At 40.3% G+C, this 72,089-nt stretch overlaps 1 long non-coding RNA gene across 1 annotated transcript; it reads right to left on the minus strand.

The window, feature by feature from the left end:
* Window positions 1-30,395: 30,395 nt before the first annotated feature.
* On the minus strand, window positions 30,396-32,813 carry LOC106483665 (uncharacterized). Its single transcript, XR_010883165.1, has 3 exons — window positions 32,676-32,813; window positions 30,988-31,095; window positions 30,396-30,578 (listed from the first exon to the last, which is right to left on the minus strand). It is a non-coding gene; the product is annotated as an uncharacterized lncRNA (long non-coding RNA).
* Window positions 32,814-72,089: the final 39,276 nt, after the last annotated feature.

Raw genomic sequence — 72,089 nt, forward strand, 5'->3', positions numbered from 1 at the left:
CATGCCTCTGCCCATTCAAACCAGTACCACGTAGTCCCCAGCCCTGAATTCCCCGCTTTGCGCAGGGACCGTCCCTAATGTACCCTGCTAGACTCACTGACTTAAGTCAGCATAAGAAAAGGGTAGGGAGGAGGAGGGGAAGAGAACCCCTAATCATTTGCACTGGAATTTCTGTTTAGGAAAGTCCATGCTTTAATGAAAGACTGATATTAGATACCACAAAGAAACTTTTATTTCTGTATGCACATGACTCAGATACATTTTCTGTGTGGGTTCTGCGGTTATGTTATGTTTCATCTTAAAAACTGTTTCAAAGAGACCGTTAAACATTAGTTTTAAGAAAAACTTAATACATTTATATACAATGATTGCTTTCGAACTGCCTTTCATTACACAATGCTATATAGAGCAAAGACACTGATGCGTCATTGTTATAGATGTAATTTGCATTTAATACTAAACACAAGAATCAATAAAAATATTTATTTTAAATGATTCCCCTAAATGGTTCCCAAAAAAGTAAACAAACTGTAACTGAAACATTCAGCAAAACAGACCTTCTTAGCTGTAGTGTTTTTAATCTTTGCCTTTTCTCATTTTCTTGATCATGAAAACACATTTACTCAATATGTTATCGACTTAGATGCATTAGTTTCTAAAACAAATGATAGCTGCTGCTATGCAGTATTTCAGCAGAGGAAGGCTATCACAGAACAGCCTCACAGATTGAACACTGTCGCCATTATAACAAAAGCATTAAAATGAATAATTCATGAGCAGAGGGAGTACCCTACCATTAAAAGGCACCGACTATTTCATGACTTGTCCAAAAGCTATCCCTTTTACTGCCCAATTACTCTAAATACTTAATTATTCTTCATTTTTATAAAATGCCATAAGCTAGCAATTAGCAAAAACATGTGGACCAGTTATAACTCATGACACTGAGATTTTCCTGAGGAGTAAGAAATGAAAGCCAGAGGAAAAAAAGATTGTGTTTACATCTGATGACAAATATATTAAAAGCTTTAAGTCACTAACCAGTGACTTTAAGAGGTTCTTCTTAATTGTGCTTTTGAACCTGGAAAAGGAAGAACACAGCAATATGTGTTTTTGCCTTTATCTGGTACTTTCCTTTTCAGCATCCCAAAGCACGGTGAAAACATTCTTGCCCCTAACAAGTCCTCGTTAATGAGTATTTGCAGAACTTACTTTTCTCCCATTTATAGGTGCAAAACATAAAGCCTCAAGGTGACTAAATGATTTGCTCCAGGTCATACAGGAAGGCTTGGAGGCAGAGCCAAGAACAGGACTTAATCTTCTGGTTTCCAGTCCTCTATCCAACCAAAAGCCTAACTTCCTTGCTTTGCCCTCCCATACTGTTAACAAGTATCACAAGGTTCAATTGCTCTGCAAATAGAAGCCAGTTTTAACCCAATAATATGAACTGTGACACACAAGGTATTTGCTGCAGGGACAGGGAAAACAATGTGATCCACTAACCCAAATTCACACCAGAATAATTCACAAACTTAGGTTTTGGATAACATTTTTTAAGAAGTTTGGGCTACAATAGCAAAGTACATCTGTTTGCATTTCACTGCTGTAGGAAAAACATATACTGTGCCTGGAAAGAGATTTATTTATAATATACATTTTCAAACCTTTCAAGACTTATATTAGAAGCTGGTACTCTAACATCAATAAACTTCTCAGATTTCATTTGAGCCAACAACATCTATTTCTTAACCACCGAAACACAAGAAACTATACCTATAAGTCATTTTGGCAAAATGACTAGGTTCTGTACTGTTGAACAAAAGCCTTCCTAAATATTTTTACATACCTGGGTCCCATTCTCCTTGTAGGTGTCCTACTGTCTTACACTATTGGGATGAACTCAAATGCAATTGCTATTCCAAGGCTCTCACTCCAACAAGTGCTCAGTTACCATTACTGATTCTGTGGTAGCAAGCCTATTAACACTGGGATACAAAAACATAACTCCAAGGTACAATATTATGGGTGGAAATCATAGTATTAGGTGTAAATAGCAAGATCAGACTCTGTCACTGGTCAACTTATGATGCTCCTGGGATTTTTATTTTTAAATAAGTCAGCTTCTTCACAGAGCCTTGATAGCTACTTTTCTGATTGTAACTTTCAAACTCCTATTTCTCGAAAGGGCATTTTTTTCTTCCAACAGTCTATTTGGGAAAGATGCTCTTCTGATCTGATATTAGCTGAAAAACTTCTATTCTGCCAAAAATTTGCCCTTCTGTCAACTTAGAGCTGCTCCCACAGCACGTCCTTATAGGAATAAGGAAATGGTCTTTAGCAATTAGAACAGTCTGTACAGTTCAACGTATTTTTAGTTTCCAATCCCCAAGGAAAAAAGAGAAGAATCAAATTACAAAACAAATAAAAAGACCCACTCTTGGCTGTTAGATATAATTAATATAACTCGGCTCACATTGAGCAGGTTTACTGTAACTAATACACTAGTTCAGTACTAATGACCATTAAAGGTTTCATAACTTGTGGCAGGAGGAGAGAGCAGGGGAAAAAAAAATCCCAAAATGCTTATTAAAACTCTTCCAGAGAAGGCATGAGAGTTGACATTTTTAAAATTGCACCACAAAGGCAATAAAAGAAAGAAGAAGTGCTATGCACATTTCAAATGTTATCATCTTCAAAATAGCCATCTTGAATCAACATGTGGGAAAAATTCTCTGCCAATGTAAAACAGCATGAGCATGTCCACCAAACTAGCAATCTGCATCAGGGAATCCAAGCTAATGAGTCACTACCTAAACACAGGTGTTCTGGAGAACAAATAGAATCAAATAAGTTATTTCAGAGGAAGCAGTGGCAGAAGAGAAAGATTACTACTACTCCTATCAGGAGAAAAGTAAAATAAAGGAAGCAAAAAGTCCATGAACAGGACAAAATTTCCAAGCGCAAGGAACTTAACGAGCATTTTGCTACTTAGGCAGGCAGGCAAAGCCTAATGGGAAGAGAGAGTAGATGCTGCTCTGGTACAATAATAATGACCAGGCTGATACATTTTTTAGTATGCATGACTATGTCTCAAAATATATTACAGCCCTAAGCAAGAATGAATGGAATTATATATAAATATACATCAAAATAATGGTAAGGTAATACATAATCAAGAGCAAAAGATAAAAAAATAACAGAAATAATAGGAAAAGAATTGTCCAACCATCCCAGGATAACACATCGGATCACAGTACACCTGAAAGCCTAGACAGACATGTACAAATTCATATTTAGGAGCTTAGATATGTTTATAGGTTTTTGACATTTGTTTTACTTGCAATCATAACAGTTTTCTAAGAGTCTATAAACTGAGTTGACTTAAGTTCTACTTAATGTTCTTTTGGCATACTAGCTGTTGTTTATTTTTATCAGTAGGCATCAGAATCATATAGACTGTGGAATGCAGCAGCAATACAGGAATTATTCACATATCTTTTAGTATTACAGAGTAACAGTACAACAATTAACTATAACTTTTAGAAGAAACAGTAACTTGCAAATGTTAATATGAATTAATATTATAAATTAACAATACATTTTAGAAGAAATTATGAGGGCTAAATAAACACAAGCAGACACAATAATAGTGAGGGGCACTGGAAAGGTAATTTCCACCATCTTTATAACATGAAATCTGGTAGAGCAGCTGTCTCATCACAGCTAGAAAATGTGCAGGTTTTTCAAGAAGGTATAAAAAGTAACATACTTTAACTGAGATGCTCTCAACCTACAGGCTGGACTTGGTGAATTGAGTTTTACTTTCACTCCTTGACAAGGAATCTCTCAGGTTCATTACGCTTTCTCTCTCAAATACCAGTTATTTCCTGGAGAGGCAAGGCTTTAGTGATGGCTCATTTTTGTTATCTTGACATTGTCCAACTCCAGTCTTACTTCCACAGTTTTTCAGCAGTTTTGGAGAGAGAGCTTAGAATAGAACAGTTTGGAAAAAAAATTAACAAAAATTGTCTAAAACACTGACATAAACAAATACCTGAACAACTTCATTACTTTTAATTATAGGATGCTCTCATGGTGCCATTAAATAGAACAAAAGAAGCAACAGCACTCTCTGAGTTTGACTGATGAACCAGTAGCATCACATTGCAGTCTCTAAGTGTCAAACTGTGATAGGAAGCTAAAATATATAGTTTCTTTTGGATCTCATTATCAATCAATCTACTGCCAAATGGGCTAGCTGGTTACAAAATAAACTTCACTGATACAAAAATGCTAACAATGAATTCTCCTTGGACTTTACGGATGGGATTCATTTCCTCCAATACGGGCCTCTGATACTGTTTGAAATATCCTATGTCCACCTGGCATCCTGCCACCTTTCCTCCAAATTCCAAAGGGTGCCAAATCTGCACCAGACCTGCACGTCCCACGCAGAGGCCTGGGATATTCAATGGCATCTCAAACAGCCCTAGGCAATTTTGTTTAGGCAACTGAATCCTACCTTAAGCACCCCAAATGACGATTGTTCATGCACGTAGTTAAATAACTTAGGCGATACATGTGTGTAAAGTGAGAGTCAGGCGTTTGTGTTGTTAATCAACAACACAACAGTTCAGAGAAGGCAGAGGTCAAGAGTGACAAGGCAGAAGAGTTTAGTGTACTCAAGCTCTGTGCTCCAGTTTCCAAATAACCTCCTCCTTCCCTCCTCACTGCAGTAATCCCTTCATATATGGCAACAAAATCTCTTTATTCACACAAACATATACATCTTCTGACACAAAGCAAGAGTAGTTTATGCTTAGCAATAAGCACAAAACTATTTATAAATCAACAAGGAATAGGGGCAAGTGTAGGATTACTACTGCATAAAAAGGGAAACAAACTAGGAGACCAGTGACGTTTTCTGCAGCACAAATTCACTGAGAACCCTTCAGATACTGACATCTCAAGCAAATCAGCCAAAACATAACAGGGTCCCATATCTGGGTCTCATACAACCAATGTAATTTCATAGAATCTGTCCAACAAAAATAATTACATTGGCAGGGCTTGGATTTTTCTTAAGTCTTTTTCAGTGTCCTCCAAATTTTCAATTCCTCTTGTATACTCTGAAATGTTTACAGACCCATGACCTCCCCAATTAAAAAAAAAAAGGAAAAAAGAAAAAAGGTATCTTCAAATATTTCTTCTTTAAAGGTATACTCTGTCATCTACACACTTTGTAAAACAATGAGAAGCAGCTCTAGACCAACGCGTCTACAGAAAAGACAGACTTGATCATCCAGCTCAGAGAGACACATAGACACTAGAGCTCTGAACTAACTGCACATGTACTAAAAGGAACACAAATACGTCAATATGTATTCTTTCTCAGGCCAGTCAAAGGACATGGTATCAGTGATTACTCTGATTTCTGCTGTGGTGTTATCATGGCACGCTGTAGTTTCAGGCTTTTGGTGTTTTGATCTTCTATGTGATGTACAACATTAGTTTTGTGATTGTGGCACAAATGGATATCCTTAAAGACTGATTTTGGGGTTTAATGGCTATTATGTGACATGTCTGTGAATATTATCATTCTGTTGTACGTAAGCACACAAAGAGGAGGACAAAAATATCTTTGTCACACCCGAACTGTTCCTATGCAAGTGAATATTTGTTTCATGTATATGAAATCAGGAAGAACACTTGTCCCATATTTGTTTGTAGGAACATCTGTTTGGTATTTTTACTTTATTATATATTTTTACTGTATAACTATTTTGTTATGGAATCTCAAGCAATTATACTCAAAATGAAAACTCCTACACTGATTCTCTGCTGGCAAAGGGAAGAAGGTGGATATTAGGGGATTCCTATCTACTGTTGTTGTTCTGTGTTAGCTCACTGGCATGATTCATGACATCATAAACTCAAAAGCATAAAAAGAGACTGATTACCCATGATCAAACACCCCAGTTTCTGGACTTCTTAGATCAAGCTGCCTTATGGCTATTTAATGCTGTAGTTTACAAGTAGCAAAGTTCTGCATAGGAACTACAGTTGCATTTATTGGTGCTGTATCAAAAAAATGAAAGCATGTTACTCATTACCAAAAAAATTTTTTTATTTTTTTAAAGAAATTGTGACAGTTGAAATTCTCTTGCTTTTGAAAAACTGCCAGCAATTTTGTCTCTGAAAAGTTTCAACAGCTTATTTCAAAAACTTTTCCTCTGCAAATGTGTGGCATTAATTAAAATTCAAATAGCCTGTTCACAGTTTTCATGGCTAGAAGCCTAACTTTTTCAATAGCATGTCACTACTTAAATCAAGCCCTGTTTAATTTAAGAATCATGGGAAAGCAAAAGAAAGGGAGGAACCTTGACAAACTGAATGAAAGCTAGCTTTTAGGCACAGGGTTGGAGAAAGAACAGGACAGAGAGAAGGAAGAGGGGTTTTCAGCCCTACGGAGTGTAAAATTTGCTTATCATAGTCTTTAAACAGAATCTGTTCACTGCACCTGAACAACAGGATTGGAAACCATGATTTTTACAGAGCTACTACGAAAAATCTAATTTGCTTTCAGGTTGTTTAACAAGACGGATGTACATGTGGACTTGCCAGGTGACCAGCTTTTTAGAACTCATTTAAACAGTTTATGTCAGCTAGTCCTTATGCATGAATTAGTATTGCCAGTCACTTACGTTTTTATGGAATCATTTATAAGTTAAAAAGGCATACAGGTCAGTAAATACTAGTACTTCTAAAAATGTACCATGAACAAAAGCTATCTTAAAGAGTGTGAAATTAAGCACTCAAAAGGTAGGTGGTACCAGACTGAAGAACACCTGTGCAAGCTTAAGTCCATCTTCCTGTAGGTTTGCACGCCCCATGATAGTCTTCAGTTATTGTTCACAACCTAGGATTTCCTGTACATGTCATCCCATCCAGTGCAAAAGATCATTAGGTGCTCATTCAGTGAGTCTGGCTTGATATTTGATTCACTCTGTTATTCAGCACATAGCCATAAACTTTCTTGGTGTATCTTATTCCACTCCATTGTATGCAAACTGTGAAAATCTGTTCTGTAGTATGAATAAACACCATCTCCCTATGAAAGGAGGAAGGGGAATAACGATTCCACACTTGGGGAATTGAGGTGTAAAGAGATTAAGGCTTAATGTACCACTAACTGTGGTCATCCAATTCAAGCTATAGCAAAGAAAACCATAAACAGTGCCAGGTGACCTTAGTAGCCTAAGCTGTAAAGTGCAACAGTTCAGCAGCTGCTTCAGAACCACCTCAGCCATCCCCACAGCCAGTACAGGTCCCTCCAATGGCTCTCAGCTAGGAGGCAATCATCCCCGGCAAAGCTGTCTCCAGTCATGAGTTGGAAACCTTCAGCATGCAGCTACCACTGATCTCCCTGGTGGAAATGAGAGCTCTACACTTCTGACAACCAAGCACAGTCAGATACTCTTAAAACAGGGTGTAAACAAGTAGGGAAAGCAACTTTTCACTAATGGTAAGGGACTTGACTGAGGATGTATCTCAGACCTCTGTGACAGACAGGAATAGAGTCCAATTCTCCTGGGCAGTACTCGGCTGCCCTTCCCCTAACCCCCCGTTCTTTCCAAGCTTTCCTCATTTACTGCACATCTTTCAGGGTCTGTAGCTGTGGAACCGGATTCATCCCTATGCAAATCCACCTGATGTACAGACTGGAGAAGGAAGTCCTGTGGAATAAATGCTATGTGAATGTGTAATTAGATACTCTATCATGGCTGTACAACCAGAATTACAATGAACTAAGACAGCATTGCCAAAATTAATCCTGTCTTTGGATAATTTTTTTAGCATCTGATTTTACTATCTTATTATTCAAATATATTTTTGTTCAGTATATTTTTAAAACTGCTGGAAAAAATGTAGATCATACTTTCATATGAAAGTGGCTTGATCAGAGAGTGGAACTCTTGGATCCATACTACAGACCCCTGTCCTTTGTACTGATCAAGCGAGTAACCACAGCAGTAAGCTGCTCTCTTCCATGCAAGTCATCACTAGAGAGAAGTGAGACATATTTTGATAGTGAGTCAGCTACAAAATATATCTGACGAGTAAGAAATGGTAGGCCATGCTTAGAAATCTTCCATTCTTTACATCAGAGAGCAGTGTACTTGAATTGCACACAACCTCTGACCCATTTCTTTGATCTTCACATTTTCTGCTTTTGCACCCTTCATTTTTTTTCCTTTTCATTTGTTCTTCATTCTTTCTCAAACTTCCAAACACTGGCCCTCATCATTGTCATGCTCTTCCACTGTCTCTAGTCCCTAAGGTTTCTAAATCCAGGTTCTCATCTCCTTCTTGGGACTTCTTGCCTAAGGTCCCTGTTTTGCTGCCCAAGTTTTCCTCCCTTGTCTCCTCAGTTGATCTCAGTTCTCTTGCTTCTCCCCCATCTCAGTTCTTCCTCCCAGGCTTCTCTTCAGGGTCCTTGTCTCAGCTGTTCTTGCATACATGAACCCCAGTCCCAGCGTAATGGGTCCCCACCTGGACCATCCTTTCCCCACTTCGTTCTTCACAGTGCATCTTGTGTGTCTTCTGCACTGCATAAGAGTCACCTCACAAAGCTTTAAGATTATCTTAAGAGGGTTCTTTGATCCCTGCTGTAATAGCCAGAAAACATGGAGCTTTTTTCCCCCATGTTTAGGTATTTGACAGGAACAAAGTAAAAGGGCAGTCACTGACTTCTTCCAAGTTTCAAATTCCTATCTGATAGCATGGGCAAAACAGCATTAAAACTATGGAAAACACAGTCATAAACAGCTAAACGTATTTCACCCGACATTCTAAACCCTCATCCCTCTTATCTCAAATAAAATGTGCCCAGGGCAGAGACGTGACATGGACAAATTGTGTGGTGTGAAGCTGCTGTGTTCTAGAGGACAGCAGGCTCCTGTGGGGAGAGATTATTTGTCTGTCTCTGCCTCTCCTTTACCCCCCAGTATGATCAATTCTGCCACATTCCCTCCAGCATGGACAAGGATATGTGCAAATGAAATTGGCAAGTTAGCCAGTCAAACTAAGGATTAACTAGGATTAAGTGTAGACCTTCAGTACAGTTACGCAACTCAGAAGTATTGTCTTGTATGTGCAATTCCATCAACTAGATTCAAGTGAATTGCAGTGATAAAAAAAAAAACCACTAAAAAAGAGACAAACCACTTCTTACAGTTTCCCTCTATGTGGTTCTAGAGCACTGATCTGTTCTCTCACCTTCCCACTGGATTGCTCAGTGCCCAATCCACCTTTCCCAGCTGCAGAACATTTCTGAACAGTGGGTTGGGATTCAGCTGACGGGGCAAGGTGAGCTGGGCATGGACCAGGCTACATACACCGTAATTTTTTAACATGTGAGGGAGATGAAAGGATCTTCCTAAATATCAAAGTGGAAACCAAACAGTAGAGTGGTCTTCCACTTCCTGATTGTCAGGCTCAAACTAACATTATTATTATAACATAATTATAACATAATTATATCCTAGAAGATGCCTATAAATTAAAAAGGCTGTTTGGCAGATGAATTTTGCAGTTCAGATCTGTAGCATAACTTAAAGCAGATTTTTATTATATATTACAATTTTAATTGTATTTCATAATCATTTTGTGTTACATGCAAATTGCAGTTATTTTGCACCTTTTAATATACTAAAAAGCTGATTAAAAAGTTTATGAGAGTTAAATTATTTGGGTATAATTACACATTTTTCTTTTTAAAGGCACCCTTAATCTACTTCAAAAAAATAAAAATCTTTGTCTTTTAAAAACAAAGAGATGGAGCCAAAATATGCAAGATATTTTGCTGGCATTCCAGTTTTGAAAAATAAAAACTAAGTATATTTTTGTAACAAAGATTCCATAGATATTATTCTTTCTTTAATTAAATCTCTCTTTGCTGAAAGCTAACAAAATGTCATTAAGAGCACAAGACAGTTATTATCTTTCAGATCTTTTGCTTTTTGTATAATACAATATTACCTAAGTTTCAATGATTCTTGCTGTGTTATCCACCTCTCCTTTAAAGAAAATACTCTGTAACCATGGCAATACTTTCCCACCCTGATATTATTTCCCGCTGGCTTGTTCTAGGTTTTTGCACATAGCAACCTCAGCAATCCTTGCTCCAAACTGTCAACCTCTTCTTGGCAAGTCTTAGCAAAATTAATGTATCTGTAAACTACCAAGTATTCAGCTGTATATTTTCAAAACAGGATTAATAAATGATACATACGTACTGAATAAATTATTTGAGTATTTAAAATTGTAACATTACTGTATGTGATAGTCTAACATACAAAATACCGCATCTAAAATAACAGTTTTATCATCTTCTAGAGGGCAATGCATCAATCTTCCCTTAAATAAAAGTGATAAGCAGCTTTAAATCATCTCATTATTGTTCATTAAGCTTACAACAAGACACTGGGTTCACATTTTAAATCTACCATGTTTTTAATTGAAGTTATTTACAGGAATACCAGCTATACCTGATATACTTGACCAGCTGGACTTCAGTTTCTCAAGCGTGGCAAAGATTCTGCAAGCTATACAAGCCCCAGATTCCTTCATTTCACTACTCCACATAGTATAGTGCCATGAAGTTTCTCAAATCTCAGTTGACTATCAATACCTTTCTTGATCGCTACTTTAGTGTAGAACCTATAACTGAAGAGATACTTGTTTGGAAAAACAAAACCAAAAACAAAAAAGAACCCCCCAAAAAACAGAAATGACAGAACAAGCTCCTAAAAACACTTAAAACTAACGGAGGTCAATTTTGTTCAACACTTTCTTAAAATATCTTAACCTGTTGCATAGTAATCATAACAAAAGCACTAGTATATTTTCAGATTTATTTATTACCTGAATTTTGTTATTAATTGGTTTTCATAACCAGAAGAGTAGGGTGTAGTCAGTGAATCATGATGGAACAACACAAACAGTGTGTTTGGGGGAAACAGTGAATAAATGTTAGATTATTATTGTTCATCCTCTCACTGCAAATTCTCATCTCACTAGTCAATAGGGCTTTTGCACCAACTTCTGTGTCAAAATTTTACCCCCACTCTTTATTTGCTCATATCAATCACCCACCCAGTGATATTCCCTTAGTATGCTTTCTGTGGGGCTAGTTCCACAAAAGGAATTAGGTACACATGGAATTATATTTACAAATCACCTACTGAGAGAGACACTGCTATTGAAAAACATTTTGTTTCAGCCACTATGGGTGGAAACAACCAGAGTGGGATAAATATCAAATATTTGTGTGTGTGTGCATATGTGTGCGCATGCACACGTGCACATATATAGATAAATAAATATATGGGAATAGGATATATATCAAATAAATATTCAAATGGCCTAGTATATTGTAAGGGCTGGCAAAAAATAAAACTGGTCTTTAGCTGCTGAAAAAAATTTAAAGGTTACCGACTGATTCACTATCACCTACCTAGGTTCTTCTGAGTCTGAAATGCTACCAAGTCCCTCCCCACCCCACCACAACCACCACCAGTGAAAAATTATTTTTATAGAAAAATTATTCCAGTAGGGAAAGGGCAGACCACAGATTACTTCTCCATCACCTAATGTTTTAAATATTGCTGGGTTAAAGCATATTGTGTTTTATGGACTCATTAGCTATCCGTAAACATGCAATTCTTCTGCAATTTTCCAGCCATTTGGGGTTATATATTAGAGGATTATACATGGAATTTAACATAGCCAGATGGGCCAATATATGAATTTAGGACCATATTCTCGATGAGAAATTTGTTTAAATCCTGTTATTTGTTAGTTTTAAAAAAGGAGATAGGTCTTTATGGATACAGAGAAACCAAACAAACACAACAGTCCAGATTTGGAAAAGGCAAGCTAACAGAGGCAGCGAACAGACGCAGCAGTTTGTGCAGCAGTGGTTGGGCTCTGACTAGAACTTGAGGATCTTGTGGAAGTTGTGGGCTTTCTGAGGACCCCATCATGCATGTTCCATAGTTCACTCTCATGCTTTCCCACTGCCCCCTCCTCTAGAAATAGAGTTTATCTATAGCTGGACAGGCTATGCAGCCTTTTCTAGTTATGAAAAAGAGGTAACTGCTGCTCCTCCTTTCCATGTGACCAGACCTTTTGCATATATACTGACAGAAGACCCACTATAGCATGACAACACTGTCAAAGTGCTACCAGTCCAAGCCATACTAAATTATGAGGTCTCGTGCTCTGCTTAGCCTCAGTCTGGGTGATCTTGCCTAAACATGCCCTGCATGATGGAGCCCATCTGTGTGTTTGCCTTTGCCCTTCCCAGCTCCCGAGGACAGGATCAGTTTCTTGCTTTGCAGCTTTGCTCCCTCCTTTCCCCAAAGGACCAAAACTAAGCACAAATGCAGCATGAGTGAGGTTTGTGAAATTCCTCCCAGGCCCAAAATTGGTTTGCTAGGGTAAGTGATATGATATCCCAGAGGGATAGATGAGGGAGTCCCAGTATCCCTGCTGTGTCTTGATTTTCCAGCTTCTAACACCTCCTCAAGAACTGGTGGTCACAGCCACACACACAGACCAAACAAAACAAAAAAACCCAACTAGCTGAGGAGTAGAGACAAGTGTCCCAGCCTCTCAAGACTGCACTCTCCAAGAGGAGCAAGAGCATGGTACTGCTAAGTACTGTGATGCTACACATGTGGCAACTCTGTACTCCTTAGAGGCATGAAGTTCATATGAGCACAATGGTGAACATGCAAATCCTAGATGCTTCCTAGATGCATCAGACTACCTGAACATACAGCACAGTTTCAATTCTCATCTACCCTCCAGGGAAGAGAAAAGATTATCAGGAATAGGCAACTGCTTTGATAATTCGCACAATCTATACACAGCCTCCGTTATCCCCAGCAGCAACTCCAGTGTAGATAAGGAAGGGACCCACACACAAACTGAATACTCCAGTGGCAACAACCCATGCACGGGCATGATATTTCCTGAGGAACAATACACAGGGTGACAGCAGAGGGACTGCAGGCAAAACAGCGGTAGTAACAGGCTGCTATCTCCACATCCATTAAAGGATGTTGAGGTCTGCATTAAAGGAGGCCTTGGGAAAGAAGATTACATGAACAGTCCTGTCAAGTCACAGACAGACTTCAGAAGCTGAGCAGCCCTGGTCTAGTTTATTTTGGATAGGAATACAGAATAACAGTCTTCATACAAGAAAAGTCGTTAACCTGAAGCTTTACAGTCCCGTTTCTGAGAGTATAACTTGCTAAGGCAAACCACCACAAGCTAAGATTATTTAGTGACTGCCAAAGCTGATCCTCATTCTAAAACATAACAAATAGGAGAGAAAAGAGTTTTACATGGACAACTTCCCTCAAACATGCACTTTCTGAACAGCTCTGTGACAACACTGATTTGTCAGTTATCCAAAATAGATTAGTAGTTCCGACCTTACTCATGCAAAGGCAACACTTCATATCACGTAGTAAGGGAAGAAATACAAACAGCAGCTCATTTGTCAGATAGCTCTGCTAGGACTTCTAGGGACATTGACCAGACAAAAGTCTCTGGTATTTATTTACCTACCATTGCCACTGACATAATTTACTGACACAGAGACAGAGGGACCTACTGGATCACTTTCACTACAGAATGAGCTTTTAAGATCTGGGTTTAGTCTGCCCGTGCTTAGTTACAGACTACCAGACAAGGGTCTCAGAAAGATCTGCCAAGATCGACAGGGTGATGAAGGACCTGCAGAAGAGAGGAACATGTGCTTAATTTAAGCTGACATTACATTTCTGAAGTCATTTCAATAAATCATGGCATTAAAAGAGAGTTATTTGACTTGTAAGCAGCTCTGAGCAGTTTTTTGAAAGGCTGAAGAAAGGGGTTCTATAAATACTGGGTGTAACCTGTTAAACCTTGCTTTAGTACAAGGGGGCACACACCATGAAGATGCCTCATTAGAGAGCATCCCCAACTGTAGCTTGTTCACTGGATATGAACAGAAAGCATGACACATCAATAGGAACAGGCAATTTCAACTCCCCCTCCCCATGCTGAAAGGCAGAAACAGATTGTAAAGAGGCAAATTTGGAACAGGGGAGTTTCTAAGAGCTCCTAGATTTTGTAAAAGAATGTAGAATTTTTTATTTTTTCCCATGTGAGAGGAAAGTGCAGTTCATTGAATTAGTTGCGAAGTTCAATGTTAAAAATGATTAAGCATACATATAGACTACTCATTTTGTAATACCTACAAAATGCAAGAAGGAGTTAGAGAACACAGAGTTTAAGATGACTTTTTTCTCACTCTTAAGGTCATTTCAGTAGACAGTGCTGCAAAACTCAAGACACCCTACATAAGCAGATTTATCTCCAGTCAAGCCTGGTATTTCTCCCAATTCTGGGCAGTATACACAAATAGTACACAAATAGTGGAGGCAAAAAGTGTAATGCAAATGCAAGGCCATACTCCTCTAAGAACACAGAATGTTGGCTGTATGTCTGAAACCTGGGACCATAACCTGGATAGCAGCTACTTTCATTAAATTGTTAGGTCACAATTAAAAAAAAATAAATCACTTAGCATGTGCCTTGCAGACAACATTATGGCATGTAAAGGAATAGGGCAATTCCTAGACGCCTAATAGAAGTCAGTTTGCCTATTTTGCTTTTCTATATATGACACTGGTGAGACCAACACTATAAAATATAGATACTAGAACTGTATACAGAAGATACTAAAAAAAAAAAAAAAAAAAAATTGGAGAAGACAGAAAAAGCCCCAAGCAACTTAAGGGATGAAAAAGAAGTGTCTTCAAGTAGGACTTAAGGAATTCAATCTGTATACATTTTCAATAAGGATAATTAATTGTTTGCACAAAGTACCAGGACAAATGATGGATTCTCTGTCATCCTCTTAAGTTTTTTCAAGATATTGAGCACAGCAGAATCACTGTTGGGCAGACTGCATCCTGTTGCATGCAAAAGGTTTCAGAAAATAGCCTAAGGATCTTTCTGGCCTTGGAGAAAAGCAAACAAACAAAAACCCACGCTACACAGGATTCTGAGGACTTTATTCAATTGTTAACTGAAGACTGAGACAGGAAGAAAATATTTGACATTTAAATTAAGTAATTTATTTCCTATTTAAAGAAAAACACTTTTAAAGCAAAAGCATTAAGAGTGAGAAAGCACAACCATTTCCAAATGCCAAGTTATAGTGATAGAAATTTTAAAGAAATAATTTAATTTCTATGAAATATTTTGTACTCATTCTGTAATTGGGAAAAACTCATATGAACATCAGTCTTGCCTCCTACCAATTATGACCAAAATATTGCCTTTTACTTCCCATCAATGACACATGATTACTGGCATTTTTATTTCAAAATCTGTATGTGAGGACAAAACGAACATATTAGTTAAAGGTTGTGGTTAGTTAGGTAAACTCCCCATGGTAAATTTAGTTATTTCCTAGTCTCATAACTTAGTAAGACAGGAAAGTCTTCTGCCAGTCTGTACCTTCTCAATACATGGCAACTCATTTCAAACCAAGAAGAGATACAGAGAGTTCCTCATTTATAATAAAGTAATTAATCACTGTCTGTTAACATTCTTTCCTATTCTTGTACCTCTTTTTAGAGGAATTCCCCAAGCCCTTCTTCCAAATGGAGGTTTTGGGTATATCATTAAGCAAATTATTAAATAATAAACCAACAATTCTATGCCTCACAAAGCCACTTTTCTCTATGTATCTTCCCATACTTCTGCCACCATCAATTCCCTCCCAGTATATGTAGAAAGATTAATGTAGAAAATGAAAACAAAAAAATGTAATATGAAAATTGTATGCAAAAGAATAGGAAAGTCAAGAAGCACAAATATTAAATCCACCCACACTAAAAACTGAGAAATATTATGAAAACAACCAACTTATTTAGGTTTCAACAGTGGGCTTCTATAGGCACTATATGAAATACAAATAATAAAAATGTTACAAACATGAGTTTGGAATTTAACTTTAAAATATATGAGTATTTACATTTGAATTAACTTTCTGAGTGAGCGTAAGCAGACTAATAGCCGATACGATGGGAAAGAAGATAACGACCAGAGAAAACAAAACAGTACACAGTAACGGCTTAAGCAAGAAGTCCTTACACTTCATCTGTCGTCAAGTATCTTTCTTATCCTACAATAAGCTATTTTAGAGCAGAAAGTATTTTATTCTAGAAGTTAAAATATCCCAATAATATAAGTCTATGTATAACAAAACATCATGTAAATTTCTAGTAGCATAAGAAAATTATTGATTTAATAATAGACTGTAAGTAGGCATTATGCAAACACACATTAAGGGATAAGGAGGAGGCCTCTAAGATCAAGACCTCTTTGCAGACAGTCTTTTTTTGGTAAAATTCTGAACTTTTACCAGGGCAAGAACAAATATATGGATACACTACAAAAACTGAACCAAGTTAAAATGAATTCATTAATGACAAGTTTGTAACAGCACTACATGATATTTTAGCTATGTATCAACTTCAAAAGACTGTTCAATTCATGTAAGACAGAGGTACAGTTTTCAACATGTCAAAACAGGACAGATTTTTCAGCACTATAAGAAAATTACAGTAAGAAATTAATGACACCAACCACCAAGTATGCACAGCACAATTATAAGACAGGTGCCCTAGAAAATCCCTTTCTGCTTGTTTGGGTCCTTTAATTTCCAACAGTCACTAAAAACTGAAACACAACTCATGCATGAAAATGCTTGCAGCTTATATTTTGTACAAGCGCACATAGTTTAAGCCAACACATAAATACACAGACCTATAACCTAATAAAGTCATAATACTCAAAAATTCCTCTTATTTCTCCTCTTTTGATACATCCAACCACCACAGGCAACAAGATCTAGTTCTTCACCAGTGCCTATCCAATCCAGTTTTGCTGTACCTACAAGAGTTAGAAAGGAGCCTTTGCCCTTCATTATGGGACTGCAGAAACAGCAAAAGGGATTACTTCAACTGGCACCAGCCGCAAAAGCTGCCGGCTTCCTCTGGAGGGCAATTCAGAAAAGAACCTAACCTGGAAACTTAGAATTGCCCTGGAAACTCTAATCATTCTCCATTAACTACAGAGGAAACAAAGTCTGTATTTCCATTAGACAAAAGTTAACCTTTGTGAATGCCCCACCAAAGTCATCAGTGCTGATGCTCTTCAACGAATACTAAGCAGAATGCCTAAAAGAGGGAAAGAAATCTAGCCTAACAAACTGAGAGCATAAAACGGATTTGTTAGAGGGGAGGAAAAAGGATGATAATAATGAACAATTCAATAAAACCAGCTTGAAAGAAACTAGATAAATTCAGTGTCAAAAATACATTAATCACAGTAAAGCGACCCTGCCTTGGAACAGTGGGGAAAGTACGGTATTTTCAAGGTGTCTTGCAGCCCAACACCTAAAATCAGTAAGATTAGTGGAAAACTTAAGTATCTCTAAATGGTAGCTGGGCACTCAGTTTTAGAATAATGGAAGAGAACCTTTCTCACAGGGTCTCGGAGTAATACAGCCTGGTAATGGAAACAGCAAAAGAACATTTGGGACAACTAGAGCAGGCAACAAAAACATTTACGAACTTTAATACCAACACAGCAGCATTTCTTTCATCACATAATGAAGAAAACACATAACCACCGCCCAAGGAAAATCCTGTTCTATTTAAGAAACATTGGTATGAGAGACAAACCCTTCTATCTTCAATTTTGATACACTTCTGTATAAAGTATCAAACTTGAAGAGCCATAGCATTTTATTCATAAAATATTCCCAGCTCAATTTCCGACAAGTTGAGGGATGTACTTGGACATAACATGTCCACTGAAGAATAACAGAAAAAAGCTCTGAGAATGGTCAGCAAAACTCAAATGAAAAACAGGAATTACGTGTAGCAAGAGATTAATTTGACAAAATGACTGTTAAGTGTTTTGTTCCCCCTTTTTTAAAAAAATATAATAACTGTTAGGTATTTAATCATTATGTTTTGCCTGGGCTATCTTTTCCCTTTTGTTTTTCTTTTTCCTAGGCCTTTTTGTATGTTTTTGTCACAATCTGATTGAGTTAAACATGAAGAGCCTGATAAATGTGAAATTGAGGCATGTGTTCCTCTTCCCCACCACCAGCACAATTTAACCTCTACTACTAGCTTCAAAATTCTTGCCTGAGTACCACTGCCCATCAAATTATTTAGTATCTGTGCATTTGATTACTGCTACATGTTTTTCTTTCTTAAACTTCATTATTTACACCAGACCACTTCTCCAAAGACTAATTTTGATTTTAATTCTAACTCCCTAAGAATTTTCCAGTTCTCAGTTTCATATTATCCACAGGTTTGATTAACTCTTACTATGTTCCAAGACATTAATTAATTAATGAGAACTAAATCAAAACATGATTTCTATGGGACAACTTTCTTCCAGCTTGAACCATTAAAATCAAATCAAATTCAAAGTAATTATTTAACCAGTCATGTTTTACGAACAGTTCAGCAAAGCATTTAAACAAGAAAGTAGCCCATCTAGCTTCAAGTTCTTCTGAGCCTTTGAAGTCTTGCTGAATCAAGGTCCTCCAGCAGACTCCTTGGAATGACTGCTACCTAATTAAGGTTTCAAAACTCATTATAAGCACCACTACCACTAGTTCACCCCTCCCCCACAACTGCAAAGCAATCATTTTTTAGGATGAAGTTTTCCTGGTTCTGTCTGCACCAAATTCATGTAATAATTTTTTGGCTTTATAGGATAATGCTGCAGCTCAAACCTGGAAGTTACAGTTTAAAATACAAGGTGCCATCAGTAATACAGATGTGTATTTAATCCAGAAGAAACTGGTCCTGATTTAACAATTTTAGGAGCACTGGTGGGGGAAGAGGATGTACAGAGCCAGTGTCACAGAACTCTTTAGAGAAATCACCATGACTTCCAATTCTGAAAAGGCTTAGTTCCATATTTTTATTCACCTTAGCCATGATGCCCCACATAGCTTCAAGTGAAAACTCAAAGGCTCTATGCTGGATATTCAAACTTGTGCAGGTTGGACTCTAAATGTATAGCTAAGAAATGACATTTGATAGAGTTGTGAAACATCTGATTTTATATCAAAGTATTGAGATCCTCTTCCCTGAACTGCCCAGTATTTCAAAAAATGTTTTGAATTCACAGAACTACATCTAACCAGTACTTCTCCCTTCATAATGTTCACATATGGCTCAGGTTCAAATAGAAAGGGAACTAACAGTTCTATTCTTAGTTCTTTCCTCTTGAGTAACTACCTACAAGTTCATCTCTTGTGATGAAGCCTAAAAAAGTTAGTGCTGCAATTGAGGCAGTGATGGAAAAGGATCTGCCCAAGATCACATGAACAATGTTTATCAGGCCTCAGGTTTTAGCTGGATACAGCACTAGAGCTGTGGATTACTGGTAGTCTTGGGGAATTTAAGTTAAGAAACAGAAGGCTGATGAAACAGGATGAGGAAATGCACCGTCCCAGAACACCTACTGCCTCTGGATGCTGCAGCTCCTTTTAATCCAACCTTGCTGACGCTGGTCCAAACACTAGATGAAGTAAAAAGGCTCCGATGCTTACAAGCCATGCACTACTGCTCCTAGCTGATTGCAGACTGGTCCCCAAAGCAGAAGCCGGAGGCTTACAGTAGGTACATGGGCCCCTGATCTAGGCAGTGGGAAGAGCTAGGCTTCAGAAGGACAGTCCAGAGTGCCGATTCAAAGCTGGAAACATCCTAGGCCTAGCCAAGTGCAGGTACTGATCTTAAATCCTACCTTAGCCTTGACCTGGGCTGTAGGCTAGCGCCCTGCTTCCATTTGCCATCCAGAACCTAGAATAGTCATCTGAAATCAGGTACCCGTGCTCACTCTTTCAGCAGACGAGCAGGACACTTTTCAAATGATCTGAAGGGAAAGTTGGGGAAGCAGTGCAGGGACTTTCCTGATATAATAGCCTTGTAAGCTACAGCTTACAAAGCAGGAGATCCTTGTTCAAATGCAGTTAAATATTCATTACAATTAGAAGTTATTTGTGCAGTAAGAAAGGGAAAGAGGGAGACAATATTTACAAGTTTCAGGAAAAATTGATGTGGGCCAATTTAGAAAATAAACAATATAAAATTTGGACAACTGGGAGATTAACAAAAGTAAAATTGCAGAGAAGTAAAGAAAAATCAGAGAAATGAAGATAGAAGAGAAGGTATAGCTAAAAAAGAGAAAAAGCAACTTGCAACAACATCGTCCCTTGAATTAAAGGACTTGCAGTTTCTTTGCATCCTCAGCAACCAGGAAGATGCAAGGCTGTAGGAAGTGATGTCAGAAGTATGCCTATCCCTGGCCAGTAGGCTCAGCAGAGACCTGATAAACTGTTCTTTGTTTTGTTTTGAACTCTGTTTTTCACTTTATATAAGGTTTCATAAGAGTTTAGTATTTTATTTGTGAGCAAACCAAACTTCATGTAACTGAAATCTGAGTCAAGGACAGCATGTGACTTTCATTTTGACTTCAGAATTATTATTATTTTTATTACAGAGAGCACAATCAACACAGTTATCAGGAACAGTAAGAACAATCCAGATAAAAACTAACAAGTACAATCAACTATTTGTAAGGTAAGAACATTAGAGAATAACTTCAGTCAGTCATCCTCCCCAAACTGAAAAAAGAAATACATCAAGTCCAGGTGCTATTAAAAAAAAAAAAAGTTTAGTACATATACAGAAGTTTCTTAACACTGCATTAAGCATTCCATCTTCTCAGAGGATTTTCCATTAGAAAAATATGTCTAACAAACAGTTTCCAAAGAACTGTTTTCATCCAATAAAAACACATCGTGGTGTCCATTTCTTAACTGAGAACTTTAGGATAAATACTGCTTACGAGGGGTGTGCTTGGCTGGTGCATACTCATTCCTATTCAAAAAATCATGATTAATGGTTTAAAGTATTGTTTTAAATAGATGTGAAAGTCTAACCCCTAAGTATAGCACTAGCGAAGTTCTGTGGTGTCTGGTACCATATTAGTTTGGGGGGAAAAAAAAAGAAAAAAATTAAAACCTACTGCCATCTGTGCTGACAAAAATCTCCTTTAATGTCAGACTGCCAGTGGTTCAGCACCACTGCCTTAATACATAAATTAGGAAATAAAAAACAAGAAAAGCAATATATTATTTTTCTTTGGTATATCTTGTTTTAGAAAATGATAATTTAAAACCGACAGAAGTAATTTTTGTTACTGTTAAACAAATAGCAAAACTCTAGAGAGTATTCAGAGAGATCATCAAAATAACTAACCAAAGAAGAGGACTGATCCTTCTCCCATTCTTGTGAAGCAACACAGAGTATTGGGTGAGTGGTGGAATGCATAATTAACCTCTTGTTTCAAACAGGCTGTACTCCCTCAATTTTGCAATTTGATATTATTCATATGATCTCTTACCATATGACTGTAACTTATCTTTTCATTTATAAATGTTCATATATGAAATATCCACTTCCCTATGAAAACTGTGAAAAATGTATTTAGCTAGTATTGTCTATGTATTTTTATCCTAGTGCCACAGGAATCAAGTGGCATGCTAAAACATTTCATAAGCTCAGGTCTCATGCTCACCTACAGAATGGGCATATTCACAAAAGCCAGCTTTAACCGGGGCAGGGCGGGGAATGGTCTTCCTTGTCTGCAGCACCAGTCTTTAGCCACTGGGGACAGAGGGTGACTCCCGTAGGGGGTGATTCAGAGCAGGAACCAGCTCTGGGGGCTCCAGGTCACCCAGGAGCTGTTTTGTTGTTACTGGCCCCAGGAACCCAAGAAGACTAATTTTCCTTGGATAGAGTTAACCTTTGGGTATACCCCAACCTCATCCCTTTAACTCCTTACGGATTACAGTATTCTGTCCGTTCTGGGTCTGTAACGGACTGCTGGCTGTATTTACATAAGCTCATAGCCCTTACCACTCAGACATTCCTCTTCCTAACTGCATTATATTATTTTTCCTTAATTTCATTTGTTACTTGGGTTGGATTACTCTAAATAATTCTTGCTCCATAACTTTTACGTCCTTTTAAACACAATTTTCATGTCTGACAATCAAGTCGTCCTTTATTCTTAATAACCTGTTTTCTCCAAGTTCTTGCTCAGTCCAACTCTAAATAATGTAACTTTAGCCCATGTACATCTGGATAATGAAAGAACCTAGCTGTAATCTCACCAGGTTTATAGAAAGAGATTTTATCGCCCATGTTCACAATTCAAAAAAACTATGTTTTGCATTTTATTATTTATGTAAGCCTGTCCCAAACTTTTACAGGGTGAGTTTTACTTTTGCAATTAGAGTTTTAATTCAGTCCATCTGAAGATATCCTGCAAGGAATATGAAATGGCCCACATGCCTTGATAAAGCACAAAATGAAACCTGAATATAGACACATCAGAACATAAAGAAAAGAATATCAAGTCCCTCATATAGGCACCAAACCTATCAATGTGGTATAAAGAAGACTAGTACAGTCTTAATAGAAAACCAATTTTTTTTCCCCTGAGAAGTTATTAGGTGCAAAAAATTGTCCTTCTTAACACTTTTTCCACTAATAATTCTGTTCTGCATCAGGATTGGCATAAGGTCAGCATTTTCTTCAGAGGACTATAATTTGTCTTCATTTTACTTAAGAAAGGCCTTACTCAGTCAGGCCAAAGACACATCCAGCCCCCATATTTTGTCTTTAGCAAAGGCTGAGATCAGAGGTCTGGGGAAGAACATTAGAACAGGGAAAGCACGCAGAGCTACACCCCAACATCCCTCCCCTGCTTTCAACAGAGAATGTGGCTTGTGTTCTTCTAAGCAAAAGATGGTGCTTTTGCACAGAAAACCCTTTACAGACTCTTCCAGGAATTCTTCTACTGGATTTTTGAAACTAGATAATCTTTTAGCATCCACAATGGTTCACAGCTTAACCATGCAGTATGTTAAAATAAATGAATAAATAAGAAATACCCAACACCCTCACAAACCACACACACTTACTTGTTCTGAATCTGCCACTTGGTAATTTCATTTGATACCCTCTGGGTCTTGTACCACAAGAGACAGTAAATGATCATTCCCTATTCATCTTCTCCATTACAGTCATGACTATAGATTTTTATCATATTCACCTTCAGCTGTTTCTTTGCCACACTGAAGATTCCTAACCTATTTAATTATTCTTTATTATCACTGACACCTTTCTCTCTACCATTTCTACTTATACTGCTTTTTTTTTTTTTTAATATGGGTATCAGAACTGCACCCAAAAGTCAAGACACAAGCATAGGCCGTTTATATACTGGCATAACAGATTTCTGTTCTGTTGATTATTCTTTCCTAATAATACTCAATATTCCTTTTTTTTTTGACCAGTCCTGACATTTAATTGATGCCTGTAGAGAACTTGCCACAGTATATCCAACATCTCTTCCTCGAGTTACAATAGTTAGTTTACAGACTCAGTGACACAACAGTAGGATTGTTCTCCCCTGCATGCATTACTTAATATTACCAGCATCAAATTTCATCTACTGCTTCATCCTCAGTTACTAAGTATCACAAGATCCCTCTTTGGCTCTTCATAATGGGCTTTCATTTTTGCTACTCTAAATAACTTAGAATCACTCTGCATTCACTTTTCCAAGATCACGGATGCTTATGCTGAACAGTGCTAAAGGCCCTAACACAGATCCATGTGAAACTCTACTGGTGACCTCCAGCTCCATTGTGAAAAATAGTAATTGTTTACTCTTTTCCAATCTTGTTAGTCCATGAGAGTGCTTTCGCCTTATGACAGGGCAGGTTCATTTTGCTAAGTGTCTTTGGTGACTAGTTCTCAACAGACTTTTTGAAATCCAAGCATACTACATTGACTAGATTACACTTAATCACAGCCTCAAAGAACTTCAAAGAACTCCAAATGCAAGAACTCCAACAGCTCTAAGAGGCAGTTCAATTATGGCAGTGCTGACTCTTTCCCATTACATCAAATTTGTCCATCAATCCACTAGTTCTATTCTACATTAGAGTTGCCAACAAATTGACCAGTACAAACCCAGTTAAACTTGGCCTGTTCTTTCCTGCAAGCTTCCCAAAAGTTTTCTTGAAAACTGGCATCACATTTGCCACCCTTAATATCTCTAGTGCCAAAGCAGTATTGAGTGGTTAAACACCATTTAGCTGGTCAGCAGTTTTACACCTTGAGTTCTTCTAGAGCTCTTGATTTGGGAATTTGTTGTAATTCATTTTATTGATTTGTTCTAAAATTTGTCTTTGAAACAGATTCCCCAATGGGACCTTTCTGCTTCTCTCCCCACAGAGCAAAGTTTGGTTTCTAATATTTGAACTCCTGCACAGTGAGCACGGATGTGGATAACCTGGCCTTTCAGCTACAGTGCAATCTTCTGCAAGCACTTTTAGTTCTTAGTCATTAGACATCTTTCTACTCCTTACAACCTACTCTACCCTGCTGCATAAAAACCTTTGTTGTTTTTTTAATCTTTTTAAAGAGTTGGAGAAGCAGTTGTTATATGGCATGCATTTGTTTTGAGTCCGTAATCAGTATCTGATCTCCACACTGGCTGCAAGCATTTACTCTTTTGGTTGTTCCTTTTACCAGGCTTCATTTCATAGACCCGCTAATGAGCGTCCTGCTAACTACCCTCTCTCTGGTAGACCTACACTGTCACTATCATACTCTAGAACCAGGTATGACAGTTCCTCCATCTTATCTTTTAGCCTGCTAGCATTTATATAGCAAGGCTTCTAATTTGTTCTACCTAGTCTTCTGTCCTACAATCTAAATGGGGCTTAATTTGTTCAGACAGCTCTTTTCTACCTGAGCTTTGTCAACCTCTGTCATATGTTACGCATAACAATGTTAAAGACCTCAGTCACAGAAGCTGTGCCATCTTGACCTGCATGCCCTACCCTTCTGCCTGTCCCCATGCAGGGTTCTGGTATGACTGTGCAGAATGCTGCCACAGGGGTCTTGATTTTTAGCCTTCTATCTAGCAACTCAGATTTTGCTTCCAGCTCTATTTTCCCAGCCCTCCTCTGTTACCAGCAACTCTCCACCAGCTTTGCCAGCACTAAGAGATTGTCTAGACTCTTTTTGTTGTCAGCCACCTTTAAAGGTTATTACGTGCTCCTTTCTAGCATCATAAATCCACTTAGTTGCACTCCACTGAAGTAAGTTTTCTCTCCATGACTGGATACACCTCCTGCCATCTGCAATCAACACCATGCAAGGGTATTCTTAGAGCAAGAGAATACTTGGCCATAACCTGAGATTAAGGTCTCATCTACATCATGGGATTTCAAGGTCACTTCTTTACAAGTCTGATGTCCTCCTGCAATAGGACATCCTTACTATAGCCCAGTGGCAGCCAGCCTAGAGATAGCAGTAGGACCAGGTGCTTGGAGATTTACTTTACATATGCTTGCTAACTAAGGATACCTTCCTTGCATATGTTTAGTGTATTGTGGCTAACAGGATGTACTCTTGCTTCTTCCTAAGAGCTCATTTCAGTTATAGGAATCTACAATGGGCATCATCCAGTGGTGTAACTACCCCCTTGGTTTAACAACTGTATTAATGGATTTGAGATTAAGAAAGCACTGCTGTTTTGACTGGAGACCTGGTATCAGCCTCACTAGCCTGGGAAGCCAGAGTGTAAACTAAATAACCTCAGACACTTAAAAAAAACAAAACAAAACAAAAACCCCCTACCCTTTGGCTCTCAGGTTTGTGCCTGTTAAGGTTAAAGGGGAGGAAAACAAACAAACAAAAAACCCACTAACCCATGGGCCCAATACATTTTCCAGGTTCTCATTAAACATTTTCAAGATGACCCTACACAACTACTAAAAAGAGAGAAAGTTTATTTTTCTTATGTAAAACACAGTATCATTACCAGATAATACACACTTTGATAAAGCATGATTGTCTGGCAGGTATAATCTAACAGATTACATCGATCTTCAGGTCAGTGCAAAATGACCAGTTGTACGAGCGCTTAAACACAGTTATCTTAGGACAACAGAACACATAGCCAGCCACGACTTTCAGTTCAAAATGGAATCATAGGACAGTTTTCTGCCAAGATAGAGCATCCGTTGTACCTTTAACGGGAACAATACTTACAAATACATCCTGCGTCAAATCAAGTAGTATTCTATGTAACCAAGACTTGCCGTTTCAAAAATGGATTTTTACATAATCAAATTTCCAGTTTAGATTTCTCACTATGAATTCTACTTTCAATTACATCATCTGCTGTATTTTATTAGTTATAATGTACATAACTTTCAAAAACAAAAGAAATTGTTTTCCACTACCATCACTCTTGCTGTCTTTATAGACAAGATGATTAAATATTTGAATTTTATTTTAAAAGATAAATTGTACTGTACAACAAGGAGAAATTTAATACTGAATAGCCAATTTCTAGTACAGACCTGATTTTCAGCTGATAGAAAATTGTTCTCCTTTCCACTATCAAATCTAATTGAAAGTAACCCAATGGAGTGCAGATACACTAGATACTTAGTAATCTCCAGTAATGGCAGGGAAACTCATCACAAATTGCTGAATGCTATGAATCATCTTGTGAACACATAACCGTTATACACTGCAAAAGGCACTTTAACAAGTACTTTCATTCATTTATGTCAATACTTCATAATTAGCACATAGAAATGTCTGTAGATTGAACTCTTGAGTATTACACTGCTTAGTTACCAGTTTCCTTTTATTTAATATTTTGGCAAATACTTGATGTAATGGAAGACCCCATTAAAATTTTGTACCAATGACACATGGCATTTTCATTTTCCATTCTAAATATGTTAGCACAAACTAATGAACTCAGTGTTCAAAGCCATAAGCCTATGCTGACCTGAACTATGCAAGCAGTTCAACTGACTTGAACAGGGCTATTCACATAAATTTTAAGAGTATACTTAACTGCTTTCCTCAATATGCAATTAAAAAAAAACACACACACACGCTACAGAGCCATATAGACTTTATACAGCTTGTTAATGCTTCTTTCCTCTCATCCAGGTATATCTAAGCAGGTCTCCACTCAGAAATAACAGGTGATGAGCAATGACCTGATGGACAGGCAAGGATGGTTAGAAGAACACTTCTTTGAAGAACAGCTCTGAAGACCTAGGCTTATTCTATTTTTTTTTTAATTCACTTTAGAAACTGTGGTAGTTTTCCAGGATATTCTACACAAAGCACAGCATATCATGAAAGCTTTGTGACAGCACACACAACCTCACTCACAGATCAGTCTTACTATTCATGAACAGAGAGACAGTCGCTATCCAGACAGCTTACAGTTCCAGGGTTTGGGTCCCCAGGAAGCTATACCTCAAATGCAATTCCCTGAATGTTTTCTAACTGGAAGGAAAAAAATTACTTGGATTACAGAATCTCAAGCACCTGTATTACTATAATTTAACAGTTTACTGGTAATCAGCTGACTGGTCCTACCTGATGTGATGTATGCTCTTAGCCAACTCTAGCTGAAATAAATCATTCTATCTGCAGATGTGTTTTACTTTCCAACTGGGGCTAACTAAAAATGTGCCCAAGTTTGGTTACAGCAGGGCAGCTGACACAAGGTGACTTGGTCATTTGTGAACTTGTGGTTTTACTATGCTCCCTCAGAAGCAATTTAAAGGTTTAGACAAAACACTTTCTTAGACTAGAATAGGAATAGCCAAATGCTATAAATATATTAATAAATACAGTGGCAGCTGCATTTTGACACTTCTTACCAGGATAACCTCCCATTCATACAATTCCTAAAAAACCCTCAGGGTCTAGCTCTGAGTTTGTTCTGTCCTCCATGGCTTCCCAGGAATCCTGGAATGTGGACCCAATGTAGGATCGTAACCCTGGACTTTAGAAGAACAAACTTTGGCCTCTTCAGGGACTTACTTGGAGGAATCCCATGGGTTAAGGCCCTAGAAGGAAGGGGGGTCCAAGAGAGCTGGTTAATATTCAAGCATCACTTCCTCCAAGCTCAAGATTGGTGCATCCCTATGAGTAAGAAGTCAAGCAAAGGAGGCAGGAGACCTGCATGGATGAGCAAGGAGCTCCTGGCAAAACTCAACCAGAAGGAGAAGGTATACAGAATGTGGAAAGGAAGACAAACTACTTGGGAGGAATATAGGAATGTGGTCAGAGTATGCAAGGGTGTGACAAGGAAGGCTAAGGCCCATTTGGAATTAAATCCGGCAAGAGATGTCAAGGACAACAAGAAAGGCTTCTTCAAATACATCAGTAGCAAAAGGAAGACTAGGGAAAAGGTGGGCCCTTTGCTGAATGGGGTGGGTGCCCTGGTGACGAAGGATGCAGAGAAGGCAGAGTTACTGAATGCCTTCTTTGCTTCAGTCTTTCCTGCTCAGGCCAGCCCTCAGGAACCCCAGACCCTGGAGGCAAGAGAGAAAGACTGGAGAAAGGAAGACTTTCCCTTGGTCAAGGAGGATCGGGTTAGAGATCGTTTAGGGAAACTTGACACCCACAAATCCATGGGCCCCAATGGGACGCACCCACGAGTGCTGAGGGAGCTGGTGGATGTTATTACTAGGCCACTCTCCAGCATCTTTGAAAGGTCACGGAGAACAGGAGAGGTGTCTGAGGACTGGAAGAAAGCCAATGTCACTCCAGTCTTCAAAAAGGGCAAGAAGGAGGACCCAGAGAACTACAGGCCAGTCAGCCTCACCTGCATCCCTGGAAGGGTGATGGAGCAGCTCATCCTGGAGGCCATCTCCAAGCACGTGGAGGACAAGAAGGTGATCAGGAGTAGTCAGCATGGCTTCACCAAGGGGAAACCATGCTTAACCAATCTGATAGCCTTCTATGATGGGATGACTGGCTGGGTGGATGAGGGGAGAGCAGTGGATGTTGTCTACCTGGACTTCAGCAAGGCTTTCGACACTGTCTCCCATAACATCCTCAGAGACAAGCTCAGGAAGTGTGGGCTAGATGAGTGGACAGGGAGGTGGATTGAGAACTGGCTGAATGGCAGAGCTCAGAGGGTTGTGATCAGCGGTGCAGAGTCTAGTTGGAGGCCTGTAGCTAGCGGTGTTCCCCCAGGGGTCAGTGCTGGGTCCAGTCTTGTTCAACTTCTTCATCAATGACCTGGATGAAGGCACAGAGTGCACCCTCAGCAAGTTTGCTGATGATACAAAACTGGGAGGAGTGGCTGATACCCCAGAGGGCTGTGCTGCCATTCAGAGAGACCTGGACAGGCTGGAGAGGTGGGCGGAGAGGAACCTCATGAAGTTCAACAAAGGCAAGTGCAGGGTCCTGCACCTAGGGAGGAATAACCCCATGCACCAGTACAGGTTGGGGGTTGACCTGCTGGAAAGCACCTCTGCGGAGAAGGACCTGGGAGTGCTGGTGGGCACCAAGTTAAGCATGAGGCAGCAATGTGCCCTTGTGGCCAAGAAGGCCAATGGTATCCTGGGGTGCATCAGGAAGAGTGTTGCCAGCAGGTCGAGGGAGGTGATCCTCCCCCTCTACTCAGCCCTGGTGAGGCCACATCTGGAGTAGTGTGTCCAGTTCTGGGCTCCCCAGTACAAGAGGGATGTGGCACTACTGGGGCAAGTCCAGCGAAGGGCTACAAAGATGATTAGGGGACTGGAGCATCTCTCTTATGAGGAAAGACTGAGAGAGCTGGGCCTGTTTAGCCTAGAGAAGAGAAGACTGAGAGGGGATCTTATCAACATGTACAAGTATCTGAAGGGAGGGTGTCAAGAGGATGGAGCCAGACTCTTTTCAGTGGTGCCCAGCAACAGGATACAAGGCAATGGGCACAAACTGAAACACAGACAGTTCCATCTGAACATGAGGAAAAACTTCTTCACTGTGAGGGTGACAGAGCACCGGAACAGGTTGCCCAGAGAGGTTGTGGAGTCTCCTTCTCTGGAGATATTCAAAACCCGCCTGGATGCAATCCTGTGCAACATGCTCTAGGTGACCCTGCTTGAGCAGGGGGGTTGGACTAGATGATCTCCAGAGGTCCCTTCCAACCTCAACCATTCTGTGACCCATGGACTAATTTCTACAAGCTCTGCACACTACTGTAAACATACAAGAAAGCCTTTGCCCGAAACTAATGCTGTTAATTCGTGAGAAAAATTAATCACTAAGTAGTCTATTTCCCTTCGCTTTGAAATAGAGAAGCGCTAATCATGAGCTCTTATTATGTACTGCTTATTTTTACATATTTATTTTGTATCTGAATCAGTGTGTTACAAAATACGTTCATCTTATAACTTTATTTTCCTTTATGTCACATGTGCTTCACAACTGGACAGTTATTTGAAATGGCATCTTCTTAATTTCATCTCTGTAATTCTCCTCACGCTTCTGATTCTTCAGAACTCAAAAATAGTACTGAAAAAAGACATCAAAAACATCCAAACATAGGAACTTTCTACTGTACCTCAAGTTTCTCCATTTTAACTATAACTGGATGTAGGACATACTGCTAGCTTTACCAATATGAAGTCTTTATTTATTAAAAGAGAATCCACTCATTTTACATCTCAGTGCTCCAATTCTTTATTATTAAAAGAAACCATGAAAAGTGGGGGGGAAGGAAGGGGGACCCCTACATACTGCCTTCAGAGTACTTCTGTTCATTTTAGTTATCAAATATAGATTTTCCATGACATTTTGATTAGGATATCACTGTGAATACATTAAGTGATAATTGGTCCAGAAATACCTAGTGAGCCAGGAATGTCAGAATACAGTAAATACTGGGAGCACCATAGGCAGCTGTATGAATCACTTCACATACCTGTGGTTTTTCAGGTTCCTGTGCTTAGTCATGAGTACACTCTCTTCATTTTCTCATACACAGAAAATAATTTCTGCCAATTTTTGGTCTTGGCTTCTACACTGCCACCTGTAGTCATATAAGAGAAATTAGCCATATTTTATGCTGTAGACCCTATTATCACAGTACTTCAGCTCACTAGTTTTTTCTATACAACCATTCTATAGCGTCCCCCTCTGTAAAATGAGTATTTACACCGAGTTATTTGCAATTTTTTCTTGAATAAGTTTTGGAAAGGGGAAAAAAATTTCAGCTTAATTTAACCCAAGAGAATATTTAAATCTCTAAAAGACAGAAAACGGCTTTAAAGATTTCTGTAGTATCTTTGTTGCTTAGTGGACACATTATAACCTTGGCAGAGCAAGGCAACTTCTAGAGTGAGAACACAAGAAGCACTTCTTTGATAAATACAAAAAACTAATTCAATTTGTTCTTCCATCCGAGAAGTGATCACAACTTTACAGAGACAATTTTCATGCTCAGCTTAGTTACCTTACATACATTGTAGAGAAATGCATACAAAGATAAAGCTAGTATTCTGAACAACATCTCAGAGGTAACAGCAATTTTGAACTTTTTATTTAAGTATAATAGAAATACTAGATTTATTCCAGGCTTGTTGCAGATTGAGCAATACGCCACAGATTCTGCGGAATTAAACACTTGCATAAAATCAAAACAAGAACCACACGCATTGTACCTAGAAGCCTCATGTATTGATCACATTTTCAGGAAAGGACTAAGTAAGTAGAAAAGTAATGCCTTCCTTGAAAAGGCTTTTGCGTTCAGAATAGTGGTTTCGCCGCATCACGAAGTTTCAGAATACGAGCTTTTGGCCGAATAGGCGCTTCTGCAGGCGCACCTACTCCCCCTCCTTCCAGTTAAGGATTGCTCATATCTTCTCGGGAAGCGGCCGCGCGCACGCTGCCCAGGCTGCCTCTCTTTGGGAAAACGCTACCGACTCATTAGCGGACTGAAACTAACTCATTCCCCGCCGCCGCTGCGAGCGCAGGTATGACTGCTGCCGCCCGGGTACCTGCGCCCAGCGGGCAGCGCCTCGCGTACACCACTACGTCAAATAAGCATCACGGCATCTACCCGAAATCACAAACCGGAATAGAAACCGAAATTAAACACGATTTTCCAAGAACAAGTTTTAAAAATAAATAATTTTAAAAAAAATCGCAAGCGCCGATGACGCCTGCCCGTGCCTTGAGGCACGTTTCCAGGTACACCTCGCCGTCCCACGACGACGCCGTGCCGCAAACGCGCCCGCGCTCCCGCACTGCCGCCCCCTCGCTCGCCCCAGCCACCTCCGGCTCCCGCTCAGGTGCGCGCCCGCCGCCTCCGCGCCGCCTCCTCCCCCCCGCCCGCCACGGGCAACCGCCGCCGCCAAGCGCAACCGCCGCCGCCCCCCTAACGCCCGCCGCGCGCAACCGCCGCCGCCTCACCCCACACAACCGCCGCCTCCCGGAGCCCCCGCTCCCGCCTCCTGGCTCCCGCAGCGAGGGGCCTCCCCGCCGGGGGCTGGGGGGGAGGAGGAGAGTCACGGCTAAAACCAGCAGCGGTTTCAGCCCAAAGGTTTTAAACCCACAGCAGGGTCCGGCCGCCCGGCTGCGCCGCCGCGGTGGCGGGCGCTGCCCACCCACCTGCGCCCGCCGGGCTCCTCGCGCTGCCGCAGGATGATGAGGCGGCGGCGGCTCCTCCTCAGAGCGCGGCTGCCTCCCGCCGCCGCCACTGCCGGCGCGCAGCCAGGGGGAGCCGCGCGTCCCGGTGCCGCCGCGCCGCATCGCGCCGCCCGGGGTTCCTGCGGGAGGGCGGGCGGGAGGCGGCTCGCCGCTCGGCACAGCCTCCCGCTCCCTCCCAGGCACGTTTCTCCTGCCGCCGGTGCCGCCTCCCTGCCCCTTCCCTTTTATCGCAGGGCCGAGGCTCCCACCGCTGCCGCCGCCGCCGGGCGGGGGGCAGCGCCGCTCGGCAGCCGCGCCGCTGCCTACACGCGGCCGGCCCGCCCCCAGCCCCGCCGCCGCCGCTGCGCCCGCCCCCGCCGGCCCACCTGTCTGCGCCCCGCCGCCGCCGCCGCCGCCGCCCCCGGCTGCACCTCTCCCCGCCGCAGCGGGGGAGCGGGCGGCGCTCGGCCCCGCGGGGGTGGCTCCCACCTGTCCCCAAGCCCCCGAGCGCCGCGGTACCCGGCGCTGCAGGGGCGGCGAGGGGTCTTCTGCGAGGCCTCGGGAGCGCCGGGTGCCTCCTTGCAGGGCAACCGAAATAAACGCACAGTCCTGGCCCGCTAAAATAACAATAACAACAATAATAATAATCTACATATTCAGGAATATGCTGGAAACCCCCAGGTCTCGGTGGCTCGCAGGCATCTGATGGCAAAAGATGACCTGGCTGGTGGTTGCAGGCTCTTCAAAACGAACACAATGCTTACAAATTCTGCAGAACCAACAAGTAGAGAAATAAAAACAAGTACGAGGAAAATGTCTGTATTGTAATTAAAACTGCAGCAGAACTTCAGTCTGTACGTGCTGTCGTAGCTCCTGCACTAACTGAAGAGCAGCCTGTGCTCTACTAGTCGGTCTCTCGTTCCCTGGCTTTTGCTCAATGCGTTTCGATTTTGGAAGCAAACTGCATGTTTAAATTATATTGGGTTTATATCTTTTTTGATCAAATGGGTTCCACTGTGAAACTGACGTTAAAAGAATATGCTTGCATGATCCAGCAGTCAAAATAGTCAAAAGAGAACCAGGAGAGCTTTAGTGCATTGGTACAGAGTCATACTGACTGATCTGAGACTATTTTTGACTTTGTGAAAATAAAAATCTGTTACATGAATTCTTGTCACAGCAATAGATTCCATTTTGGCTAGGACAATCTTTATGTTTCTCACATGTTTTACTCTAATTCTGTATTTCAGGACCTAAACTTTTCAAGGTAAACCAAAACCCCATACAGTTATTGTATAGATTATGGTATCAAGCTACTGATATTAAGAAGTAAGCTACAAAAATAAACTAACTTGCCATTGTCTAGTCTTTTGCCAAATTAAGTTTATTTTCAGTTCCTCTTAAGTCTCAAAAGTGAGATACCAAACTATTGCCAGCCCTCTGAATATTTAATGAGTACTAAGCCAGAAGTCTGTATGTAGTAAAAGTAGCATGTATAACAAACATTACATTGTTTTAATACCAACATGGGAAGGTACTTATTTGAAAGAAGTTTAAACAATTTCACAAAATTGGTTGCTCTGCCATTATTCGATCATTCACTCACAGACACAAATAATAAACATTGTTACTATGTCAGCATGTCTACGAGCTAATCAGAATGCACAAAGATCAGAACCAAACATAGCTCTCATCAAAAAAAGTATAAATAATCTTATAGAGAAGAGGATAAAAATCGATACATGCATTTAGAAGAAACATTTGACTCTACTCTGGCCCAGAAGATGCTTCTGGTCTTTCATTCCAAAAATGTAAAAATATAGTGGCAAACTGGTACGATACTTTAGAAGACAATGTGAACACTTTAAATTTGGTTTCCATAACGGCCTACAAAGACAATTGTTAAACATAGAGCATTAGCTTTTATAGGTAATAGGTAATAATATCAGAATATTTCATCTTTAGATTAAGGTTTACCCTCTTGTTCTTTGAAATTATAATACAAGAGACATTCAAAATATGATAGATTTTCCAGTTTTCCTTCTTCAACTGAATTTTGATTGAATTTCACTAGCAGCTGTCAAGGGTTAAGTAGCATGCTGAAATTCCATAGTTACCTAGAATGAGATTTGCCAGTGACTTCAAGGACTGGCTTGTTGAACTGTATCTCTTCAACAATAGATCAGCAATAGGGCAACACTTACATTCCTCCAGCCTAGAAGAATTAAGTCATTTTCCACTAAATCCTCCATGCATGTATTGTTTCATCTGCAGGTGTCTTTCCTATAACTGTTACAAGATGTATTAAATTCTAGAAGAAAGTTCTTGTCTTTTTCACTGAAGCGTGTCCACTGCATAGGTGTTTCTTTAAAAAAAAAAAAAAAGTCATCACTTCTTTCATGTCTTACATGAAGCTGCCCTTAAATCTAGCCCATCAGAAGAGAAATGCTCTCTTTATTCTGATTTTCAAACCAAGAAAACAAGCATTTGGTCACTTCACAAAGAATACTAGTCAGATGCTGTCATATTTGTCCTGAGTTTGCGAGATACAGAAAATTAGATCAGAGCCATGCCCAGAATCTCTTTCTTCCTCCCTTTTCCCCCCTTGCCCACCAAATGCCTTTTTTTTCCAGCAATTCAGGTTTGGAAGAATAAATTTCATTGTTACAATAACTCAGAGACAAACTGAACGCCAAGTGAAAAATTGTTCTCCCAAATCTGACAGGAAAACTTATAGGATGGAAACACCCGGAAGATTAAACCCACTTCATTTATATTATGCTCCAAAAAGCATTACTTGTCACTTTCCCCATGCTCCCAGAATATACACGGCAATTGCTAGGTGGCTGGAGTATTGAAAATTTCCAGTTTTCCAGATGATGAGCTCTGACTCAGTACTCCTACTGATACAGCTCGATGCACCATCCGTTTACTTTATGTGGTGGTAAATCAAGTCTCTCTTTCCTTCCACCAGAGCATGTTAAACACAGTTTTGTGCCTGCTTGTCTAATCTACCACATCATGTTCTTCCTAGCCCACTGCCTGTCCAACATCAGACCAGGCGGAAGCATTTCTACCTTGACATTTTTCTAGACCGACCCCTTATTTCAGTTGCTACCCAAGTGTGCCTGCTTCTCTAAGAAGATTGGCAGTCCAGATCACCTTAATACTGCTGCATCCTCTGCCCAAGCTGGACTGTCTTCTATTTTATTGGCTAAACAAGTCTGAACAGCTGGCATAGAGCTCTTTCACTTTGTGTCAAAGTAGTTTCTAGGAATTACTGCTGGAAAAAATAATGTCTTGTTCTATATATGCAAAATCCCTTAGAAGAGTTAGTGATGCGATGAAGCACATTTTGCTCCATTTATAATCAAAGGAGTGCCTTCAGTCTATATAATGGAAAACTGAATTTGGCATAATAAAGCTAACAGTTTATTGAGGAAGAGTAGCAGTGTGGATCCTTTAATGTTTACAGATGAACACACACAAGTCAAAGGCAAAGTTAGGATAGTTCATGATGACTATAACTGTGAGTAGTAGTAAGGACATAAAACAACTTCATAACTAAATTTAACAATGATGTATTTTCTCATAGGAAAGCCATTTTATTTATTGCTCATAGTAGCTATGGAAATATCATATAAAACACTTAACATGCAAGAATATTATGCTAATGAGAAATCTGTGTTAAATAGCCTTTACGAACTCTACATTGCCAAATATATTACAAGCAGCTAGAATGTTATACTAATTCTAGGCATTCATCTTGCTTCGATTTGCTATGCACAGTGAAAATCAACATGGTCCAAGAAGGTTACTTTAATATTTTGAACCTCTGTGAAAGCTCTGCAAAATTCCCAAGTGGGTATCAGAGACAAAAGAGAAATGGACAGAGCTACACCAGTCAAGAGTACAAAAGATGCTTTAGTTAAAACTATTAATTTGGTATTAACATTTACTTAGAGACATTCTTTTGCCAATAAGCAGTGAAATTCACCTCAGTGAGCTGCAGAAGTGGGGAAGAGATTAAGTTCCTCGACATGGGATTCAAAAGACAGAGGGAAATCAGCTAGGAGTGGGAAGGAATGATTCGTGGTGGTAAGGGGAGAAGTGTGGCCAGACCGCTGTAGAGCTCGGAAGATGTTATATCACACATACTATGTGCAAATTACACTGCAAAGGCAGTGCTTCCACCTAAGACTAGAAAACCCTGGAGAAAAAGGCTGATCCCCCAGAACAAGCTCTCCCTCAGGGAATTTACCTTATCTGAAATCACTGGGGCTGAATAGCATTTGCCTATAACAACAACTGATATAAGCACGTTTCATCTTTCCTCTCAGGTTAAATTCTCATTCTTCTATTAATAGGGCCCTGAAAAACATTTTTCTCCTTCTTTTGAAAAGAGTATCTTAGAGTCATACATAGTCATAATATGTTAAAAAGACTGGACAACATTTTAAGAGACTAGGCTTCAGTGAAATTGGCTCTTTCAATTTGATATTAATTTACAGTCTTCCCAGACTCATTGTTTTGGAGATACAAACTTTCCCCTTATTGATTCAAGAATGAAAGAGAGATTTTCCTTCTTATCGCTTTCTTCATTACTTACTATTTCTGGTCTCTTCATAGCAGATATGATCATACCAGCAAACATCCAGCTCAAGCAAAGGAAGTCTAGAGTACCAATTCCATGGAAACACAATCTTTTAATAATACTCTCTTATTTCATCTGCTCTCCTTTAAAAATGTTCCCTTTGCAGTGTATGTTACAGGTTCACAATCAGTGCAGCTTCTAAATTAAACACATATAATAGTTTCAATATTTTTTCTTACAATGGTCTTTGCCATTGGTCTGCTCAAGCCCTCACCATGCTCTTCCCCCACTGGATTTCAGTAGACCTTAAGTCACTTTTTTGCATGGATGGTTATGTGGGTTATGCTGGAGCCATCTCCAAGAGAAAGACAAAAGCAATACACTTTGCACATACATTTCAATAATGGTTTTAAAAGAACTGGGGTTTTTTTCCACTTAAAATAGAAGAACTCAGTTCTAGTAAACTAGGAAATCATCAGTTTTTTTTTATCTGCTTTGCAACTGATTGTAGCTAACTATGGATTTACAGATTCGATGGCCATGACCACCTAACTCCCTGAGAAGTATGTCCATTTTTGTCTACAAACAGCTAAAGTCATATTTACCTCTGCATTTATTAGTTGGCTTTCTAATGCAATCATTTTCCTGGATCAGACCTACCTTGAGACACCATTGCTTATTAAAAGTGATGGCGATAAAACTGGCATGTATTTCTAAAAACTGCTTTGCAAATCAATATAATTTCTTAATTAGTTAACCAAATAAGTGACGTGATATTGAATCACTGCAGCTCTCTGTTAACATCTCCTTCTGCCTGCTTACAGTTCTTCAACAACTCTGTAGCTGGGTGGAAGGAATGGAAGGCACTGAAACAGCTTTTTATAGTTCCATCCTGAATAATTTGCCACTGTTTGAGCTAACACAGTATATTTCTGAATTGTCTTTTCCCCTCGTCAGTTCAGCCTCATTCTGGATCTTAGATTTTAATTTAGCCCTTTCAAGAGGGAAGCATCAGCCACGAAGTTCAGATTCTGATTTGGGTCCCAACTTCTCCAGAGTCTGCTGAATGGCTGTATCAGTGGTTTTGGTTTAGGATCCTCTTTACACTTCCTCTTTCCTACTCGCCGGACAAAGAGGGAGGTGGTATCTTCTATTTTGGTTCTGATCGGATAGAGCAAGGGTTGCATTCCATTGACTTACTTGATTGTGACGGCTGCATCAAGGGTGAAAATCAACATAGCTATGGAAAAACACATACCAAAGCTCCTAAATTGAAGTTGGGCTTCAGATTTAAGAGTGGCCCTTTCCAATCAAGGCTTTTTTTCTTTATTTCTCTATGCTGAAGGGTTATATTTTAAATACGTTAATATAGAGGATATGCCTCTTATGAAGTGAGTAGTTTTATCAGTAGGTCTAATACAGGGTTGAAATTATTTTACCACCTACATTTATTTAACCATGGACTCATATGCCCCAATTACTTCACAGGTGCACAAAAATACCAAGACTAATAAAAATCCCTACACGTGGTTCGACATCCTTTTCCTACATTTCCACACGCTGAGTTTTCGTTTGTTATTAGCAATGACTGATTCTTAAACAAGCTATAGTAGGAGATGGAACATTTTATTGCCAATTATAAGATGAATGAATTACTCCTGAAAACAGGCTGACCAAGATACAAGGCAGTAGTTGGTAACCACTTTATCAAATAAGAAAATCAATCCACAAAAACAGGAGGAGCAACAACTTGCAATTGCTCTTGGAAATTGCGAGTCTTAAAAGTAAAATCTTCAGGCTCTTTTCCTCTCCTGAGATTAATTTTCATAAAGGATGAATCAATACCATCAAATCAAAAAATGAAAACTGGACAAAGAATGGCATCATCATTTCTGTTTCTTATAGTTTCTATGGATTATTTATTTATTATGTTTCAACCAGTGTAGGAAAAGTAAGATTGCAAACACCATAGAAACGTCTTGCAGTCTGTTTAGGGCCCTTGACACAACAGGATGCCATTCCCGGCTGATCCTGAGATATTACTGCAATGAACATTGTTAATAATAATTAGTAATTCACAAAATAATCTGACAAGCTATATATGAAGGAGTATAGTATCACATGTCAGAATAGAGGATCATAACAGTTCCTTTTTGGTTTTAAAATCAATGGGCTAGCTTAGGCTCTGATTCCATGAATCTATCAACATGCAGGTTCTTTATCTAACTAGAATGTATTGGAAATTGGGCAGTTACCCATCAGGATTTCCTGGCGAGTCCAGAGAAATAAACATTTCTGTGGTAAAACCTCTCAATTTCGCATCACCATTTTATGTTCCAGGTGGAAAATTAATTTGGAGGGATCTTGATATCTTCTGCTGCTGGGGAAGTGTGCAAAAGTGAGATACTAGCCGTGAGCAGGGTCAAGGGGTGTTGAGGCAGGTGATGTCAAAGACTGGGACTTTATGGGACTACTGAGGGAGACGAGGAGCCACGCTGCTGCTGGGAGCACGGCAAAGGACATCAGGGTGCTGCCGCCCGCACGAGCGCGCCGTCTGCCGCACTCAGTTTGAATTATTGTGCCAGAGTTCTCAGACGTCCCCCACAGCGTTCATTTAGGGAATTCACATTTTGGTTCTGAGATAGTTTGAGTTTGTTTCTTTTTTAATTTTGCCATTCATTTTTAATTTATCAGAAAAGCCAAGGGAAACAACTTTATTGCCCAAATGTCTCCTTCCTATGGTATTTTTTAAAAAATTGCTCGGACAGGAGAGAAAATTTTATATATATTTTTAAATATATAAGAAGATTATAAAAAAAGCACTAACAACTTCAGCACAGGGAATTTTCAAGGGAATTAATGACTAGCTGAGGTTAATGGTCCTCAGCTTCATGTTGGCCCATCAACTCTCCCAGTCAGTCATTAATTCCCAGGAAATGCCTTGTGCCTTGATTGTTATTGCTTTAATATATTAAATTCAAGTTAAAGGCTTGACTTAATGTTTAGCCACTACAAAGTAAAACACAAGGAAGTGTTCCCACTGGACATATTCACTGTCAAATATATTTTTATTTACCTTGTTTTCTATAGGTATTTAAGTGGAGGAATTGAATACCAATTTACTTATTTACTTTGTTTTTACTGCTCATAACAGAACAGAAAAAAACCTCTATACTCCAACTTTGTGCCTCCAACTTTGTGATTTATTTAATATTTCATTAAAGAGATCTGATCTAAGTTCAAGTATAACTAAATGTGTGAAATACAGAAATGACTATATTTAATGGATAAGAAAAGGAGATTAAAAATTCATCAGAACTAGTTTTGTTGTATCTAATTAGTATCATAGTAGTTTTTTATTACAGCAAAAAAAGACACTATGATTGTGTACAGGCTCCAGCTTGTAAGTGAAAAAAATCAATGACCATTTTGGCCTCAAACCAACTGAAAGGTGGAAATCTGATGATGCCAATTGTTCTTGTGAAATTTCTGCCATCATGACCTCCCTTACAGGGAAAAAATGCTGTTGATAGGATTTTTTCTGCCATGTTCTGATAAACCCGAGTTGAATTTGAAAAAAAATTCGCCTAGATTTAGAGTCAGTAATGATCTGAAACCATGGTTTCATCTTTCTCCGCGGGCTAGAAATTAAGAAAAAAATTGGGAAGTTTAGATCTGAGTTTGTGTTTATTTACTCAGTATTTAGTATGTATTTTTAATATCTCCGTTAGTGTTAAAAATTTCCTTGTTTTTTTTCTTGGGTAATTTTATAAGTTATTCTGGATTGCTCGGCCACATTTTTAGACACAACCAGTTTGCTTTCCTTCAACACGTGAAGAGAACAGATAAAGAAAAACCTCACTTACTTCAATTTTATACTCAAACTCTTGGTGTTTATATTTCATTCAAGTACTTTAATTCAATAGCCAAATAATCTACTATTTCTACTGTGGAAAATAGTTGCACATGAGCTGCATAATGTGTTTGTGAAACTTTTCTTAACATTTCACAGACAAAACTAGTTTCTGGTGCTGCTTCATTAAAGTCAAAGGAGTTATGACAGGGATACATCTGACTTACTGTAATGTAACTGTATACTAAAGTGAGGTTTGATTTGATGTGTACATAAAAGCACATCAAAATCACTACTAGATTTCTGCATTAAAAGTTTTCAGAGGTCTAGAAAATGTCACATGGCCACTGTCCTGCATTATTCAAGACAGTATATACTCAAAAGTCCTTGGAATGTGAGATGATGCTAAGTCAGGCCAAAATATAAGACAAAAACTGCTTATAAAGGGATTCAGACAACTTAGTCTATATTTTGACTGATACTTTGCTGATGAGTGACTTTGTATAAGTCACCTAAACTATCTCTGCATCAGTTTTGCCAGACTGTGAAATGAGAAAAATACTTGTAAGGTAAAGAGAAAAGAAAAGGCTATTGTTATTTTGAAGATGATCTTCCACACTGGCAATTAGGCCAGTACAAAGCTTGTAGTATAACTGTGCGCTACAGTCACTTCCCCATTATCTAGGATCAGGGCTGGGACAATTCATGCCCTGGGATCATACAGGTGTTGGGAAGCATGGTATGGAGATACCCACACTGTTCTTGTATACTTGACCTTGACGTGGAGCCAAAGAGGGTATCTAGAACCCAAATGATTCCTGCAGAGCTGCTGGATATCCCTTCACCCAACAATACACAATGTGGATTACTCATAAAATACTCGTTACATAAAAGATAGCTGTCTGCAAGAGTAATGTGGTAAAATCTCCAAACTGGCTTAGTCCTGCACTGCTAAAACATACACAACATGTAGTCAGTCAATACTCATCCCACAGCCCATGAGGGGAACTGGGGGGGGGGGGGGGAAGCCACAGACAAAGAAGAAGAAAAATGGCAGGAATCATGAATGACCATGGTTTACAACTATTCTGAGCACTCCTGCATTAGCTTGCCTGAAGGCTCTGGGAGATTTTCCTGAGTTGTTCCCTCACCCAGTGCCCATATGAAGATACCTTCCACAGCTGGGAAGAGCACTTGGACTGCTTGTGAGCCAAGGGGTAGCTTCAGTTCTGATACATAAATGTGAAATACCTTATAAAAAAAATTTTTGAAATTTTGCATGTGTTCCTGACTGCAGAATCCCATTACACAGGACAAAACTGCTCTACAGCCTCCCTTCTTATAATCATTTTCTTTATGAAACCCTTGGGATGTGCTGAATAATCCGTGTGGGACATCTACATCAGTGGCATTGCCTGTGCCTCTTTACAAAGCTGCCAACTCTATTTTGGATGTGCCACCTTCCCCTTTCTCAGTTGGCCGTTCTTCCCCCAGCTTCAGTGCCCTCCTATTCACTGCACCATTGCTTTGTTAGGAGACATGACAGTGGACAAGCATCGTAACATGTCACATGGCAGAGGAGAGGCAGCAGCTTTGGTCGCATCCTGGGCCACAGGCAGTCCTTCAGGACCATAGTAAGCACGGAGCAGGACAGGGCCCTGGTGTTGCAAAAGCACCAGCCGTGTTTTGGGCACAGATCTGGTGCTGGAGCTGCATGTGCAAGCAAATGCTGGGGCACAGGTTAAGGAGAGGGTATGACGCGGGGAAGTGAGGCAGGGCTGCTGAAGGTGTAAGACACTGTGGGGAAAAGTGGCAAAAGATTGGGATCCAGGGGTGGGTTCATCTTGCATCTTGATTTGGAGTGGGCACGGTGCCTGTCTGCATGCCTGCATGCTGCCCAGGCTGAAGAAGTTCATGCGGAAATAAAGCGACCAGACTCACAATTTGACAGATGGCCACTTCCCGCTGTGTGAAGCGGCAGCCTCCAGATGCAGAGGCGAAGTGGGTCTGGGAGCAGGGATACAGGCCAGGTGCAGAGGAGAAGGTTCCTAGTGAGGGAAGGGAGAGGTTGGGATCAGTAGCATGTGGGTCTAGCTGGAAGAAAGGCAACAAGTACGACAGGATGTCGCAGTTCTCAGCATACACAGTTTTTGGAAGCAGCTCACAGTGTGAGACAGTGAGGCTGCACCGTGACCTAAACCATCATTTGCATCCTATTTTAGAGTCTGTCTTTTGCAGGGTACAGAAGCAACCTTCCCAATGCTAACTGCACAGTAACCCAGCCCCGGAGTTATGCCCAGGTCTTCAGTCAGCCTGAAGAGACAGTCACTCACTGAGTGACTGTAAACTCATCCCATCCATCTCAGTAGGGTGTTCAGACTGAGGTCTAATGATGATAATTGAAATGTCAACATTCGTTATTTAACTTCACAGCAAACAAATATCATTTATCTCTATGGTTTTTCTACATTTATAAAAAGGAAGTGTTTCATCTACCACAGTAGGTAGGCGCAGTGTCAACGAATTGCTAGAACTGCTACAGATCTTCACAGTAAAACTGTGTCTGAATCAAGGTGTTGCTTAGTTTGTATTAAAGAAATCCTCAGTTTTACTGTTGATACCACAAACTCAAACATTTACTAGCTTGCTACCCCCTAGCAAGCTGCAAAAATATTCACATTTAATATTTTTGAATAATTAGACTTTAATTATTTTTTAAAAAATTAATAATTCATCCTATAATAATTTACTTCATAATATTTTGTAAAAAACATTGACTTTTCCTTAGCAGGAATAATGGCATCACAGCAGAAACTGAAAAATAGGGGGCATTCTGAAATAGACTGCACTGAATATAAAAATAGCTAATAACAAACAAACAGCACAGCTACTCTCCAGTGGCTCTGGACTGCACACAGAACAATGAAAAAAATCGTGTTGTGAGAGCCTGTTCTCATAATTCTCCACCTTTTCTCTGCACCAACCATGGCTGATGTGTCACAAGGTTTTTCAAACAATATTAGTACGTCTAATTAAAGTATACTCATGGCTGATCCAAAATGGGGAGGTTATTTCTGAGGAGCTGCAGGGCAACAGTGGCCATCTGAGCTTCCCGTTCTGGGAGAGCAAAGTCTGGACCAGGGGGCAATACGACAGCCAGCCTCAGCCGTGCTCCGCAGCATCATCCACCAGCAGCGCTTCCCTGTGTCTGGGTGGTTGTGAAGCAGTCTCACCTCTAAAGCCCTCCTCATCTATGAGCACACCCCTTGGGTTGCGGAGAAAAATTACCATTCCTTCACAAAAGGAAAATCTGTTCTGGTCCTATCAGAAATATGCAGATGCCATGCTATTTGTGCCCTTTGCTGGATCTGGTCCAGGATACAGAACGCTCTGTGCAACCAAATTATATTAATGAATTTTGACTGAAATGAGGAGAAGGATGCCTCTTCAGGACCACATTTCAGAGCTTTTTTCAGTTTATTAAGCTCTTCCCTCCCACATCCTTCTTCAGCCCGTGAGTCTCTCTCTCAGCCAAATCCCTGCTCCCTTCACCACCTTCCCACCCATGCAGCCTCGAGGGGAGGCATGTGAAGCTCAGACACCCAAGGCTGCTGGCTCACCAATGCTGCCATGGGTTCGTCTCAGTTCTGGGAAGTCAATGCTCATTAGGATACAAAGGTTCAAAGCACAGCTCTGGCACAGCAGGACACTGCAGCTTACCGCCTGGTTTGAAGCCAGGCTGCTGTGTGCCCTCAAGAGTCTCAGCTTCAGCATTTCACCTGGGAACACAACCACATGTCACACCAGCCCCCACCATGACCACAATGGGAGCTCACAGACTGCAGGTGAGATTCCCTTGCCTTCCTCCTTTTAGCTTAGGAAGGAGATCACTCCCATGTGAGTCAAGCTTGCAGCCATTTTATTAATACAATCAAAAAACAACAACTACAGTAGAAAACAACCCACACTCATTCAGTAACCCACCATGAGAAACCTTTTCACACCCTCTGTCTCATCTCATCCATTCTAAACTTTTCCAAAAGAACACAAGTTGGTAACACTGCTGGCCCAGTCACATTTTCCTCTTCTGAAGCAGCTAATTCTGCTTAGCTAGCAGACATACGGGATTATATATAATCTTTCTTTCTTGTTTCAAATGAAACTTTGCTAAACACAGTCTGAAATTACAAATAACTTCTTATGAAGTTATCCTAAGCAGTTTAAAAGAGCATTTCAGCAGTAAAATTATTTTCATTGTTACGTTCTCTCTCTCCCTTTGCACCGCCACAGCTCTTTAAACACGCTGCTTGTTAATGTTTTAGAATTAGCTCATAGAGGCCTTGATGTGGTTTCATGTGCTCTTTGCCTTCTAAGGACTCTACCTGCATGTTTTGTTTGCATGCATTTCTGGTTAGGCTGGGTCATGCAATGCCAGGGTACCGTATATCTTGCCCAATACCTTATATATACACACTGTTATACAGAGTCCTGAATTATGGTTTTCAGATTGTGTCCTGCAGCCCATTACTGGGTGGCCACATTTTATGATATTAAGAATCAACTAATATCCAGGCAAGCACTTTCTGAGGATGCCAGCACAGCACGGCTCAAATTTGCTTTGATAGATTATCTGGAACAGAGAGTTTGTCTTCGAGGACCCATAAAATGGAGAAAAAAAAAAAAAGAGAGAGAAAGAGATGTGCTCTCTTTAGGTGTTTAATACTGTCTTAATTTATTTGGCTTCCTGAGTTGCTTCTCTGTACCACAGCTCTGCCTGCCTGCAATTTCCTCACACTGTGCTGCGCTTTGGCAAAATCCCAGTCTGAGAGCAAAGCTTAGCCTGCAGTGCCTGTGCGCGGGGAGTCCACTTCCCTCGTGAAATTCATTCTCATCCATGATCTCTTTTCGTATGTTCATATTTACATTAAGACAACCTTCATGCTCCAAACTCCATTCATTCTTCCATATTGCCGCTCTACACAGAACAGTCTCCTTTTTATTCAAATCCCTCCTAAATTCACTTCCATTGTACATTGTAGGTACAGTCCCTTGGCATAATGAACTCTCTCACAGCTGTTGAAAGTACTGTTGAATTGTAGGTTCTTTTTAAAACGTCAGGATTAACTGTTACACAGCTGGTCATTTTAGCAGAAAGAGCTGTCTAATGGGCTCGGTTGTTACTGCCTGGTGCTTGGCAGATGGGAGAGGGAATTGGGCAGGGCAGCCAGACAGTGTCACGGGTTAGTAGGCTGAGAATGAAAAACTCAGAATGCCTCCTTTTCCACTTAAATGTCACCTCTGGCCTTACCAGTATACAAACAGAAAATATGCATTTGAGGCTCTCTATTCATACTTTTCCATTAAGAAGTCAAGCTCATGTTTTGTACAGAAAAAAATAAGTTGGTGCATTTGTGCTAGAAATAATCTGTTAACCAGAAAAAAGGCTGAGACTTTCCAGCTTCAGGAGCTGTGCCTTTTAAAGACAAATATTCCAGTTGCACAATACTTGCAACACAGCCTGATCAATGCTAGTACGCAACTTCATATATGAATCACTGATGCAGAAACTGTTTTATTTGGAATTTTTTGATCCGGTTCCACTCAAACGCCATGAGACAGATATAGAGCCAGAATTTTGAGAACAAGCATTTCTGAAATTGAGGAAGAACTGAGAATAGGTTTCTGTTTTGGATCCATCCCCACTGCAGAAAGGACATACTAACTTGAAATGGTGTAGTGCTGGTAAAAGTATTAGGGGCTTTCAGTATGAGTTCTACAAATCTTAAAATTTTTCATCCACTGCCAATCTTACTACAGTATTTCCTCTCCTAGGAAGAAGATTGTGGTTTTGAGACATTTGTCTCAATTAGTTTGCTTGTCAGTTTCACACTTTTCCTAGTTTAATTGTGCATCATTTAAAATTAACCTCATGGAAAATAAGTCCTATAAAATTGTTTGCAATAAATTTAAATAGTTAGGCACAGCTATTATGACATACTAGAGTAATAGGTTCTGCAGATTATGTGAACTTATCATATGCTGAGCATGGTCCAAAACATGAGTAAAATTACAAAGAAATCTTATCCAATTGTTTGTCACTTTTCAATTTTTTTTCCTTTCAAAAGGCAGCTTTCCAGGTTTGTTTATGGACTGTTTTCTTTTGTTTTATTTTAATGAGAGCAAAAGTGGTCAAATGCATTTTCTCAGTCTCATATGTGGGAAAGCTCTGGTAAATCTTGCCAACAGGTTACGTACAAATTACCACTGATCATAATTTCCTACCTTCTCTGAAGCACCAGGAAATCACTAAAATAAGCACTGATTTTTGTTCCATTATTTCTGTTCTCAGTTCATCCTGTAATCTTCTGAGCCAAGAGCAGGTCTATGATACTATAAACTCAAAACACATGCACTTCTGTACACAGGTATTAATTCTGATTCCTAGCTTCTGTTCTGCAGAAAGAGAACTAAACTCTGACTCGATTGTAGCCAGTAGCAAAACACCTGCTGACTTCAATAGGGCCAGAATTTCACCCAGGACTACCTGTGAAACTTTGGTATTGGCGTGCTTAACATTTCCAGAGGCAGCCCTCTCATTGCCATACTGTCAGAGCTGTATTGGATCCCAGCAGAACTCTCAGAGTAAGGAGGGCACGCCCTTAAGTAATTTTAATTTCCTATCCACTAAATGCATGTAAATCAGGGATGTTGCTGCAGCAATACCTCTTGTCATGTCTCTCTTTTCTTTTGCTCGTCTCGAACAAGCTAGACTTTACTATGGATTTCTAGCTCTTTATTCTTCTACCTACTTACCCATTTTCAAAAATAAGGAACAAATACTTGCATATTCCCCAGGATTTAGTCTGCATGTTATGTTGCATGGTTAGGTCTTTTACTGCTCTTTAAGAAAAAAAAAGGAGAAGGACTTGCATGCATTTTTTTTTTAACTGTATGAAAATTGAATTAATATATAGCTGTAATGAATAATATAAATACAGGTATATATATCTGTGTGTGTGTATGTGCATATATGTATATATGTGTGTGTGTGTATATATGTGTGTTTATGTGTGTATACACACACACACGTGTACATATATTGTGTGTACACACACATAATCTGAGTTTGCATGGCCACACATTAAATTACAGGCTAGTTCTCTTGAGGGATAGAGCTATTTTTTGACATTTTTAGCTCAGGATGATATAGACTTCACACTGCTGTTGAACTGAAAGAATCTAGCAGCAGTGTCAAGCCTGTCATATGTACGTTATGGAACTTAGAGTGTTTTGTTCAACCAACAGGGTGTAGAGATTCTGAAGAATAGTTCACTATATGAACTACACAGAAGAAAAAACATCTAAATGTGCCGGTTCTGAAATAACGATTTAAAAAAATGTTCGTGTGTCCAAAATTCACTTCTTTTGAAGGCAGTTCAGTCAAGTATAGTCTTATGGTTATATGCCTCTCACAATTAACCTGCTCATTGATAGAGTTATGAAGCTAAGCTAAAAATGAGGTATTCTGTGGTTTAAGAACTAGTTCAAAATTTAGGCTGTGCACTGTCAGAGCCATGTTTCAAATAAACAATTTTCGAATTCTGAAAAAGGGTCAGTTCCCAGGTGCCTCTGCTCATGATTTCTCTAGGGACAGTGAAGTCCTTTTTATGAGCATCATTTAAGTCAGAGAGAGCTGGAGGGTGACCTGGGGGGACAGAGCTGGGCCCTAGGCACAGACTTGCTGTGCCACACTGGCTAGCTCAGGAGCCTTGTGCCACAATTCTCTTTTCACACTCCTCCTGCCAAACAAGATTGCAAATAAAACATATTGACAAATAACAGAAGAAGCTGTACCATGCAATTAGTTAAACTCTTTTTCAAAAGCATGTGGGCTGCCCCTCTCTCCACCACAAGCATTAAAAATAACTTGCTTCCTGGCTGTCGTGTTGACAAACTGAACCCCTTCCACCACCTCCACCACCCCCACCTTCTCCCTTTGCAGACACTTGCTAGTTCTCCCAGGTCTTCAAAGTTTATTTCTCAAACACTTTTTGGGGTGGGAGGGGGGAAAGAGGGATAAGTGTGTTCACATGGGCCAAAAAAGCCAATTCAAATCAAGTCCCTTTGTGTATGCTGGGGCATGCAGGAGCTAAGCCTAAACTGTCTTGAGAGTAGCACAAAATTACTATCACTGAGATGCCCAGCAAAGATTAGAAACCCTGAACTTTAGAAAACCTGAGGTACTTTTTAGGTGATGCTGAAGTGGACTGAAATCTACCCAGACTGTGGCACAAAAGTAGACAGGTCCAGCCTGCATTTTACTTAGCAGTTTCAGCAACGCTCATTTAAATTCTTTCTTCAAGGCTTTAAGCTTTTACTCAAAGGCCAACTAGTGCTGGACTGACTGACTCAAGACTGACTTAGAAACATTTTCTAAGCTAACCAAAATGGCAGCAAGACTTGCAACCTTATGCAAAACCTTCTTCAGTGCCACTGATTCTCTCAGTAGTATATTGGATAGTAAAATATTCTTCATTTACTGCAAAAGCCTTACTGTATACTACACACATAAAGGTAAAATATCTTGCAGCAAGGACTTCATGAACAGTGCTGAAGGGCTCTCTCTTTCTGCATCAGAGTCGTTAGGATCCACAAATAACTAACAAGGAGTTTGGAGTGACCCACAGTAAGCAGGTAGCCCATTAAGTGAACAAACTTTAATAATGATAAGGAGATAACTCAGACTCTTGTTCTGGAGGCTCCAAAGTGCTGACTTGTTTTTTAGCTATATGAAGCATCTGATGTCACTTTTTGTGGGGGTGGAAAATGCTGTTCAAAGGTTAAATAAGTTCATTCATCCTTGCTCATGAAAGTAAGCTCGCATTGCATTTCCAGTAACTAAGTGCATTACTATAACAGGTTGGGGATTTATTTTATGCATACGCGTGTACCTTTGTGACTAACTGGCCACGTGTTGTCTTTCTTCCTCTTAATCTTGCTCAAATTATTGCTTAATATGAACGTTCTTTTGGCTCGAGTTTATAAAGATAGTACAGCAAGTACTTCAGCTATTGGTAGGCTTCATAACACAGTACCAATGAATCTATATCTGCTCTTTATATTACAGAAAGGAACTTTTTAGAAATTCAAGTGTAAAGACTTATGTCCCAATAAAATGACTTACTTCTTCAACCAAGCACCTGAGCAGAGCCTTGGCTGAGTACAGAACAGAAGCATGCATTTATATTTGAGCATGGGAGAAAACCCACTGGCAGCAGCAGGGCTATTCAAGTGCTTAATATTAAGCAATCAGTTATGAGTTTTGTTAGATGGAGGCCTATAAAAGCTGGAATGAGTGGAGTTACACCCGTTGATATAATGCACAGGAGCTGTCAATAAGCCTTTGATAAAGTGCTTGCAGAGAGGCTGCTCAACACATGCAGCTGCCTGGGGGGGCAGAGAAACCCTCCTCATGGGTTGGATATGACAACTATGAATAAATTGCACAATTGAGGTCTAGCTGGAGGTCGAGGAGCTTTACACAAGTCATTTCTGACCAGCTACTCCCATAGGGCAGGGGGGTAGGGGTATCGGCACAGGGACCATCGCAGGCTGCTTGCCGGGGGTTGGCCCGAGCCGAGCGGGCTCACAGCCTCCCACGCTGCCCGCTGCGGCCAGCCGTACTGGAGTTACAAGTTCAAAGGCGGTTCAGATGTGCCTGCATGAGCTACAGCAACCACTCTAAAGAGCAACAGGAGCGCCGTATAGAGGCATGAAGTGGAGAGTAAGAATAAACAGTGTTGATGGCTTGGCAGAAATTGAGACGGGGATACCCCCTGTCCTCTAGCAGTGCTGTTGATGGGAATGAACCTGAGAAAGGGCTAAGTAGTGAAGTGAAAACATCCACAGAAAATACCAAAAAAAAAAAGTGACTAAAGTTGAAGAAAAACGTGAGGCCTCACAAAGCCAGGTGAATGGCAACTCAGTACTGATAAACATCCTGATAAATAAGAAGCGAAGAGCACCAGCAAGAGTGATTTGCAAGCCATGTACACTTTGCTGAGTTCTGAACTGTGACAGTCTGCAAAAGGGCTGGGTGACTCCTGATGGCAGCGTGGCAAAAAAAGCTTCTGTACAGTATGTTGTATGTCGTCTGGACCAAAAAAGACAAATGGTGTACTATGAGACATAAAAAACAGGGTGGAAAAATACATTACAAATAGCATAATGTGATAGGTAAGTGAATAATACCCTGCCAACTGGGATGCTGTGTTCAGTTTTGGTCACTGCATTTATAGTAGATGATACAGGAACAGAGGGGATTCAGATAAAAAGTAATTAAAATAAGTACAGGAATGAAGAATTTTCTTTATGGAAAGATGAAAAGGATTAGGACCCTTTAATTTAAGGGCAAAATAAGAAGGACTATATTAGATGTTGCAATGTGATGATTTTAATAGGAATGAAAAATCCTGTGCTCCTATTCAACATTTCTCTCATTCAAAAAGTGGAAACATTACATGATAAAAATCCATAAGGAGTGATAAAAGACCACATTTTTTCAGGCAACACAAATAAAAAATTACTCTCTGGAACTCTTTGTTCTAGCAAGATTAAAAATGGACTGAAAACTTATAAAGAAAATTAGAATATGCAAATTCATTAAGTTCAAAAATAATTTTCTAAAAGTTATATATACCATCTTTAGAATAAACAGATCCTGGTCTGATATCATATGGTAATTCCAGTAGACAGTCAGAGGAAGAAGGAAGGAAGGGAGGAAGAGAGGCATGAAAATAGTTTTGCTATACCAAAAGGCATTAAAACTTCAAATATGATGTCTAATGCCCTGCTAATATTAAATGTAAGAGTCACAAGCTTTTCATGAAGCTAAGATTCACCCTCTTCCAATGGTAAAAGCTTCTGAGCCTATCCTTGCACTGCTGTAAGCTACTGAACTTTAAACTCTGTATGTCTGCATGCAGAAATCTCGCTGCTGATGCAGAACTGAATCTTGTCCATCCTATGCCTCAGAGGCCAGAAAAGCACTGAGGGAAAATTCCACTTCTGGTATGAAGAGGAGAAAGCACTTTCCTGCCAATTGATTTAAAAGAAAATAATAATACTGAGAGCTATTTGTAACTCTTTGGAAAAGCCAAACAAGTCCCAGTGGACACAGACTGGCAGGCAGAGAGTTGAGGAAACACTGCACAGCTAATTAATTTATTACACAAATCCGTGGCTTATCAAATGATTATCATTCCATATAAACGACATGAGCAAAAAAGGAACATTACAGCTTTCAGGTGCATCAACAAGCGTCCTTTTGGGAGGGAAGAAACCGGGTAGTTTTGAACCTCCAGGAACAAGTGACTCATTCCATACTGCATTTATTGGCCAGATTTTTCCAAAACCAGAAGCTCTTCCTTCCCCCTACATTAAAAAGAGAACAAAACAAAACAAATCCCCAAAATCCCCAAGCCCACAAGCAGTACAATGAGAGAGAGAAAAAAATATATTTTAAAAGCCCTGGTCTTAGTAACCCCATTCCTCCTACATGCATTTCCCACAAACTGTCAACATCCCACAGGAATCTACCCACGTTGCACATCACTGCACAATACTCTTGACAAAGGCATCTCAGCTCTTGATGTTTCAGGCAGCTGTTCAAAACGCCTTCATATCCAGGTTCACCAGCTCTGTAATTAGGTGTTAAGTTTAAGCAATCCAGGAATTTATGCAGGAAGGTACCTCTTTGGTAGTTCAGTGTGATTTATGCCTGCATAGTCCAGCTGGAATGAACAAAGATCTGTCCCATGAAGAAAATGAGAAGTTTTTTATCTCTAGTAGGCTCCAGCTCAGTGAAGCACTTTCACATATGTTCAGGTCTATCCCTATCTAGAATAGCATTTAAACAAGCACGGATAACTCAAGAGTTCCCTTGAGCTTTATGAGACTAAAGCATGTACATAAGTGCTCTCCTAAACAGGCTTCAAATTAAAAATAACATCAATAATAATGTTAATCATCATCATCATAACAACATCTGCTCTGTTTGGCTTTACATGACAACTCCAGACTTCAGAATTGAACTATGCTAAATTATATTCATAGGTTCTTGCTATAAACAAAGCAAAAAAGATAACATTGTGAATAACACTGATCCTTGCCAATACCGTTTTCTTTGGTATGTGCAAGGGTGTTGCAGGGTTAAAATGGCAATACGAAATGCCTCTCTGCTGTTTGATTAACTCAAACCAAGTGAATATCCCTACTGATCCAAAGAACTGAAGGCTCCATCATATATTTCATTTGAGTCTCCAGTGTGAGGGGTTAGGACAAAAAAGAGGAGGAGAAGTCATTCTAAGAGTCCAGGAGAATTTTAGTGGAGGAGAGGAAAATATACAACAAAATGTAAGACAAAATTATTGGGTCAAAGAAGCAGTCAGTTTTATAGAGGAATGCATAGCATGCTTTCAGATGTTTTGCTAATCGTTATACTGATACACGTTGAGAGAAGTGCTTTAATGACTCTCCTCATATTCCCAAACATTTGCCCAGAACATAAATAAAAATAAATTTGGCAATCAGTTCTTGAAGCTTCAGCACCTATCATATTTAGCCTAACTCACTAATCTAAACATACATCTGCCTCTGCTTTCACCACACATACCTTAATTGCCACAAAAACTGATTTACATTGTTATCTATTAAGTATATTAAATGACTTCCTGAGGTCCCTTCCAACTTTCAGATGAACTTCAGATACACTACAAGCCAGACAACAAACTGTAGCTTGCCAGCTTCCAAAGTATTATTGAGCAGTATTTTTATATTCCCTTTATTTAATCTACCTCCTTGTATATTTCCATTAATTTGCTTGAAAAATATACGAGCAATTAATGTACCGAACCTTAGTAGCATTCAAAACTTAGTAGTGTAAAAGGACAACTGTCACATGTCCATATCTGTCGGTGACTATCCAGCAAAGCCGAGACACAGAATGCTGAATTTTTGTTTGTCAAAATCTAAACTTTATTCACAATTTCTTGTCTTTCAAAAAACCACAACATTTAATTACATGTTAATTTTCTAAAGTAACTTCATTCTTTGTAGTTGCAGTTGAAAGAAGTGAAATTTTTGCACATACTATTTATATGGTTATGTATATACATACACACATATATGCATGTTAAAATATACAGAAGTGTCTTAACTATGTTCTTTTCCCAGGAAATATTCAAAATGACAAAGGACCAAATTTAGTGGTCAAAAGACATCTCAACTGGTACACGCTGCAATTTTTCCATTTGATCTTTGCCGTGACCTTATGCAAACCGCAGAGTTTCAGGTAATGTTCTGATCTTTCTAGTCACTGATTCTGAAGCAACATTTTAAAAGGTTTTCAGGCATATTACCAAATTCTTATTCCATGGAAATGCAGGGGAAGAGAGAAAGAAAGAGTAAAAGTACTCTTGCCTTACTTAAATAAATCATTCAACACTGATATTAACGATAAGCATACGTTTCTGTTAACTTTTCATTTTTTTATTGGTATGTGAACATGACATGTAAACTGAAATAGAACGAAAAATCATAAAAGTGGGAAATTCTCGATGTCTGAGTCATCACTGAAAGGACAGAGTGATAACAAGTATTACTTGGTCTATCAGATGGTCCCAAACCTCTAAGCCTTCAGATCTGCCTGAGTGCGGCACCAGACCTCACATTGTACGCTAAGTGATCGGAATGCGAAACACCTGTTTTGTTACATAATTGCCCCTGAAGGACAAAGCAGGCTTGCAGCCCTCCCCAACGGAAACCCTGATTTTTGACACATTCTCGTAATTTTTTAATTGCTGAAACCACCGCTGCACTGCCTTGAAATCAGGGAGGTTGTGATGGATCCCTGCCCAGTGACATACTTTGCAGGAGGATTCGGCAGAAAGCGGTGCTATGTTGGCTTCTTGTATCTCCACGATATCCTTAGCGTTGTGGGCTCCCACTCCCAGGGCCCTCTGGTTCTGGCCAGCGCAGCTCCTCCATCCTTGCCGGCTGCTGAGCAGGAAGGTATGGCTCCTTTTCCCAGTGAACCAGGGTCCCCCATCAGCCAGGCAGGCAGTGGCTGACGAGGGACAGAGCCAGGGAACACCACTTTTGCAGGACAGGAGGTGGCAGAAGGCAGGAAAAGAAGGAGCCCAGACCTTGCTGCCCTTTTTCTTCCATGGAAGTCATCTCAGCTTGTTTGCACCTTTCAGCTTTACTTGAAAACAATTGTTTTAAAAGCTGCATCTGTCTTCTTTGCAGGTTTTCCTGCTTATGTGGGGAGAGGAGGAAAAAAAAGCAAAGAGATCAACTTTACCCCAGGTAAAGGAAAGGCACTGCTTCTTTCCCTTACGCCTGCAATTTTCTTCCTGTCTCAGAACACTGCCTGAGGATGTAGCACAGGGTCAGGAGGGAGTACGAGGAATGAGCTCCAAAGTGGTTCATGAATATGTTATGTTCTGGAGAGGTCTAGCAATACTTGGTATACAGCTACACTCTTCCCACAGCTTTTCCTTAGAGTGGCCACAGTTCACAGAAACCAGGAGGGGAAGGGAGGGGACAGATCTGGCAAAAGGAAGGAAAGAGTTGTCCACTTGTTTTTGTTCGTTTGCTTTTTGTAAAACTCATGGGGACACAAAAAGCCAATGTAAATTATAATTGCTCATCATATTTGCAAGTATTAGGAAGAGCTTTCTCCTAGTTTCAGTCCTAATTATGGTGCTAGTAGTTTCTGATTCTTCTTTTATCACTGCATGAAGGACTGCACAAAGTCTGTCCATGAAAACAAGCAGTGACTGTAAAGGTGCAAAATGAGGTGATTATAGTCTGAAACAAAAGAAAAAATGTTACTATTCTAGTCCCTCAATGATAACTAAAACTTGCATCTGATGGTCATAACTTTAGCACCTACTTAGGCACAGAAGCAATTTTAGTCGTTGCTACTCCTAATTTACTTTCATAGAACAGCTCTGCAATAAAAAGACCAGTGACCAAATGGGAAAGTCTGCATCATCTGGAAGCAAAAAGCATGCTTAGGATTTAAATTCCCTTTGCCACAATACCAGTCTCATTAAGACTGATCAGCTCTTCACTTTCATTCAGAAAGGGCCCAAAGACAATGAAGTGGAGGCTCAAGGTTTTCTTAGAAGGTTCTTTAAGCCCGCGTGCCTTTCTCTGTGTCCATGGCATGAGAGCAGTGGGCTCTTCAAACTCTCCTGTGCACATTTGCTGTTGAAAAATTCCAGTGGGAGACATGAGTAGCAGAGCTATTTCCATCTTTCAGCTGGAAAAAAGAATGTTGTCACCAAAGTGCTCCATGGAGAGCACAGGGAGGAAGGTGATAGCCCAAACAGCCCGGTCAGGCAGCGGAGCCCTTGGAGGTCCCGCTCTTTGACACCCATGTCAGGTGGACACCTCTCCGACAGCAAAACACGGCATGCTCATTACTGGCTTTGCGCCCACGAGGGCTGGTTGGGAGGGTGCTCGGTGGAGGTCCCCTCTGTGGCTGCTCCAAGTCCTGGGAGACCCCAGGCGGAGGCAGCCCTTGGAGGGCTCTGGGTGGGGAAAGCCGGGTCTGAGGGCAGGGCTGAGGCCTCCTCACGAGGCTCCGCTGAGCTGCCTTCGCAGCCTCCTACCAGGAGGGGGGCTGCGCCGCAGAGGAGAGCGAGGGGAAAGGAGGGCAGGGCGCGACTGTGCGAAGCCACAGACAGTCTTTGGCTGATGGCGTCTTGATGTGTTTGTTTATCTTTCTCTTCGTGCATCCCACGAGGCCGCATTCTTAATCCCAAGGATTCGGAAACACGCAATAGAATAATTATTTTCCCCAGCCTGGAATACTTTCACCAATCACGATCCATTACTTGGAAACCCTTTCACAGTTAAGCCTTTATTAAAACTTTTCAGGCTAAATAGTAGGTAAATTCGGAGCAGGTTCCCTCCAGTTTCTGCCAGTAGAAACCCAAGCGCTGTGTGTCCTGAGGGACAAATGATTTGTTGCCAATTATTTAACAAAAGGGTTCTCACAAAAATATTTTCCCTTAATCTGTCATAAGCTCCATGTCCCAGCAGTCTGTGTTTCTGCACACTCCTGAAGTAGACAGGTGAGAGAACAAGCAATCTGTTCATTTTTTCCCTTTTAAACAAAAACATTTTTAGATTAATTTGTCCTAAAAAGAAAGTAATACTTTTTCCTATAATATCATTAACTCTGCAGGAAAACAAACGGCCTCACAGAACATTAGCAGCAATCAAAGGGCAAACAATCTATAGTCGATCAAATAAATGTAACAGATGACACAAATCTTCTTTCACTTACAGTAAATGACTGTATATAGATACGTACATGGGTAATAAGCTTCTCAGAAGTTTCTTCTGAAGAAAGCTCATAAACTTGGAAATGCCAAATAGATATCTTTATGTCCCACTGTGCAGTTGCTCATAAACTTCATGTACATTTACTGTAAAAGTAACATTGACACTGATTATTACTGACTGAATGTAAGCCAAATAATTCTTTGAAACATTTCTTTGGAAACAATCACATAAGGAATACATTTGCAATATTTTAAATAGCTAAAAGTAACAAATCATAGATATAATTAAACTAAGCCATTTGTTATTGCATTATTAAAACGTCCTGCTACCACACAAGGTGTACTTTTCTCACAATATGCTTATCCCAGCCATACTAGACCCCTTTTTACAAGTTCTTTTCCTGCATTGTTCTAGCCTATCAATCACTGTGCATATTGAAGTTTTTGTTCAAATAAACACATTTAGAAATCAGGTTTCTCAGCACTTCCAGAACTTTAGAGTGTTTTTTAAATGCAATTCCTAATGCCTTTTGCACTTGCTAAAGCCTTATGTGTAATTTTAAAGAAGAAATATAAATTCTCACAACGTGAAACTTTTTCCATATGAAGAATAGAAATTTTGCTATGTGTGGCGTAATACCCACTTAGAATGTGGTGCTGTTATAGAGAAGGTCACACACTTATTCTTCTTGAATAGAATATTATGCTGTGAGTAAGTCATTGTGAATCAAAGGGTCTCCTCAAGTAATAATGCACTATACAACAAGCTCAACAATTTCAGAATATGGTTCTAAGAGCTGTAAGCATTAAATAACATGGTAAGATGGAGAGAGTCAAACAGCTAAGGTATATATATAACTCTAGAGCATTTAGGAAACTTTCAGTCTGATTTAATTACTTATCAAAGACAAATTAAAGCTGCTTTGCAAGAGGTCTTTATCTTACTGAAAATTATCTTTTCAATAAATTCCTGTTGCACCTCAGGCCAGACTGCTGCAGTAAAACTACATTGATTAAGGAGTGTAATGATTATCTTTCCTGGCATCTGACATCTCTACCATTTCATTTTTTGTAGGTTTTTCTTTGATTCACACAACTATTAGTTATTTTTATGCCTGTGAGAATGCATGACAGAACTGAAGGGATGTGTACTTAGTGGTATTCAACACAGCTCTGTCATCCTGTTTTTACACTGGCATAAAATGGTACAATACAATGATAAATCAGGCCCGTGATACCTAATCCTTCATACCTCAAGAAGGCATAGTTACTTTCTGTTTTTTTACAGCTATTCTTAGTTACTCTTATAGTTGCTTTTGTTTTTTTTAATTAAACTTATTGTCCTGGTTCTTCAGTCCTTTACACCTTGTGAAAGCCTATGCAATTTACTGCTATTTTGGTGTTTTTCTCGCAGTTTACAGAAACCAGGAATTGGCTTAGTTTTGAGAATGTTCATCAAACTGGAGGATTTGTTTTTGCAAGTTCCCAGTCAGAGGTATCTCACAGCTGTGGCTTACTATACCCAAGTGCTCATATTTGCTCATCGTATAGGAGAAAACAGAAACTGAACTGATATGTGCAGAATGTGAAGTGAGCTTTTTTATAGGCCAGATGCACAAAGACAGTTCTGGCTTCTGATATGCATGTTTATACATACTGCAAGAGTACCTCCCATCACGTCTGGTTTTGACTACCGCCGCTGCAGTGCATCTGACTTTTTCAGTACTCTTTCGACATCTCGGCTGTCATCAGTGATAATTGTTAAGGCTGCAGTTTCGTGATAGCTGCCACATACATTTTGCTTTCAGCTGGCTTTATGTGATTTCAGATCTATCCACAACTTTTGCCAGGAGACTTCTGTTTCTAAAGAGCAGAAAGAGATAGGACACAGCTGGACCTATGTAAGTGGGAACAGCTCATAACAGTCAAGTGAGACCTTGGATGCTTCAATGGGGCACTCTCCATGAGCTAGATGGAGGAGCTAATGATTTCTTATGGACATTTCAGGGGCACTTCCAAATTAGCTCAAGATGATCCGTGTCATGGAGGCTGTGGCCCCACGCTCCCACCCTGCCAGGGTGGGCACTTGCCTGCATGTGCAGTGAGCCAATGATGAGAAATGCATTTCAGCCAATGCAGCTGAAAACGAACACTGCAAAGAAGGATTGAGCTTTCTGCAAAGTCAGCTCCTGCGACCGACTCGCTGCCCACTCAGCTGAGCACCAGTGCTGGTGCCAGGACAAGCTGGGAGTGCATGACGGGACAGAGGGAATGGACAGGCCAGCAGCAGCGCCAGCTCAGATCAGCTTAACCTGCCATCGAGCTTCACTTTTGGGTACAGTTTCACACCCCACTGAGTCCTGTCCCAAAAGAGGGAGGAGGTCCTGCTTCTCATCCTCTTTCCTCCCCCCAGCCACACGCTTCTGCCCCGTTCCTCTTGGGATGGCTCTAGCAGTCAAATAGCCCTGGGGCAAATCAATTCAGAGAATTGACCCAATGGAAACCTAACACTGCACATAAATAAATATGCAAATAAAAGAACAGTTTGCTCCCAGATATGTCAACCTGACAACTGAGTCAATTCGCCCTAAGGCCACACAATTGCCAAAGCCAACATGAGGGAGGAAGATACCTGCAGCTGGGGAAAGGGCAGGAGAGAGGGAGCAGGACGTCTTTTTTCAGTACAAGGTGGGTGTTAGATTGACACAGCTGCGTTTAATGTGAAGCTACCTCTCCAGCTCTGTGATGCCTCCAGTTTGTATGCGGGGGAGCTGAACTGAGGGCAAAATTTATAGAGGCAAATTTTAACTCCTGGAGGGTCACCTACCCGGGATGACCCTCTAATCAGTGGAGAGAGATGGACTCCTCTGGGCGAGCAACTCTGGGCACCTTTCACTCAGCTTTGACCACAGAGCAAGCCTGGAGACACTAGCTCCTTTAGGCGGCCTTTATGGAAATCTTCTATAGTAATGATTTTCACCTTGTTTCATCACGGATCTCAAGAGTTTCGAATGGAGGCCTGAAGCCCAGTAGAATGAGTTTTAGCCTACTGGCCAGGGCTTGCTTGGCTCACCTGCCTCCTGCAGGGCCCCACAGAAGTCATCCGTGAACTCAGGAGTCTGTGGACCACAGGCAGAGACCTACTATCCCATAAAACTACATGTGCAGTTCCCTCAGCACAGGTAGGAGAGCAGAAACAAACAGGGAACAGTAATGGCTCTTCCTTGCCCATGTATTGCTACACTATTGCTGCCACTGAACTTAAGGTAAATGGTATCAAGGTTGCTTTTTCGAATGTTTGTATTTAAAAATAAAGGATAACTGTATTTAAATAATATGATCCATGGCTTTTTACTACACTTTCATGACTTTTGCCTTTGCTTTTCCCCATGACAATTTGTATGATTTATTATGACAAACCGCTAGCCCTAACAACTGCAGACATGGGCTTTGGCATGAAAATGTGCTGAATATTTTAAGACTGTTTTTATACCAAACATTTGTATTATTTTGAGTTCAATGCAAAGTAGTGAGAAAGCCCCCCAACATTTTGCTAAATGCAAAGGGTCTGGATAACTTGAGAAAATAGCAAAAATCAAAGTTCTGAGCAGCTGGTACTAAAAATAAAATTGAAATAAAGTTAAAAAAAAAGTCTCTCAAATATTCTTCAAAGAGATTGGTTTTTTTGCTATCATGGAATTTCACCAGGCCTCACCGAGTTCTGTTTCACACAACCAGTCCTGAGTCCACCCATTTGCATTGGACTATACTGGTATGGTCATCTCCTATGTTACAGAACTCAGAAAGATTGCTCTTTAAGCAAACTTGTAAACATATTCTGAAATCATTTAGCTGCCTATCAATTAAACCAAAGATTTCAGGATTGCTTTGCGTGTGCAATATGTCATTTGGTTCAATTCTCTATATTGGATAAAATGATGAAAGTTTCATGCATTTGTGTGCATAGGAACAAATCAGCAGTTGCTCCTAAACTGGTAAAATTTGGGGAGCAACAAATGTAGCGCATTCATTTCTGCTTTATCAAATTCTTGGATTTCAATGGTCCTATCCTGGATAGCTTCAGTCTGTCAGTATGGTTTACCTCAGTTTACTCACCTTTTAAATCAGAGGGAAAAGCTCATCATCTGTTCCATGTGCTAAAATATTGATAAATAATATACATGCAAATTAATATTAATGAATAAAACATTAATAGATTTTAAAGTTCTTATTATACAAAAGGAATTTAGACAATTAATATTGTTTATCTGTAAAAAAAAAGTGTTTGAAGTTGCCTGTGATATGTATCACACAACATCATAGGAAACGATAAAAAAGCCCACACTGAAAAAAAATTTAAGAGGAAAGGATGCATTTCCCTACACAGGCAAGATAGTGGAACTTTACAGCTTTTCAAAATTTTTAAATGCTAGACATTCAAACAAAATGTTTTATTTATTCAAAATTTATTATCCTACATTAATATAGAAGGCAGAAATGAGAATGCTATATGAGAAAGTCAGTGAAATTCACAGGACAGAGCATCAGACTATTTGATTTGTATTAAATCTCTGCTCAGTTCCATACACATATAAGACCTGGGCTTGGTATCAAGCTCTGCTGGGTAACTTGGGGCAAGTTATTGCATCTTTTTTTGTCTTCATTTTGTCCTGGAGATAACACATTGATCTCTTTGTTGCAGGATACTGGGAAGCAATATTGAAAACAAAAACTAATAGCTAGGTATTAAATGTTTGATTATGACTTCTTGAGTATCACTGCTCTTGCCTCAGGACTAAACAGAAGATAAATGGCAAATATATACCATTGTCCAGCTTTTGGTGGCACTGGTTAGGAAATAAAGGTTTTGTTAGTAAAACGGTGCTGCTCACCCACACCCCAGACACTAGGGGTGACGTTCTAGTTTCATTAAAGACCCTGTGTTTGTTGCCATTGTCCTTGATGGATTTTGGATCCTTTTGTCTTTAATAGGATTCTGCACCCCACATTATCTTAAACTCTGCTTACTAAGTATGTCACTAAAACATCAGCTTGTAGGGCGAAAAGTTTCCTCTGGGTGAATATTATACATGAGGAAGGCTATGAGAGTCAGGCCTTTTATCCAAAAAGTTGAAGGGTGGCAGTCTGGCTTAAAATTTACAATGGAAGCTCTATAACAACCTAAATTGTGGACATTATTATGAGTCTAAAATAAGCATCTTTGTTCTATGACTGGGTCTCCGCTGAGGTATCAGATTTTTAAAATGTTACTCAAGAAGAACAGGTAGTTTATCGCTATTCCCTGTTCCTGTTTTTACCAAGCTGGAGCAGTAAAATGAACAAGAAAAGTCATTTGTATGAGGTGGAGCTGATATCTGTTAACATGCATGCTGATTTTATGGTGGAGTAGAAGGAACATAGCTTTAACCACTCACTGAAGAACAATCTTCAACTTGCATTTATTTACATAACATCTATGGCATTTAGCTGACTGAAGAGAATTGATTAGCGAGAAGGCTGTTAAACAGCAATCCTAGGGCAGTTACTGCACTGAGCATTATAGGTTTATTTCACTAATCGGTGCCCTCCTATAGTCTTTATTAGTCATTTCTAAAAAAATAAAGAATTCTGAACTGTTAGAAGAGAGGCAGAAGGATGCTTGTCACCGCAGTGAAATCCCAGAGCTGAGCTCTTTCAGAAGTAAATTTAGGATTTTCTGGCCAAATCATTCCTTTCCAGAGAATTCTTGTTTGTGGCGCTAGATCCTTACCATGCTGCTTTGGCACACCCCAGACAGTATGGCATGCCGAAAAACAGACCTGTAGCCACCATGGTGGGCATTATGTTGTCTTAATCATCCACCACGGCTGCTGGGGCTGTGGCAGCCACAAGCCTGTGTGCAAGCAGAGGCCTTGCCCAGCTTCAGCTCACCCAGCCAGCACTGCACATGGGGCAGGAGCTCAGACATGGTTTCCACTCCATAGAGACAACAGCACAGGCGCTCATTAAAATGCCATTTCTGCAGAAGCACAGCATGTGCACCTTAAGATTTAAACCCTGCCACGGGAACGCGAGGTGGGAGCTGTGGACCTCCCCAGCACCTGCATAGGAGCAGGAATCTCTTGCAGGCTAACAGACTATTATAAAGGGACAACTAAATGGAGAAAATGGTTTCAGTGAGTTCCTTCTTATGTTCTGAAGAGTGTTTTATCATGGGTAGATAGAAATAAAATTCTCATCTCTGATTTTAGTAAGGATCTGAAATAAGGAGATGAGCACACTGAACCCAGAGGAACTGTGTTTATAGTAATGTAATGGGCAAAAGGGTCATCTGGCTCCAGCCAGGGTTCCTGGAGGTTTCTAGGACGTGCTGAGCACCACTAGAGGGCTCACAAAGTATTTAAAGCATTATTACGTATCGTACATAAAAATATTTTCATTTTACTTTCTGTTCCTCCATTTTGAAGTTCAATGTAGTTCAGAACTGAACCTGCTAAAGTGTACCTTGCTTAAAAATTAGCCTCACTGATTCATGAACTTACTTCCATATGGGGAACAACACCGCACTATGACCTCTCCTGTGTAAACAGGCCTCCCACATTAAATAATATTGGCCTGATCACGCTGCTCATTACTCAGTAGTCACTAACCAGAGGCAGCTATTCAACAAAACAATGACCACCATTATCAGAGCTTCCAGAGGAGCAAATGGGTTCAGCATATTAGGTATAGTGATATCAAATATATCAGTGTATCAGTATGAAGTACCTCAGTGTAACACAAATATCAGGACATCAGAAGGAAAAGAAAAAACATAGCCTTTTTTCCCTCCATCTTCCCCCATTGAAACAAACAAACAAAAGCTTTACTAAAGCTAACTGCAAGAAAGACAGACACGACCCTAATATATGTAACCTTCCTAATTTGAGATTTACATAAATTCTACAACAACAGGCTCTCAGGCACATGAAGATTTAGATATACCACTCATAGGGTTAGGGACGTTGGCCATCCCTGCAATAAGATACAAAAACTATTTGTGTTAAGCGAACAACTGATAAATAGTACTAAGTATCCCTAAAATGATGCGTCTTCTTAGCATCAAGATTTACATTTGTCAGTGGGTGAGAATACAAAACTAGTAAAACATATTTTCTTTCCCCCCTCTTACCAGTCATTAGCACCAAGGACCTTGCTATAATGTTTGTGTGACAAGAGTAGAAAAGTTCTAATATATAGCCCCAAACTAAAAATGCAAAGACAATAATCATGAGAGCATTTCAATGCTAATAAAATGAATTTCCTTCTTTTTTCTACTCTTTCTTTTCCCTTTCCTCCCTGAAAGAGGCTGCCAAGGGAATTATTATGATTACTCGGCATGTTTTGCAGATGGTTGGCTGCTGCAAGGGGCTCTTGAGAGAGGTCAACATCCTATAGCATCCAGCTTGGAAGCTGCCCTCTACACCAGCTGAGCTATGAAAGTCCTTAGTCAGCAAAGCATTTACTGACATGCCTAATTGAAGTTTCTGGGACGAGTCACCTCCTTAAAGCTCAGCTAAAGCACTTTCCTGAATTGGGACTTGATTCTACTCTCTTATTAAACCCAGTGGAAATACTCTACTTGCCAGGAATGGAAGTTGAATAGGACTGTTAACAATTTTTATTTTTATATATACATACATACATACATACACATGCGCACACACACACACACACTCACACATATAAAAGCTGTAACTTTGAGGTTTCCAGAAGCCATGTTCAACATTGTTCTCAGGAGTCTTAGTAAAGGATGAGTACATTATTATTTTTCTTTTGGGGGATACTAGAGATTAGGGGCATTGGCTGTGTGATGCCAACAATGTGAAGAAAGAAAGATTTCTTGACTGTTGACTTTGTTACATGGCATGTGGTCAGATAGTTTGGAATACCCACAGTGACCAGCTGGTGCAGTGGGGAGTTGTATGTTTATTCAATCTTTAGCTTGTTGGTAAGTAATCAATAGATCCATTTTTCTGGTACCACTCCATAGTAAAGTGGAAAAGACAAACGGGCAACATGGCCTTCACGCTGTAACATGCACCTGTGGGGTCCCTCACATTCCATATATATGCCAAAAGTGCAGGCAGGCTGTATTTAGCACCTCTGCGGGATCGGACTGATTATAGAGCAAAATGCAAATAGCAACTGCCCCAAAGCTCTGTTTAGCTGGGGACTTACCTCCACTCTTGCTTTTAAAGGATGAGGATGATACAGCAGATCCCAAACCCCAAGGAAGGGCAGAGCATCAGTTGCTGCTGACTGTCTCTGGGCCAATGAACTGGCATTGCATGTGGCCGATGGAAAGGCTGTGGACTTGGGTGGGGAGTGGACCGTGCTGCTTGCACTAATGAAGACTTTGCTCCTGCCCAGGCAGGAGTGTCAGGATGGCACTAACTCCAGCTGCCCAGAGCTTGCACTAGGGCTCCAGGGCTTTTGCCCTGGAGTGGGGCAAAACTGCCTTTCAAGGTCCGTGGAAGATCAGAGTGTGGCTCTATCTCGTCCAAATGCATCCTGAAAGAAAATCCCTGAAAATCTGCCTTCCTAACCAGCAATACCACTCTTTCGAACAGGAACATGCATTTCCCTGGCACATCTATTTCACAGAGACAGATGCTCAGAAGTAAATACGTTGAGTAGATAGGCTGAGATTTGCAAAGCCAGTCTGAGTAAGAACTGGATTTTCACATCCTTTAGGTACTTCACGTCTCTGCTCTCATTATCTTAACTGTCCCCACAAAGGCAGTCACTGTGAATGTGGCATTTTACAAGTCTGGGTTTCATATTTATTGTTCAAAAATATTCTGAAATCAACGACTTATAGTGCAGGTAAATCTGCTCATCTAAATCGAAAATTCATAGTTTGTATGATTATAATTTGGGATTGTATAAGTCTTAGATTTCAAAAATGCAAATGATGTATTTACACTGGAAATGGAGGAATCCATTATAGCTTATTTTAAGGTTTTCATTAAAAATATTCTTTTACAAAGATGCATACCACTATTTAAGTATGATGAGGTTAGCATAAACCAACAAAAACGAAGAAATCCAAAGCTAAGATTGATGATACATTCTTAACTCATGCTGTTGTTCGTAATTATTGCAGGACTGCCAACCAGCTCGTGATAATTACATACTGCAAACAGAGCTGTGGGGGGAAAAAAATCATTGTTTTGGGTTCATATTACTTTCACTGAACTTTACTGGCATGTTTGATTCATATCTCCTTTTTATGTTTTGTGTTCATAGACCCTGGAAACTCAAATACAAAACTCCAATGGAATCAGGAAGAAGAAGGCTAGTTTTCCCTCCAGACACTTGTCTAAAGTGTGATGACAGCCTTGTTTCATTTATTACCATGAAAATGTACTGTTCTTGCTTCTTTTAGTGAACCACTGTTGGCCAACCTGGCTATTTCCAGAAGAGGTACAAACTGGTTGTGTTTCTGTTTGTAGAAGGCATATGAGAAAAAGAGGGGGCTTTGAAGAGCAAGGGAAAAGAGCAGTGTTACACATGGTGACCACAGGTTTCTGTCAGTCTCTTTTTGCTACTTCCTAGAGTTCAAAAGCAGGCCTTTCTTTCCATTCTCTTGTTAGATGCGAGTATGGTTTCAATCCCAGAGCAGCAGTATCTAGAGAGGAGTTTAATCATTTTTACTCTGTCATTTTACACCCTTTGTCCTTAATGCAATTTAGCTGGTCAAAGCACTTTGGGCCAGTGATTCTTGTTTGCTCAATATGTGCACAATCCCTAGCACAATGGTATCCCACCCAAATTGAAAAATTAAGTGCTTCTCTGATATAAATGCTAAATAACTGACCACAAATCCCTAACTTATACAATATCATATAATTTCTTCTCCCTGATTTTGTTAATGCTATTATTTATATCAGCCTACAGTATTGATACAAAAAAAAATTGTAATGAAGCCCCAGAGATGCTTTGATTTAATGTGGTTACAGGGAATATCATTGCAAGTTGTAACAAATAGCTGTAATGGATTTTCTAGTGCCTTGTTTTCATCATCTGTAATAGACTCTCATCTGTGCCGGTCAGAACCATAGGGCGCCCATGCGTCCTACCCCAAGACTTCAACAGATCTATATTTTATGGCCCTACAGTAAAAGTAATTGCAGGTTTTATAATGTCTGTACTGCTCTGACTGAAAGCAAACCATTTAGAGACTTCCGGAAACTTGAGGTGTTTCAGTTACAAATGCAGGAGCTGACATGGCTCCGGTCTCACTGTGGGCTGGTTACCAGCCTCTTTTTAATGAGGGTGCATATTCCCGAGATCTAACCTTCCTTCCCTCTCCCTCTGTAGTAATACCGAAATAGCAGAAATTTTGGAACAGGAGGGATTTAAGCTGAAAGGATCCTGCCCCTTTTCAACTCCATTCATCAATGTAGAGCAAGAGCAGAAGACCCAGTTCTAGCACCGCCGAGAGCTGCGGCTCCCACTGAGGTCAGCAAGGAAGTGCGCCTGCTCCCTCCCTTCCCAAATCAGCCCCTGTGTCTGCAGCTCACAGTTGACAAAAATCAAGAATCAATTTTGACTCACAGGCTGACCTCAAATTAGCTTTCAGAAGCTGTGCAACAGATCTTGACAGTCTCACAGTAGGAAAGCAGAAACTAAAGCAATCAGAGAAAAACAAAATCACATTTTTGTGTTGAATGACAGAGCAATTATACTGTCTACCTAAAATTCTCGAGCTCTGCCAAACATTCATACCTACACAACTCACTGCAGGACTGCCTTCTGCCACCATGGTAACAGCCAGCCCTGCGGCAAGAATTTGGCCCAAGGATCAGGAGAAGGTAACAGGGGAACAGGGTTTTTTCAAAGGCACAAATGCCCTCTAGATGCCGGGTCTGCCATTTGTGCCTCTTAAGACCAAGAATAACTCAGTCTGAATGTTAACAGTGTCTTTTTACTGTATATGATAAACGGAATAATCTGGCTATTATCAGAATAATTAATCTTGCTTGACACTCCAGGCAAAAAATTCAATGTGCTGGATTCCACAGACATGACACTACTTTGTAATATTTTGTTATCTTTTCAATGTATAATTAATAAGGAGAGTAGGGAATCCAGGAGAATCAGTCAGCATTAAAATAAGCAAAAAACAGAAAGTTAAGATGTCTGGAGCTGTGCTGAGAGAATCTCAGCTATTTCAAAGACAGCACCAATTGAAAGGAAAGTCCCCAGCTGGGACACCGTCAAGATCCAGTTGCAGCTGGCAAAGGCACAGATGCCAGTTGCTAAATTATCTGAAACAGTTTTTTTCATAATATGAATTACATGCTCTTATTGATGAATCTAATTTAAAAATGCTACTAATTTCATAGTATAGTCTTTGATTGGACAGCTGTGAATGTATAAACTCCTGGAGAGGAAAGGATAGCCAGTGTAGACTCTTGGCATCTTCAGACTCCCAGAGTAGCCACTCAGCATGAAAACCTCTGCACTGCTAACCAGGAAAAAAAGCTTTCTTATGTTGCCAGTGTAGGTGGTTGTAGAATCCCTGTGCGAATCCTGTCATTTTTATGACAAAAGTTACAAAATACAAACTCTCCTTGACCCAAAAGATTAACATTCTTTCCTAAAATTCTGTGAATAAAACTTATTTCCAAACACTGTATTTCTTTGCATCAGAATAATTACATCCCCCCTTCCATCTTCTCATGTCCCCTTTTTCCCAGGTTAATACACACTCTAACACTGCATAAGTGACCATAGGAAATTTGTTGCATGCTTGGTTCAGGTTGCTACTTGGAAAATAAGCAGTAATTTTCAGCTTGCATACATTCCCATGGTGACCTGCCTCCCTGCTGTGATCTTCCGCTTGGCCTGGAAACCATTGACTTTCTTCCATTCTCTGCTGTGGCTCAGAAGTTGTAGTCAGAAGAGAAGTCACCAACTCATACTTTGTTGATTAATAGCAAAACTTTAATTCCTATTTTCAAAAAGAACTACTTCACTGAGGGAAGAGCTGCTAAATTACATCTTCATTTTGCAACCTCCCCAGCTGAATGTACCATAGAGCTGTTCTATGTCATTTCAAACTGTTCATGAGGAACTAGGGTGCTGTTACTTAGACCTGGTATGTGACTTTGGGAGATTAACTCCTAAATTTCACGGAATCAATTACTCAACAAACATGTGAACTCATCTTGATGAGCAAAAATATTCTGATCCTACAGCTTTTGCAGCTGAAAGACAGAGGGAACAAGCACAAATGCAGCTCCAAAAAGCAAACAGGGAATATAAAATGTGTGCTTCTAAGCACCGGTTCAAATTCAGTCTCCTGGAGCATACAGCCAAGATGTGGAAAAATGCGATACCTTGGCAAATCAGGCCGTGTCCATTAAGTTGTGCCATCAATAGCAAGGGAAGAGTGATGGAAGCAGCACAATGCAGCGTGGTGGCTTGGAGGTGGGCAGGCACATCGCAGGGCTGTTTGGTCCCCCCTGAGTAGAGTCCTGAGCAGACGTATGAGCTCCACACAGAGCCATTGGGCCACAGGCGCGCAGCAGCAGAGCTTCCCCGGGAGCAGCGTTGTTGCCTCTAGCCTTGCTGCCATACTGTCACACACCCGAAACCAAGGCACATGGAGCAAGAAATGTGTTGGGAATTTTCTCCTAGAGTGGGAAAGATGTAAGAACAGAGCTTCATGCTTTTCTGAAAGAACTAGCAAGGTTGTTTTACTGCCTTCTAATGTTCCATTTAAAAACATTATTATTGCAAAGCAGCACGATTTGCTTCCAGCAGAGCCTACTGCTGTGGTAGCCACATACCAAACCGAAGCGAATGTGACACAGGAGTAGGGCTCTCCCAGTCAGACTTCTGTGTGCCTGGCTCACATGTGCAGGCTACCCGGCAGCTAGAGGGGCGCACAGGGCGAAGAATGGGGCCAGGCTGCTCATCAGGGAAAAGATAATCTGCGGGACAGATACTCGTTTGCTACAACTTAGCACGGCCTCCCAGACTTTAATTGAACAGCTTTATACAGCAGCAGGGGCTCGTCCTGTGAACATCTGAGAGGAGGTGGGAGGAGGACTGTAAAGGAGCAAGCAGTAACAACAGGGAAAAATTTGTTTGCTAGGAAGCTCTTTGTGTTCTCAGAACAATATGAAGGAGTGTTATACCATGCAAAGCTGTAAAAATGACATGTTTGAGCACCTCCTTTTACTTATTAACCAAAACCCTAATTCATTGTTTCTGTGGGTTTTGTTAATGGCTGATGACAGTACACCACACTTTATCCTCTTTCAGGTGTCACTGACATCATCAGCTTCGACAGTCGTCTCTCATACACACTCCTCAACCCAGGTATTACCAGTAAGCGATGTGCTTTTATGAGCTCACGGATGCTCTTAGGTGTTTCAAATACACTGTACAACTAAGCCTTTCTCCTACTCTCTTTTGCTTCTTCTGCTCTCCTCCCTCCCAGTTATCTTTGTAATGTCCCCTTTTACATCCCCTTTTCTTTTTCTTCTTTGACCAGCTCTATTCAGACTTCATGGTTTGAGTTAAATGCATTCAAATTCCAAGATATTGTCGACTGCCATTTAATGATACAAGTACCTTTACAGTTTGAAAAGGCAGTCCTAGCTCCTAACTGTGCTAGCTGCTGCTTTCCTTGCGTTGGCTCTGTGGCTTGTGTGATCCTTCAGAAAGGCAGCTCAGCTCACCAACCTGACAGAGAAGTAAACCAGTAAAAACAAGTAAGTGGAGGAGAGGCCAACCGGCCACGGTGGCTGTGGCTGCCCAGAAGGTGTCCAGGGTGGCTTCCCCCCATGGCAGATCACAGCCAGCCACCTGCTGCCATGCCCTGACCCCTCATCCCTCAGGTGGCAAAATCACCCTTGCCTATGCTGCTGAGAACTGTGGACTCAGTTCGCTGGTAGACATGCACAGCACGCACACTCAGGCTTCCTTTCTTTAAGAAAGTGAATTAAAAGATGCAGCAGAGTGACTACAAACTTATGGTATATGCAGGGGGCTGTATATGGCTCACAGTCGGGGGATGGCAGCCTGTGTTCATACACACTGTTACACAGAGGACCTCATCTCTTCCTTCTGAGAAAGTTAGGGGTTATTTAATTGTATTAAATAAGTGATATGGTGCCTTTTCAACCAGTCAGCTCCTGTAGGGAAGCAGTTACCAAAGCAATACCCTTTTGTGCTATGAGGAAAGGCTGTCTTAAACCAGCGAAAAACTAGTAAAAAGGGTAGATGTAGTGTTTTGCACCTCCTGATGGACCCTGCTATGGTCCTCCAAACCAAGGCTCAGCTCCACCTGCTACACGCAACCCCATTTCCCTGGAGATTTTCCATATGTAGTTTATTGCAGTGGCCTTGCCATTCCCTGTGGATTTTTAGACTACCTTTTGTTTGTTAATTTCCTTTCATTTATTCAATTTCTTATTATGAGCTGTTTTATCTAAATGCCTCTCCAATGCCTACTATTCCTTATCACATCTTTCCTGTTCCCCACCTTTCCCTTTTAACACTGATTTTGGTGGGGGGCACAGGTGAGGAGG

Source organism: Apteryx mantelli, chromosome 1 (assembly GCF_036417845.1).
Source record: "Apteryx mantelli isolate bAptMan1 chromosome 1, bAptMan1.hap1, whole genome shotgun sequence".
Lineage (NCBI taxonomy): Eukaryota > Metazoa > Chordata > Aves > Apterygiformes > Apterygidae > Apteryx > Apteryx mantelli.